Here is a 72089-nt window from a genome sequence, read left to right as displayed (position 1 = left end):
ATTTTGTTGACATGATTATGTACATGAATTGAATGTTAATTGTGTTGTTGTTGTTGAAATTGTATGTCAAAATGGGTAGATATGAACATGATATGTTTTTGTATGAAATTGATGATGAATGAAGTTGTGGTTGTTGAATTGTTGATGAATTCATGTTCAAATGTTGTTGTTGTTGTTGTTTTAACTTGTGTTGTTGATGAATTGATGCATTGGGTATCATGAATTGATGAATTGGTGATGAGAATTGTTGTTGTTGTTGAAAGTTGTGGAAGTTTGGTGATTTGATGAATTTTGTTGTGTTGATGTTTTAATCTCAAAACTTGGGTATGTTTAAGTGTTTTGAATGTTATATGACCTATAAACACCTTTGGAATTAAGTTTTGGGGTTTGGAATGATAAAAATTGGGATTTTTGGGTGAAAATGGGTTGAAACCCGAAAGTTTAATTTTCTGAACCAGTTCATAAGCTGAACCAGTTCAGAAGCGGAACCAGTTCAGAAGCTGAACCAGTTCAGAAGCTGAACCAGTTCAGGAGCTGATCCAGTTCAGGAGCTGCTGTTCAGACAGCACGCCTGTTCTGTGTTCTTGCTTCTGTTTCTCACATTTCTGTTTTGATTTGGCTTCTGACGTAAACACGAAAGTTGTAGATAATTTTGTTAACTTTCCAGAGGCTTTAGTTTGACTTGAAATGATTTTTGGTTTGTGGGTTATGAGGAAAATACTCCAAGGAGGTCCTAGGGAAATTTTACGAAAATCCCGCATAACTATTTCTAAGTCAACCCAAACTTTATGGAATGTTTCTTAACTTCAAACTTGAGTTTTATGAGTTCAATTAAGGTGTTTAATGGTATTTAAACTATGGTGTGAGAGATCTAACTTGTTTTGATTTGAAAATGGAAATTTTGTGAAAAGTGATAAAGGGAGACGAACTTTGTGATTTTTATGAATTCGTCGTATTAGGCCGGTGAAACGCCAAGGTATCCTCTACTGCACTCATATGTGGCCTAGAGGCATGCTTAGTTGAGGCATTGGAACTTGTTTACTTGGTTTTGGTTAGATAACTCAATTATTTTCAATGTTACGATTTTTGGAGACGAACTTGGTAGAAAATGATTTTTGAGAGCCAATTTCTTATGACCCCTTTATGAATAGATTAATATGATTATGAGATGATGTATGAATGGTTGTTGAGTGATGAATATGATGTTGTGATCATAAGTTGTATTTGTTTCTTTATTTGGATTGTAAGGAAATATGTTGAAATGTGGCAACTATATGTTGATTTATGTGGAGATGATTGATGATGTATATATGTGACAGATGTTGTTGGTGATTGTATATATGTCAAGTGGTGGTGAATTGTTGTCGATGCATATATACTAATTGAATGGTGATGAACATGTTTATGTTATGTTGTTTGCTGAACATGTTAAATGTTGATTGTTGGTGGTGAATTCATACATACTAATATTGATGGTGATCTTGTTGGGGAATGCATGTATGCAAAATGATGGTGACGGTGAGGTGATTATTGTTTGCGTGAACATATGCATTGAGTCGAGTCATATGTTCATGCATTCATGACTGATGGTGGTGGATTTTATATCCAATTGAGGTGAATTGTAAGAGGAGGTGTACTCTTACATACGATGTTTTTGTTGCATCGAAGGTGACGACCTTGAGGTGATTTGGTACCACATGCATCTAGAAGAGTCTAGAACATTGCATGCATTTGATTTATTGATGAGTCGTGTCATAATTGAATATGTGACTTGGTGAATTTGTGTAATGGTGAAATTTGGTGAATGTTGTGATTATGTGGATTGGTGTATATGTACATTGGTGGATTTTATTGATGGTTGTGAGTAATTGAATTATGCTCTAACTGCATGTATTACTTGTTTGTGCTTATACACTTGGTGAATCAATTGAAGATAATTATTTTGATAATAATGATGATGTGAGATTTGTATATGTATATACGCATATGATGTGGTGATTTCTTTGATGATGATGATTACTTGCTTATAACTTTGAAATGATGAACTGTACTTGTTGAGTTATGTATGCTAAGTGAAGAATGAGGTGAGTAATCCTTTCATTGATTGTTATTGATAAATGATGAGCTTGTGTCGATGTCTTGATTAGAGATTGAATATGTCTGTTATGCTATGATAGCTTGAGGTGCAAGTAATGGAGGATATTAATCATGTGATGCTAGTATTCTAGGAGGGATGGTTATGTATATGTGATATGTATGAATCCTTGAATGCTATGTTTTTATATGTTGATTATGATTAATGTAATGCTTACCTCCAGTGGTTTTGACCGCCTACCTGTCTGTATGGATGGGTAGACGTTGTGCAGGAGTAGTTCGCTTGCGGTGACTGCTTGGATAGCTGGAGTTAGCCTCCACTATCGTTTGGAGTTATAGTTTAGGGCTCTAATTAGGTCGAGTCGGTGTCCCTTTACTTTTGTTGGATTTAGTTTATGACGAGATGTACTCACTGTTGAGACTTTGGAGGATTTTATGTTGATGTTATTTGACCAAGGCATATGTATTGATTTGGAGATGTATTGAATTATATTCCGCTGTGACTGTTGATATATATATATATATATATATATATATATATATATATATATATATATGAATGTATGTTTGGATTTTGGATTTTGTGTTAGAGTAGCGTCTATTTCTTGAATATTCGTTATATTCGCGTGTTTTATCGCTTTAATAGAAATAGGGCGTTACAAGTGGCATGCCTCAATCATTCTTTCCTCAGCTGATCCCTTTCAGCAGGATCAGTGGGATGAATCGCCTTTCCTTTCTTATCACACTCTCAAATCAGTACCATCTCCTAAACTTATAATCGCACAGACGCGAAGGAAAAAAGGAAAGAGCGAAAATTGAAAAAAGGAAAGGGATTTGATGAATACCTGCAGAATAACTACGCGTACGACCTTCAAATCCACAAACGAAAACGTTGAGTTGAGGAGAAAACCGGAAGGAAGTGAGGACGGGAAGACGAAAAATGACAATGTCAATAAACCAAACGTGTTTTAAAAGAAGCGAAAAAGTCGCCTTGAAAAACGTGCCAAGGACGATTACCGAGGCAACGACGCGTCACCGGATCAAGACACGCGTCAAGTTCAAAAATCTCAAAATATGGTTCGTCCAGCAGAGGACGCCATGAAAAGTCGTAGAGGCCGCCAATAGTTTAAAGATATGTCACTTCGCCCACAGGCGTCTCCAAACTCGTAACATAGAAACATCGCTTCCGCTATATGATTCCGACACTTACGAATAAAGGCACAAAGGCAGGAAGAAACGACTTAAAAACGGGGTGCTAACAGGCAAACCATTTCGTCTCGTCCCAAAACTCGTGCTTGGGAGGCTATAGTACATGGGAGTATGATCTCCCGACGATATACGCACCCCTAGGGACTACTAAAGAACCTTAAAGTCGCCCTAAGGGAACGCTTTACGCATAGATCACATGCATACCCTCGGGGCTCTAACAACGTTCCAGGGGAAATTCTCAAAGCAACAATAAGTATGACCTAAAATTTTCAGCAAGCCAATCACTTCTCCTTGTCCCAAGACTCGTGCTTGGGGGGCTGTGAACCATCACAAAAATCCTAAAGGACTCAGTGACCTCCATAAAGGTCGTTCCCATGTCATCATCACTTCGCCTTGTCTCAAGACTCGTGCTTGGGGGGCTGTGAACCGTCATAATATTCCTAAAGGCTTAGAAGCCCTCCAGAAAGGCTCTAAGACCTCCAGAAGGGCTCAGGCGCCCTCCAGAAGGGCTCCTGAGACCTCGGCGCGCTCGCCTTTGAGGCACTTCCCTCCTAAGCTTCTAAGAAACCTCTAGAAACCGCCTAAAATACACAAATACCCATGTTGCTTGGGAACCAAGCAACGAAACCCAAGCCCACAACAGGCTATAAATACTACTCTTGAGAGCATTCTCAAGGCATCCAATAATCAGTCTAAACCCTAACCTACGGTTCTTAACCCTAGAATCCTTTACCGTACTTTCTGCAAGTACACCTTGTGTCATAGGATCTGAAACCTTTGAGAAAACCATGTGTGATTTGGGAGAGAATGTTTGTTTGATGCCATTGTCCCTTTCTGAAAGATTGGGTATAGGATAGTGAAACCACTTTCTAACCGTCAAGCTAATGACTCTAAACGAGCGCTTCGTGGGAGGCAACCCATGAATTTAATTGCTTTATTTTTTTTTTTTGTTTCTTTTGTGCTATTTTAATTTGTTGTGTAGGTACTTGCCCATGATGATGCGAAGAAAAAAAATTTGAAAAAAATAAAATAAAATAAAATTTGTGCCTAAAGTCAGAGGCTAGGCACGACCCGTGCCTAAGAAAAAAAAATTTCGAAAAAAAAAAATTAGGGAAGAAGATTGCTGGTTCCGATGATGATGCAAGGAGGAAGAAATCAATAGTCATGAACCATGACATCGAATTGAAAGATACCGAATAGGTATAAAACTCTTGTCTCTAAACCTATATCTGCTTGCAGGCACCCTGATAGTAATTCTATGATTACACTAGGTATTAGAGATACTATGGTTAGATTGTTGAACACATTGACTTGCACCATAAGGAGTAGGAAATAGGTAGGGATGATGAGGACTGATGAACTATTTATGTTGTGGGCTATGCTTTATAACCATCCTATTACCATTTGCTATTATTTGCTTGACTATTCCGGAGAATTACCAATATGAATGGAGAATTATTAGAGCTTATTGTTTGATTATTTTATCTAATCCGGACATAACTAATCCGGAGGTGGTGGAAAATTTTCTTTATGTTGGTTCTAACCCACAGGTACATAATGATGGTGATGATGATGGTAATGAAGAGGAGGTAGGTGCAAACTTGCACCATGAACAAGAAGCCGGTGGAAGCTATAATGATGAATATTGGGCATGGATGCAAACCTAAGTTCAAACAATATGCACCGAGCAACAAAAACAAGGTGTTGAGATGGCCGAGCTAAGGAACAATGTTCAAAAGAGCAATCAAATAAATGAAGAAAACAATCAAATGCTCCGGAACATGATGCAACACCTTCACCTCCAAAGTCCACCTTATGGACCTCAATAAAATTGTGAGCTTTCCTCTTCCCTTATCTCTTCTCTTTCTCTTCTTCTTCTTCTTCTTCTTCTTCTTCTTCTTCTTCTTCTTCTTCTTCTTCTTCTTCTTCTTCTTCTTCGTCTTCTTCTTCTTCTGCTTCTCCTCCTTCTCCTGCTTCTCCTCCTTCTCCTCCTTCTCATGCTTCTCCTCCTTCTCCTTCTTCTCCTTCTTCTGCTTCTCCTCCTTCTCCTCCTTCTTCTCTTTCTCCTTCTTCTGCTCCTTCTCCTTCTTCTCCTTCTCCTTCTCCTTCTCCTTCTCCTTCTCCTTCTCCTTCTCCTTCTTCTTCTTCTTCGTCCTCCTCCTCCTCCTCCTCCTCCTCCTCCTCCTCCTCCTCCTCCTCCTCTTCTTCTTCTTCGAATCATTGAGGACAATGCTTCTCCTAAGTGTGGGGGGAGCCTAATAAAGTGTCTAGAGTCATAGTGTTCTAAACTCCCTTGAACTTTATTCTTTTGTTTTGTTTTTATGGCGAAAGGCATGATCAAGTAGCTTGTTTTTAATGGAAATTATGGCATAAAATTTTATGTTGTCTCCTCTTAAAAAGGTTGTTTCTTGTGCATGAAAGTAATTTCTTGTGTTTTTAGTGTTCTTGCTATACCCACATCATGTTTTATTGTGAAAATTCTCCAATGAGAAAAGCACCCGGTTGCAATCTTTGAGCAAATGTATGAGTAGGTATTTTAAGGAGCACGTTCTATCTTTAGTGTTAACTTAGACCCTTAAAAGTCTTTAGAGTAAAAGTAATATAAGTTTGTGTGGGAAATAATTAATGTGCTTTATTGTTTTATTCTTTATAATTGTTAAAGTTAAATGGGGCAGGAGAATGGCACCAACATGTGGGGGAAAGGACAATCCCTAACTTCCTAATTGTGGTGGTGACTCCCTAATTGAACTTAAGTTCCAAATCCCTCAAATGAGGAAATAAATTCATCAATCCTGAGGGAAAGGACACCCCTCCAAAAAGACTTCCTACGCGGAGATGAACAAAAATTTTGCAGCACTACTTAGGGTGATCTTGAATCTAGGGGGAAAGGACACCCCCTCCAAAAAGACTTCCTATGAGGATAGATAGCCCCTAAGCAATCTGCGGCCCCTTATGCTTAATTTGTTAATTTAATTCTAACTAAATTCCCATCTCTCTTATATGAAATGAAGAAAGGACTTTTCTCGGTCACTTTAGTATTAAGGATAGAACCTGTTCCACATAATATTTGTCTTATACAGGAGCAAGAAAAAGGTTGGACTGCACACACACACTCACTTGAGACTTGATGTTGGGTTAAATAGGTTCACAAGGAATACTTGAGATTGTGATTAGTGTACTTTGAAATAAAACCCTGAGAGAGACATTGGTTTTCAATTGTGTTGCCATATGATATATCTTTTTGTTGCTACTATGTCTATTACCTTTTCCTTGAGGACAAGCAAAGATTCAAGTGTGGGGGAGTTTGATGAGTCATTATTAATTCTATTTTTATATATTATTTAGTTTCGTTTTATTTAGATTTAGTTTTATTTTATTTTAATATTGTTTCCTTTTTGAGTTATTTTACTTCAAGTGCATATTTCTATATTTCAGGAATGAATATTGGATGGAAGGTGTCTTGGAGCAAAAGAAAGGAGTTTGGAGTTGATTCGTGCCAAAAATATAAAAGATCTTATACAAAAATATATGGTGCAAGGATTGAGGACAAAAATATGAATATCTCATACAAAAATATCTTGTGCAAAGAATTTGAAGATCTTGTACAAATATATACAAGAGGCGCGCCCCACTTTAGTCCTTTTGCTGCTTTTGCTTAGGGCCCAAGCTACTCTTTTTTAATTTTACCAAATAGCCCTTGTAGTTACTTAGATTTTAAGTCGATTGTAAACTATAAATAGAGTAGCTCTCCATCACAAATATTCATCTTTTGTTCTTGGAATAAAAGTTCATCTTTACTTTATTGTTATTTTATTTTATATTCTTCTTCTTCTTCTTCTCTATGTCTATAATGAACGTTAGTGAGTAGACTCTTCTTGTCTTGGGATTGTTGGATAAGTCTAATGACGTAATCCTAATCAAACCAAACCATAAACCCTAATTTTATATAAATCTACTTTCTAATCTAGATTCACCGTTTTAACATGAATTAACCATTATCAAATTGTAGAAGCGAAAGTGGAGGGTTTGATAATTGTTAATCCATTATTCCAAATATCAATTCATAAAACGAAAGTGGAGTTTTGACATTCGAACAAGTGAATCTAGACAAGGATTGCGAAACATGAAAATAGTCTAGCAAACCTTGAGACACATAAAGTTTCGAGCTTCAAGGATTCCAAAGGCAATCACCCATGAAAATAGGTGTGGTTGTTGGAGGAACACACTCACTGAGACCGAAAGGAGATGTGATAGGCTAAAGAGAAACTTGTCTTTAGAAAGTAGATCAAATATAAAGTTAGAAGTTTAGGGTTTGTTTGTGAAGGATTCGTTGTTATGATGAACCAATAATCCCAAGGCTCTTTTATTTTATTTTTGTTATTTTGTAATTAAAAACCCAAACTTTTTAACCTTTCAAACTTCCATCTAATCATTATTAAAAGTTAATTGAATTCATAACTCCCTAGCGGAACGATACTCTTTTTATTACTACTTCGATAGACCGTGCACTTGCGGTTTGACCTATCAATTATCCGACGAACAATGGAATTCATAAACTCTCAGTGGATGTAGAGTATGTAAGAAGCGAAGGACACAAATGCCCGAAACGAGACGGAATTAATGCCTGAGTTATTAATTAGATTAATTTGAAATTAAGTGGATTATTTTGGAACAGACAAAAATGATCCCTCTACGCAGTCGTTGAATGGATATCGCAAGTCAGATAAATTATGTCAGATTAGTCGCACCTTCTGAAATTTAGATGCTATGCATCCTAAAAGTCAAGAAGGATGAATAAATAATAGTAGAAAGATCTTTATGGATCAAAGTACGTTTCAGATGCATATTTTTTATTGGCAAAGAATTGTGGAGAAGTTGGATTAACGGAAGTTATCCACTAAGGAAAATTGAATTAGACCCCTGCATCTATCTTGAGTTATTAAGTTATTTTTGGAGTAATAAACACCAATTTATAAGTGAATGTAAAAGCGATCTCAACAATTGTCAGATACAAGATGTAATTTTTCGATCGAGACGAAAAAAAAATGAAGATTGAATAATAAGTTGCCAAAGTACACTGAACTAATGGACGAATGATGTTACGCTCTATCAACAGAATGTCGAGGACAAGAATGTATTAACGCATGAATATAGTAGGTTGATGTGTTAAAGATTAATCAGGATTTTTGGTTTGAGAATTATTTTGAAGCCTCGTTATATGGAAAATTTCCGCTAGTGCGAAAGAGTTAAGAATGAAGTAAAGAGTTAAGAATGAAGTAAAGTATTAAGGAGTTAAGTATTTTCAGTCGATGCTTTTCTTACGCAATTGTCCTGAAAACCAAAAAGCATGACTTTGTCGAGAAGAATGGAAATAAGTTTCAACCCGTCAAGTACATATTAGTATGTAAATAATGTGAATGTGGTAGTCATTCACGACACACTTTGCGATAACAAGTATATAGTAGTCCGCTAGTGATATAAGTCAGTGCTCAAAACAACAAGGAGTGTGAAGTTAGCATCTATGTGCATAACATGTAAACTTCGAAGGATGACTTGGAAAAATTGGATAAACATGTAGTAATGAGATTGGGAAATTTTATAGTATGATTGGATCAGTACGCCTAACCGAAGTAAGTTGATAAATCAGAGTGGCGTAGCGGAAAATTAATCAGCAAAGAAGTAACGAAATGTGCAAATGTTTTAGACTCTGAAATGAAATATTCATGGGAAAATCTTAAGAGACGAATTAAGGAATTTTCCAAACCACAAAATTCAGAGATATTAAGAATGTAAGTAGCCGAAGTGGGTGTGGTAAGAGTATGACAGAAGTATTCCTACCTTGTTAAATCTAAGAAAAATTGGAATCACCTCTAGTATGTAAACTTGTTAATCGGCTCGGTGATTTTGAAGAGTGAATTGAAGTATAAGTTCAATTAGAAAAGAGTTGTATATGAAGCAACAAATATGAATACTGTATCTTGAAGACTTTATTTGATTCAAAGTGCCGCCATGGAACATCAAGTATAGTAACAGATATCTGAGTGGGAAGGTACTACTGAGAACATGAATGATGATATCCGAACGCAACTTTAGTTGTGAAGTTCAGAGAGTTTAAACTCCATATTGTGGAGGTAAAGAAAAGAATGATGTCACACCAGTTAGAAAATTCTGTGACCTACGATATGAGACTACACATGTTCAGGTTATAAGTATGGAATTAAGACAGAGATGATAAGATATTCCCTAGAGTAACAGCCATAACAATATGGTTCAAGAATGAAATGTATATTTTGAACATATAAGTTCAAGAGAAAATCTATGATGATAGTTTCTACTCATCCTAATATGATTAAGGTGTATGATCAAGGTGTATCGTGATTGATTTAAAGTCTAGTATAGATGAAGTATAGTTGAATGACTACAACTATATGTCATGTATTAAGCTATCAGTTGTACTACCTCGTGTATTGTGTACTCGTCAGACAGTGCACCATTTCTCATATAAGATTTATATATTTAATGTACTCGCCAGTTAGTACATTATGTATTTAAATCTGACTTATGGATTGTACTCGTCAGTTAGTACTTCCATCAGATGCTTGAGGTAGCACCATATTGAGTTTATTCATATAAAACATAACAGATATCAGAAGTAACATTTCCTATTTATGTGTTGATTAACGGAGAAAGTTGAAACAATTCTTACTTTCGATGAAATAAAATTGACGTTAGATATTGCTCAGAGTAGGGACGATCTTATACAGAGTATGATACGATTATCATTACAAGATCTCATTATGTGGGGTAAGTTCAGAAATAAAATTTTATCGAAACCGGTTGAAGTGTGGTGGATCATTCAAAGGTTGAATTCGTTCAAGAAAAGATAAGGTTGACGAAGTTGACGAAAGTGTTATTTAGATAAATGTATGAGAATTGTCAGAATTCAGTAAAATGTGAACAACTATTAGTAACCTAAGCCAAATTTATAAAGAGTATGGAACAACGAAATTACTCAAAAGATATCAGACGCACCAGTTAGCTTTACAATCCACTATGTTCGGAATGTGTATAATGTATTCCACAAATAACAGTTAAGAAGGTTGTTATCGAATCTTTTCGACATATGAGATTGGAAAACATGTCCTGAAATCAGTTTTAACATATTAATTTAAGTCAGTTGTATCTATGACAAAGCAGTCGGAAAACTTTATGTAACAAGGGAAACCAATATTTGAGTTGGACATAAAGAATCAGTTCGTAACGGTCGTATGTTGGAATCTATAGTTGAAAGTATGGAAAAATTATTTGTGCTTATTAGCAAGTAAATCCCTAAATTTCGAGGACGAAATTTCTTTAGGGGGGTAGATTTTAATATCCCGCTGAATTTGTAATAAACTGTCGAATTAGTTGAGCATGTCAGAACGGAAATAATTTCTAAAGGGTTGATTATTTATTGAGAAAAGCAAAGATATTCGGTAAATATCTCGCATATTATCCCAACGGGCTTGAGGAATTAAAGGGTTACAAATTAACAAAGGATAATTGTGTCTTTTCCCTTGAAGGGCAAAATGGTAAACTTGCTAATCAAGATTTTTTTAAGTGGACCAAGGCTAATTCTTCTCTTACTTTCCATATTCTTCTTCTTCATTCTAGAACATTTTCTTCTCCCTTCTCCCTCTAAGAATTCGGTTCCCTCCCTACACTACCTTAATCACCAAAACTTCATCAAAATACCATGCATTCACTACATGAATGGTACACATAAGTTTCTAGAGGTGGTTTAAGCAAGAAACACACTTCAAAACTTCTCATTCCCTTCTTAATTCCTCAAAACCGCCCACTCCTTCAACTTTCAAATTCTTCATTTCTCTTTCAAATTTCATGAGAAGCCACATATAAGCTTGTTTCTAGGGGACTCAAGAGTGGTATAATTACAAGGTAAGTGACAAAATCCATTCCCTCTCTCTTTCCCTTATGAACCACACCATTCACACACCATGTGTATAATTCCCTTTTCATGGAAATTTATTTAATTCAAACTTTGGTGTATGTTGTATGTGTAATTTGAAGATGATTATGTGTGGTAATGGTATTTAGTAACATGGTACTATGAAGAATGATAGAAAGTTAGATGCTTGTGTGTGTAAAATTGGAGTTTTACAAGGTAAGAAAATTAAGCTGTTTTAAGAAGTTAAGTTATAGCTTAATACAGTTTATGTTGGGGCTGGAATTGTTATGAGGATTAGGTTAATTATGGATGAATTTCATGAAATAGTGGTAAGCTCAAGTTTTGGTTTTTGATTCGTATCTGTTTCTATGTAGCTTGGATTTGAGTGATTGTTGAAGTTTTGGATTCCTCATTTAATTCCCAACAGTTTGGACACAAATTTCGTATGATTCGGGTTGGAAAAAAATTCGGAAAACTCAATTGAAGTTGGTAAATTCTACTGGAATTTGGTTACGGGTTTTGGGACAGGGCTCCACTAAAACAGTAAGAACTTTCTCTCTGTTACTTTGAATCAAGTGATTTTTAATGCTAAGGTTAGCTAACGAAATTACGGACGTTTTGGTACCAGCTTCACGAATTTTGACCCATTATTGAAGTCTAAAGACTACTTTGAAGTATGGGGACTCAGTGGCGTATCCAGGACCCTAGGCCAGGGGGTGCAAAATATAAAACTTTAATAATAATAATTATAATAATGCATATAAAAGTAACATACTCAAAATATATACTACATTGTACTCAATGTATAATATATCAAAAATATTTACATGTAACCTTCAAAAAAAAAAAAGATTTATATATAGGCTCTACAAGTGTCCTTTACGCCTTGCCATATTTTGAAATCTTTGAATAATCAGTTCATCATCAATGTCGTTCATGATATCCCTTTCAATATTAGTCACTAAACAATCATTCATCCCCCATTCGATTACGTAATCTACTTTTCACAATCTTCATAGCCGAAAAGGATCGCTCGACGGTTGCGGTGGCAACAGGCAAAATCATCGCTAACTTCAAAAGCCGATAAACTAGTGGAAAAACAACATGTCTTCCAGTTTCAACAAACTTTTCTGAAAGATCACTAATTCCTTTCAAAGATGCAAATTCAATACTGCTGCGCATATCATTGATATAAGTCTCAAGTTGATTATCAAGCCACGGCAAACTAGTGTGAGAAAATTCTAGTGGATAAAACTTTGCTAATTCAATCAATTTTTCCTTGTCAAAAGTAGAGAACAAGTTTCTTGGACTCAAACAAGCCATACAAATGAGCAACTGAGTATTCGTCACAGTAAAACGGTTGTTTAACTCCTGAAGTTTCATGTCTAAAACAGTATAAAATAATTCAATGCGATAATGGTTCTCTATTGTGAAAGACTCAACACTACATCCACGTTTTGATTTTCCTGGAAATTATATGTCACTCATGTTTGGAATGTGAATGTCATGCATATTGCAAAATAATTTTACCTCATCTAATAAAATTTCCCATCCATCATCTCTAAGAGTTTGTAACCGCTGCTTTGTGATGCTAACAAGTTGCATAGCATTGACAATGTCTTGATCTTTCCTTTGCAATGTTTGCGACAATTCATTTGAAATGCCCAAGACTTTTTTCATTAAATGTATTGTTAGTGCAAAATCAAAAGTATTCATCAAAAGTATAAGACCATTTGCTTCAGCTTTTTGTTCTCTTAGCAATGTCGAATCGACTTTCAAAATTTCAAGAACATCAATTACAGAATTATACATCAATATCAAATTAGACAAAGTGCCAAAGTGAGAGCTCCAACGAGTATCAGCAGCATGTTTGAGATTAGGTTCTAGCAATTTCTCCTGATGCCAAGGCTTCCCTAACATTCTTTATTTGTTGTTCACGAAGCATGTCTCGTCGTTTGCAAGACCCCCCAACAACATTTATTAAAGTAGACACTAAGTTAAAAACGCCGCAAACTTGAAGATTATCTTTGGCAATAGCAACTAATGTAAGTTGCAATTGATGAGCAAAACAATGTACATAAAATGCACATGGATTTTCATTCAAGATCAAACTTTTTAGACCCCCAAATTCTCCTTGCATGTTGCTAGCACCATCATAACCTTGTCCACGGATTCTTCAAATAGTAAGACCATGTTTGCAAAACAATTCTTCAATAGCCTTTTTCAGTGATATTGCTGTTGTAGTTGTAACATGAACAATACCCAAAAAACTCTCGATAATGCTTCCATGTTTGTTAACATAACGCAAAACAACAGCCATTTGCTCCTTATTAGATACATCACGTGATTCGTCAACAAGAATGGCAAAGAATTCATCTCCTAGATCATTCAAGATAGCTTTAGTGGTTTCTAAAGAGGCGGCATTAACAATATCCTTTTGAATTGATGGACAAACCATTTTATGATTATCAGGAGCATTTTCCAAAACAACTTGCCTTACCTTTTTTTTCCTCTTAGCATACCATCTAAGCATCTCTAGGAAGTTACCTTGATTACTAGATTCTTTTTTTTCATCATGACCACGAAAGGCCAATCCTTGCTTTAATAGATAACGAATACAATCAATGGATGCTGTCAAATGCCTTCGATAGATGTCACGAACACTTTCAGATTGCTTGCATATCCCAATTTTGATATGTTGATTTTGATTCATCAAATCTTGACATTTTTTCCAAGCAATGTTATAAGCACTACTTGGTCCTCCAACATGTGATGAGAGTTTATCTTTCTTATTCCAATTTGTGAATCCCTCTGTTACAAATTTATCACCACCGGATTGTTTTCCAAAATCAGGCCTAAAAAGATAACAACATAAACAAAATGCCGCATCCTTTTCTATACTATACTCTAACCAATTTCCAAATTCACTAAACCAAGAACAACAAAATCTTCTCAATGAATTTCCAATTTTCCTTTGGGGAAAATTGTGTTTAGTAGGTTGGTATGGTCCTCTTTGCATATATGTTCTGCGTATTCTTTCTTGATCATTAGGATGATACGTTGAAATTTTAAGCCGCTTTCCAGGATCCGATGGTAACTCTTCCAAATTTAACTGAGCATGTTGTTGAGAACTAAGTTGTGGCTCATTTGATGGTAACTGTTCCAAATTTAATTGAACATGTTGTGAAGAACTAGATTCTTGGTCATCTGTTCGGATTCTTTTAAAAAATCTCTTCATAGAGTCCTACAACAACAAAATCAAAGAATGTGAGTGATAACTTTAATTGATCTAGGTGCCAAGTTATAAACAAATTACGAAAAACAACAATAATCAGAAACCAAAAATCTTCTTCTATGACGAGATACAAGGAGCCAACAATTTATGGCAAAGTGGTCTAAAAGCTTTAACCAAACAATCAATCGTATTACACTTATTGTTATGATCATTTAGTGGTTTGTTACTGCAAGATATTAATACACAATCCAATCTAAGTAATTTTCTATTCAACAGCTAAGATAATTGATATTTGATAGCATATCATCTCACAACATTTAAGAAATTTAAGCCAAACAACTTTGAAGCAAGCAAACTGGACCAAACAGAAACTACACAAAAAAACATTGACGAATCAATTTCATATATCAATTTCAAACACAAAAAAACATTCACAAATTCACAAAGAAGAGAGATACGTCGCGATTTGCAAAGAAGATCCAGTGAGAGAAGAGTTCACGAGTTGCAGTGAGTGTGAGAAAGAGAGAGAGACCGTCGGAGTATGTGTGGTGGTGGCGCATCTCAACCGCCGGTAGAGCGGTGGTGGTGGTGGAGATTTGGCTTGTCTTTGTTAAAGTGAAGAGGAGAGAAATTAAGAGAGTGAGAAGTTAGAGAGAGAAGTGTGAAAATCGATTATGAGAGTAGTTTTCAGACTTGGGGTCTGTTGGGTCTAAGGTGCAAGTAAAATATTTCAGGGTATGCAAAGTTCAAAAATACTAGGGGTACTGGTGCAAATTTTAAAAGTTCAGGGTGTGCAGGTGCACACCCTCAGTATACACTGGATCCACCCCTGTGGGGACTGATGTAGGATTTGGGCTGAACCAAGGATTAAATTGTTGATGTTTAAGCTAGTGCAACTTTGGTTTTCTTTGGAGAATCGAAATAAAGGCAGAAGTGAAGAGAAATGGCTGATGCTTATTTGTTCAAGGATTCAGAATAGGATGAGGTGAGTTCCTTTAGATAGAAAAACTTCCCTTTGGGTAGTTATATTATGCCACTAAAATGATAGTTTATGATATTGTGCATTATTAGAACATAATTAGTGACATTATGACTTAAGTTAAATACCTATGCTAGTGTATTCTAAATAGCTTTTATATTAATAAACATGCTTATGGTAGTGTAGGAATAAGAGGAAAGATTATTAGACAAGTTTTAATGCATTTGTGAATAAATACATGATTTCGGCTAAAATTCCGGAAGCTGAGATTATTGGATTTTTATGACTTTAATTCAATCCTTAGATAATGTAAATGAAACTTTTAAGAAAATGATTGGTTATTGTTCAGCTAAGGATTTAAATTCTCATTTCTCCGGATATGTAGACGAACATGTTTTGGAATTCTCCAATTTATATCCTACCATAATGCCTATGTTTGAGAAAGCAAGAAAATGTTTAGAATAAATTAGCCATGAATATCAGTGATGAGTAGGTCACTAACCCGGGAAAATTTATTATAATAGAGCTATGATAGGTGGAACTCACTGAGACATCCCGTCTCACCCCAATCCCTTTTATTTTATTTCAGATGCTTAGGTGGCGCGCAAGCTGAACAGTTCGTGATGAAGTAGCTGAAGAAGCTAGAAAATTATGTTTACTTTTCATTGCATGTATCTTGTACACGTCATTGGTACTCTCTCAGATGTATAAGACAAGTAATTATATAATTTTTTGGAGAAATATTTGTTATTGTAATTTTAATGTATCCAGTACTAAGTTTAACGCACATGCTAAATATTCTAGATAAATTTAGTATGGGTGTTGCAGTTGGACCCAACAAAAATTTGACCATCATTACGTATAAAACAGGGATGGATCTAGATTCCCCGATGTTATAAAAGCACACAGTTGCACGCTATTTTAAATCTCAGCCATTAATTTTAAATCGGACGGTTGAGATCATACAATACATAGATCAACTATAATCAATTTCGGAAGTCGATTTTAGATCGGACAGTTAGGATGAATATTTGTGTGGACGCATTTACAATGTTAAATCCAAATCCATAAGACAGACTTGTATTTTCTAATTGTAAAAAACCACATGCGGTGCAATTTGACATATAATCTATTCTATAAAGTCAAAATACAAGTCATATAATCTTAATAAGAAATTTCAGATCATTTGATTGCAAGATATTGTCACTATATAGAATTCAAATACATTTTTTCCGCATTTGTAAGAATCGACACATAACCTTATAACTTATATAATGGTGACCCTTATCCTGAAGAACTTTTCTATTTTGTAACAAAAAGGGTATTCACCAAAGAGAAAGTAAAAAACACCATAATTTTTTGGTTTTTGGGTTTGTTCTAAATTTTTTTCCATTAAATTATAATTTTATTCAATCCAATGAGTCGATTCAAATCGACTTGGATCATATAACTATCACACATTTAGTGTTTTGATAGCCGTTGGATCGAGATAGAATGATATATATTTTAAATTTGGTAATTTAGTTTTAAAAAGCAAATTAAAATTATGAATTGAAACATATACCGTCTAAAAACACCCACCTATATGCCACCCGCATAAGGGTGGCAATTATCGACCATAGACCATTTGAATTCAATCCAACATACTGTAGATTGAATTAAAAAAAAAAACTTGGGACCAAAAGTATAATAGAAAAATTAAAGGCCAAATACCTCCCTGGGTCCTTTAAGTTTCACGTTTGTAACAGATAGGTCCTTTAAGTTTTTTAGGTAACAGATAGGTCCTTTAAGTTGTTAAAAGCTGACACCGTTACCCTTTCAGTCATCCTCCGTTACAGCTTTGCTGATCTGTCCGTTATGTTAGTGACGTGGCATAAAACACAGCGTTTTTGGCAATCCAGTGTGTTCCTCATTCTTAAGCATCATACGATAAAAAATTAGGGTTTTTATTGTAAGAGAATTGGGGGAAAATCAAAGATAAAAAATTGGGGGAATGCTCATACCAATCAAACGCGTTTCTCTTCTCCTTCAATTGAGAATCCACCGTTTCTGAATCCAAAGATTTCGTTTCTGAATCAAAGGTTTGTTTCTCTTCTGCTTATCCACAAAACGCGTTTCTCTTATGCTTATCTATAAAATCGCGTTTCTGCTTTTCTGTTCTGCTACTCCATAAAATCGCGTTTCTGTTCTGCTTCTTTTTTGTAAACGCTTTTCTCTTCGTACGTTCTTAGTTTGTTTAGTTTTCTTCATTTCATTTATGTGGTAAATATACCTTATTTGTTATTTCTTTATAGTTGTTTATACCTTTTTTGTGGTCCATACCTTTTCCAAAGTTGATGTATGTAGTTGTTTGTTTTAATCATTTATAGTTGTTTATTGAATGATTGTGGTCCACAACGTTGATGTATGCATGTTTGATATTGTTTTGGTACTATTAGTTCTTTGTTTGTTTAATCATCTATGCTTGTGGTCAATTTCTTTATTGTTAGAATTTCAACTATTTAATCATTGGTGGTCCCATAGACGTTTGTTTTAGCATGCTGTCTCATTTGTTTATTTCACTTTACAGGTAAGAAATGACTCGATTTTTTATTCATTTCCACCATGGTGGGTATTTCGATGAGAACACAAATTACCAAGGAAATGTTTCTGAGTGGGAATGTGACAGTGAATTCTGGGGTTTCTTTGAAGCAAAAAAACTAGCAAAAGAAATGAAATACACTGAAATTGATGAGATGTGGTACAAGGCTGGTGAAGAGTGGAGGCAATTGTCAAATGATGATGGGGCAGCTGAATTGGTAGAATTGTCTACAGCTAATGGAAAGGTACACCTATACTTAATACATGCTATTTCTCAGCCTGATATTGTAACTACACTTGGTTATGGACCTACTGATGAGGTCCAAACTGATGGGGCCCAACTTACTGAGTCAGAACATAATGAGTTCCCAGTTGCTGAGGCCCAAACTGATGAGGCCCAACCTAATGATATATCAACTGAAAATGATATAATAGATGATGAGATACCGGAAGAGTATTGTGAATATGATGAAAACTTAAGTGATTCGTGGTTTGATGATTCAGATGATGATAATTTTCTTGATGAAGATGTATTGATTAATGAAGTAGGTAATAGTGAGTCACAAAAGAAATAGAAAAACAAGGGTGGTAGGCCTAAGAAACAATTAGTTGAAATGGAAACAGGAGAGAGTAGTGCCAACAAGGGTGTAGTTAATGATGAATCTAGTGATGACATGTCACTTACTGTTGGTAAGGAAAAAAAACAGAGAAAGGTAAAAGGATCAGATGATGAGTATAATTCATCAGAGCTAGAGACTGACTGTGATGACTCAGATGATGAGGAGAAAGAGCACTATCCTCCGTTTGTTATGCCTAAGAAAATGGTTGATTTTAAGTGGACACTAGGGTGTAAGTTTTCAACAAAGGATGAGTTTAAAGAGGCTGTCATGAACTACTCAATTTACAATAGGTATGACATAAGGTATATCAAAAATGACAAAACTAGAGTGAGGGTACACTGCAAAGTTGGTTGCCCATGGGTTGCATTGTGTTCAAAATTGAGTGGTGAAGATACTTGGCAGTTGAGGACACTTGTGGATGAACATAATTGTGTTCAAGAACACAGTTTGAGGTTTCTGACTTCAAGATGGTTGGGGAAAAAAATAATGCCAAGTGTTAGAGAGAACCGCAGTATAAGGCTCGCTGATATTTCTACAAGATCTCAAGAAAAGTGGTTTGTTGAAGTTAGCAAGATGAAAGCATATAGGGCCAGAAAGGAAGCTATTGACTTAGTTGATGGATCCTTTAGAGTGCAGTTTAAGAGACTATATGATTATGGTCATGAAATACTAAGATCAAATCCTGACTCTACTTTGAAGATACAAGTTCAACCTACTGAGCCGTCTGGAGAAGAAAATGAGGAAGGCTACATTATGAGACCATTATTGCCTAGTTTTCAAAGACTGTACATGTGTCTTGATGGTTGTAAACAAAGTTTTACCAAATGTAGGAAATTTATTGGACTGGATGGTTGCTTTTTAAAGGGATATTATGGGGGTATGATACTTGCAGTAGTTGGCAGGGATCCAAATGAGCAGATGATGCCAATTGCTATTGCACTTGTTGAAGGTGAAACGAGAGATTCTTGGACATGGTTTCTTGATCTTCTAATCAAAGATTTAGGAGGAAAAGATGTATGCAAAGAAGTAACCTTTATGTCAGATCAGCAGAAGGTACATTTTTATTATATATTTGCATTTCAAACATATTTGCATTTCAAACATTTTTCAAATATTTATACAATCTGAGTCAAATATATCTTATGGTAATTATGTTTATGATTATAGGGATTGTTGCCTGCCATTGAAGACCTACTACCTGATGTTGAGCAAAGATTCTGTGTGAGGCATCTATATAGTAACTTTAGAAAGCAATATCCAGGAAAGCAGCTGAAAGACCTTATGTGGAAAGCTGCCATGTCAAGTTATCCCCAGGCATGGGAGAGGACAATGCAGGAAGTGAGAGCAGTGAGTGAGGGTGCTTTCAAGTGGTTGTGTGATAGAGCCAAACCGCAAGCGCACGGCCTATCGAAGTAATAGTAGTAAGTAGAGTATCGTTCCGCTAGGGAGTTGTGAATTCAACTAACTTTTAGAGAATGATTAGAAGAGAAGAAAGATTATGAAATAGGGGGTTAATTGCTGAAGATAAATAACAATAATAATAAAAGAGCCTTGAGATTATTGGTTTATCATAATAACAAACCCTTCACTAAACAAGACTTAAACATCTAATTTCATGGTTTACACCTTAATTTCTAAAGACCGGTTTCCCTTAGCCCCTCACCTTTCCGATGAAAGTCCGGTGAGAGTTTACTTCTAGTAACCAAGCCTATTTCGCTGACATGATTACTAGAAGATGCATAGAGGATTGAAACTACTCTTTGTCTCAGTAATTGCAAAGACTATTTCACTGTTTTGCAATTATTGTCTAGGTTCACTTGTTCCAACATCAAGACTCCGCTCTCGCTTTATGAATTGATGTTTGGGATGATGGATTAACGATTATCAAACCCTCCGCTTTCGCTTCCACAGTTTGATAATTGTTAATCCACGTTAAGACGGTGAATCTAGATTAGAAATTAGGGTTACATAGAAATTAGGGTTTAAGCTTGGTTTGTTTAGGATTATGTCATTAGACTTACCAACAATCCCAAGACAAAGAAGTGTCTACTCACTAACGTTCATTGTAGACATAGGGGAAGAAGAGAGAAAGCAATAAAGTAAAAGAACAATAATATAAAAGTGAACTTTTATTCCAAGAACAAAAGATGAATGTTCATGATGGAGTGCTACTCTATTTATAGCTTTACAATTGACTTAGAAACTAAGCTACTATAAGGGCAAAACAGTAAAGCTGCAACGGAGTAACTTGGGCTTGAAGAAAAGCAGCAAAAGTGGTCCTGGAGGGTGGCACGGCCGTGCCACATGTTGGCACGGGCCGTGCCAAGCTTCTGACTTGGTAGAGACATATTTTTGTCTCGTATCTTCGTATTCTTGTACTGTATTTGCTCCAGTCCTCTTTCTTTTGCTCCAAGACACCTTCCACCATATATTCGTTCCTAAAATATAATAAAAGATAATTTAAAGTAAAATATTCTAAAAGGAAATAAAATGCAATAAAATCAAATCAAATCTTAAATAAAACTAAACTAAATAAAGCAATAAAATAGACTATCTATGACTCATCAAACTCCCCCACACTTGAATCTTTGCTTGTCCTCAAGCAAAAGGCAACAGACATAGCAGCAACAAAAGATTTGATTATGGCAATATTAAGAACAAATGTCTCAAAAGAAAGGCTTTGCTTCAAGTACACTAATTACAACTTCAAACACTTCTCATGAACCTATTCTACCCAACATCAAGTCTCAAGTGAGTGTGTGTGTGCAGTCCAACCCTTTTCTTGCTCCTGTATAAGACAGATATTATGAGGAATAGGTTCTATCCTTAATGCTAAAGTAACCGAGAAAAGTCCTTTCTTCATTTCATATAAGAGTGATGGGAATTTAAGATTAATTTAACAATTAAGCACAAGGGGCTGCAGATGCTTAGGGGCTATCTATCCTCGTAGGAAGTCTTCTCGGATGTAATTGTCCTTTCCCCCTAGATTCAAAATCACCCTAAGCAGTGCTGCAAAATTATTTATTTGTTTCATCTCCGCGTAGGAAGTCTTTTTGGATGTAATTGTCCTTTCCCCCTAGCATTGATGAATTTGTTTCACTTTAAGTTCAAATTAAGGAATCACCACCACAATTAGGAAGTTAGGATGTAATTGTCCTTTCCCCCATATGTTGGTGCCATTCTCCCGCCCCATTTAGCATTAACAAATTAATAAGAATATAACAATTAAGAACAATTTGATTAATTTTCCCACACAAACTTATACTACTTTTACTCTTAAGACTTTAAAGGGTCTAAGTTAACACTAAAAATAGAACGTGTTCCTTAAAATACCTATTCATACATTTACTCAAGGATTGCAACCGGGTGCTTTTCTCATTGGAGATTTTCACAATAAAAACATGACATGGGTATAGCAAGAACATAAGAAACACAAGAAACTACTTTCATGTACAAGAGGCGACCTAAAGAAGAGACAAAACAAAAATTTTCATGCCATATTTACATTAAAAACAAGCTACTAGTCATGCCTCTTGCTATAAAAACAAAACAAAAGAATAAAGTTCAAGGGAGTTTGGGAACACTACGACTCTAGACACTTTATTAGGCCCCCCCACACTTAGGGGAAGCATTGTCCTCAATGATTCAAAGAAAAAGAAATTAAAAAGAAGAAGAAGGAGATGGATGAGAAGAAGAAGAAGAAGAAGAAGAAGAAGGAGTAGAAGTAGAAGAAGAGAAGGAAGAAGAAAGAGTAAAGGAAGAGGAAAGATCACAATTTTATTGAAGTTCATAAAGTAGACCTTTGGAGGTGAAGGTGTTGTATCATGTTATGGAGCATTTGATTGTTTTCTTCATTTATTCGATTGCTCCTTTGGACATTGTTCCTTTCAACACCTTATCTTTGTTGCTCGGTGCTTATTCTTTGAACTTTGGTTTGCATCCATGCCCGCCGTTCATCATTATAGCTTCCACCTGCTTCTTGTTCATGGTGCAAGTTTGCACCTACCTCCTCTTTATTACCATCATCATCACGATCATTATGTACCTGTGGGTTAGTACCAACATAAAGCAAATTTTCCACCACCTCCGGATTAGTTATGTCCGAATTAGATAGAATAATCAAACAAATTCTCCATTCATATTGGTAATTGTGAGTAGGGTCATGGGTTCTAAGGAAAGACAAAATAGTATATAAGTCTAGATAATAGTTCCCCTCTATCCTCTTGATCCCTTGATTCACACTCACCCCAAACTTCCTAGCAAGAAAAGTGATGATTCCACCTACCATTATATCACCCTTATCATTCGGTTTCTTTTTAACAATTGAAACAAGATAATCAAGCAAATAATAGCAAATGTTAATATGATGGTTATAAAGCATAGTCCACAACATAAACAACTCATTAATCCTCATCATTCCTACCTCTTTTCTACTCTATTATGCATTCATGCCCATCTTTGGTTTTCATTAAACTCACCGGCTTCATGGACATGATATTCTTCCTCTTGGTGCAAGTTAGCACCTTCTCCCACATCATAGTGCAAGTTAGCATCGTCTCCCTCATCATCATCTTGCTCACTAAGAACCTGCACATCATCAACATACAACAAATTTGCTTCCACCTCGGTGGTAGTCCGAGATGGGTTAGGAAGTAAAAACATGATAGACACATTAAACTTGAGTTGGTGATGGAGTGAGGTGTGATGAAATTTATAGCAATAAGGGTGTCCATGTTAAGTCTATTGTTTCCCTCAATTTGTTTGATCCCCTCATCCTCACCAATGCAAAAATGCCTACCTATGTATGTAATGATGCCACCCACCACTATGTCTCCCTTACCGGCTGATCTAGTACCTACAAAGTCTAGGTAATCAATCAAATAGAAACAAGTATTGACGGGGTGGTTTGTAGAGCATTGCCCACAACATGAACAGCTCATCGGCTCTAGTGTTTCCTAGCTCGGTTCTACCCCAAATAGTGCAAGTCATTACCCTTTGAAGGTACCTAAGTACGGGGTTGTGAATTTTGCTAGCTTTATTGGCTCTAGTGACAAAGGAGCTAAGGACGGTGATACATTCCTAAAAGACAACGGGTTGATAGTCAACCGTCTTAAGGCTAGGATCTCAAGAATCATGGATATACCCCTCGTTTGCAAAACCTAAGGCATCACAAAAGTGCTGAAGAGACATATCATAATCAATATTCATTAGCCTAAAAGAAACTCTATGGTTAGGGTTATCATAATTCAACCTATCTTTAGTAAAAACAATGGAACTCAAAAATTCATAGGTGAAATTCTCATAATCCCTCATAGGTTCTAACATATCAGTCCAACCTAGCCTTCCTATCAACCTATAGGCATCATTTCTAAGCTCTAGCATATTCAAAGTATGAGAATCATGATATCGAGAAGGATGCAAGAGTTTAAAGATTAGAATTTTATACCTATCCCTTTGTGAGTTGTCCTTAAACTTGATCCCATGATTCTTGACTTGTGCTTGCTTCTTTGAGGGAGGACCTCCGAAAGAGCTTGCTGGTTTCATACCACTTCTTCTGGAAGCCATATGACCTTTGGTGTGGATTGGTTTTGAAGGTTTAGGGTTTGGGAAGATATTTGGTGGAAAGGATTGGTTTAGGGTTGGAGTTTATGTTTTAGTAAGGTTGATGGGTTTGGTTATGGAAATTAGGTTTAATGGAGAATAAGGTTTTGGTGAATTATAGGTTTGGGTGGATGAAAGTTGTTCTTGATGGGAGGGTTTGGTTTAGGATGAAGTTTTGGTGAAATAATTGAGTGGATTGGTGAAGATTTGATGGAGATATGAAGGTTTGAGGTTTGAAGGTTATGGAGGTTTAGAGAGAGATTGAAGAGATGAAAGAGGTTTGTGTTAGAGGATGAATGGAGAAGAAGAAAAATTGGGTTTATAGAAGGCTAGAGGTCGGGCACGGCCGTGCCACCCTTGGCACGGGCCGTGCCAACTTTCTGTGGGTCTTGGCCAATTTTTCTTCAAAAACACTGGCACGGCCGTGCCAACCTTAGCACGGGCCGTGCCAACCTTCTGGTCAGGGGGCTTCAAAATTTTCAGTTTTTCTTGAATCATACTTGGACAATTACCTACAAAACAACTTAAAACAAAGAAAAAAAAACAAAACAAAAGCAATTAAATGCGTGGGTTGCCTCCCACGAAGCGCTCGTTTAAAGTCATTAGCTTGACGATCAAAAGGTTTCTCTATCCGATACCTAATCTCTCACTAAGGGACAATGGCATCAAACTAATATTCTCCCCCAAATCACATGTTGTTCTTTCTCTAGTCTTGGATCCTATGTCAGATGGTATGGAAAAACTCTCGGGATCCTTAAGTTTAGATGACAATTTGCTTTGAATGATTGCAATAGATTTCCTAAACTGCTCATCTAACTTGGACTCATCAAACCCTTGTGGGAAATGAATTTTTGGCTCATATGGTGGTGATATGTGAGGCTTTCCACTTTCTACTACAACTTTCTCACTTTGTGGCTTTTCACTCTCTACCTCAACCTCAATTTTCCTGGTTTCCACAACGGGGTCTTCTAATTGCTTACCATCCCTAGGTGTAATAGCATTTATTGGGCTTTTGGGGTTGGTTTCAGTTTGACTCGGGAAGACTTCGGAGGGTTGTGGGGAAGAGGTTACTTGTTGGGCTACTTGAGGGATTTGAGCCTCAAGCATTTTGTTGTGAGTAAAAAGAGAATCCACTCTATTGAGAGAGTCATTCAAAATTCCAGCTTTGACTTTAAACTCTTGGTTATGCCTGATGTTATCTAATTCAAAATTTTCTATCAAAAGTTCCAAGTCGGATTTTTGAGAGACTCTTTGGTTGTTTGCAAAACCGGGTGGTGATATTTGTTGTCCAAAAAGATTTTGAGGGGTTTGAGAAAAAATTTGATCATTCCTAAACCCATAGTTTACCTGCTCGGGACTTCTAACAACACTACCTAGTTGACATTCAACACCAGTGTGACCAAAAATTTCATAAGCTTTACAAGGTGGTGAAAGGGGAGAAAAGGTCCATTGATAAAGGTTTTGAGCCATGCCTGAAATTAAAACAGTTAGAGATAAAATAGAAAAAGAGAAAGAGAGAGAGAGAGAGAGAGAGAGAGAGAGAGAGAGAGAGAGATATTTTTATTTTTTATAAATATATATATATATATATATATTTTTGAAATAAATATAAAACAAAAATAAAATAGAATAGAATAAAATAAAGATTTTTTTTTTTTGTCTAATCACTATTAAAAAGTTAATCAAATTACAACAACTCCCCGGCAACGGCGCCAAAAACTTGATAGATTATGAAATAACGGGTTAATTGCTGAAGATAAATAACAATAATAATAAAAGAGCCTTGAGATTATTGGTTTATCATAATAACAAACCCTTCACTAAACAAGACTTAAACATCTAATTTCATGGTTTACACCTTAATTTCTAAAGACCGGTTTCCCTTAGCCCCTCACCTTTCCGATGAAAGTCCGGTGAGAGTTTACTTCTAGTAACCAAGCCTATTTCGCTGACATGATTACTAGAAGATGCATAGAGGATTGAAACTACTCTTTGTCTCAGTAATTGCAAAGACTATTTCACTGTTTTGCAATTATTGTCTAGGTTCACTTGTTCCAACATCAAGACTCCGCTCTCGCTTTATGAATTGATGTTTGGGATGATGGATTAACGATTATCGAACCCTCCGCTTTCGCTTCCACAGTTTGATAATTGTTAATCCACGTTAAGACGGTGAATCTAGATTAGAAATTAGGGTTACATAGAAATTAGGGTTTAAGCTTGGTTTGTTTAGGATTATGTCATTAGACTTACCAACAATCCCAAGACAAAGAAGTGTCTACTCACTAACGTTCATTGTAGACATAGGGGAAGAAGAGAGAAAGCAATAAAGTAAAAGAACAATAATATAAAAGTGAACTTTTATTCCAAGAACAAAAGATGAATGTTCATGATGGAGTGCTACTCTATTTATAGCTTTACAATTGACTTAGAAACTAAGCTACTATAAGGGCAAAACAGTAAAGCTGCAACGGAGTAACTTGGGCTTGAAGAAAAGCAGCAAAAGTGGTCCTGGAGGGTGGCACGGCCGTGCCACATGTTGGCACGGGCCGTGCCAAGCTTCTGACTTGGTAGAGACATATTTTTGTCTCGTATCTTCGTATTCTTGTACTGTATTTGCTCCAGTCCTCTTTCTTTTGCTCCAAGACACCTTCCACCATATATTCGTTCCTAAAATATAATAAAAGATAATTTAAAGTAAAATATTCTAAAAGGAAATAAAATGCAATAAAATCAAATCAAATCTTAAATAAAACTAAACTAAATAAAGCAATAAAATAGACTATCTATGACTCATCATTGTGGAAGATTCCACCAAGATATTGGAGTAAGTCTCAGTTTACTGCCAATTCTAAATGTGATATCTTGGTGAATAATATGTCAGAAACATGAATAAGTATTTTTGGCGAGAGAGAGAAATGTTTTCTAGAGAGAGAAAGTCTGGCGACCACATCTGTTCACCATCTTCCTAACCTCAATCCCTAAACCGACTTTACCTTATATCATTCTGCAGCCATGGCTAAATTCAATATCCCATGGAAATGCTTGGATTTAGATTCTACAACCCCCAATCCTGCTATTAACCAAAACAAACCAAAAAAAACCTTCGCCCAAGCCTTATCTAATATTTGCGATATTCCTGAATCACAACTTCCTCAAGCTGTTCTGAAAGGGGATGAACTTGCTATTCCTATACCAGAGCACGAATATGAAGCAGGGATAGATGATTGCAAGCACAACCTTCATGGTCGAGTAATTTGGCCAAAGGGTTCCACGCCGTTAACAGCGGTTGCCTTGAAAGCCAAATTATCACTGATTTGGAAGGGTTTCTCTCTATGGGGAATCACCTCTATTGGCAAGGGTTATTTTGAATTTTCGTTTTCCTCTGTTGAAGATGTGAGAAGGGTCAGATCCATAGCTTCATGGAGTCTGAACCCAGGTGTGTTGAAGTTGTTTGCCTGGTCTAAGGATTTCAATCCTAGAAACCAACAAAACTCATCTGCTCAGGTATGGGTCAGGATCTACGGATTAGCTCAAGAGTATTGGAGGAAAAATATTTTGTTTTCAATAGTTAGTGGTGTTGGCTCCCCCATATGCACTGACTCTGTTACGGCCAAGCCTATGTATGAACGCACCTTTGGTCTTTATGCTAGGGTTTTGGTGGAAATGGATTTAACACAGGCTCTAAGGTACAAAATCCTTGTGGAGAGAAAAGGCTTCGCATTTTATGTGGATCTTGATTATGAAAATGTTCCAGATTACTGCACTCATTGTAGGGCTGTTGGACATCATGTGGATTTTTGTAAGAGAAGGTATCCTGTGAATGAGGTAAGAGTAGAGAAAGAGCAAAGAAAGAAGCATCAGGAGCCTAGAATGATTTTTGTTCAAAAAAATGATGTTAGAGTGGAAACTTCAAAGGAAGCAGGCAATGTGGAAATAGAAGTTACCAATGTTGAAGGAGTAATTGAGGAAGACAAATCAAATGAAGACATCACAGCTTCAGCCTTGAGAGGAAAGAAAGGAAAGGATCCAGTGGTGTATGAGAATCCTGCTGCAATTTTACAAGATCAAGATAAAGTGTTAGAACAGGAGTTGAACATGGAGTTGCAGAGAATTAATGATCAAGAGATGGAGAATGAATGCAGTAGTTCAGAAGGCTCATTTGTAGAAGCAACACAACATCTAGCCTCACAAGAAAATTCAGAAGCAGAGGAAGACAGTTTTCCTACACCAGAAAGAGGTGATGTGGTGAAAAAAGGGGCGACTTCCCTAATCGTTTATAAACGATTTCCCTAATCATTGGTTTTCTAGATTAAACTTTAAACTGTTTGCAGTCAACAACAGAAACAATTTTCTCCCTAATCTCTGGTGTTTTTGTAATATTAATCTTAACCCTGTAGTATTAGGTGTGGATAATCAACAGGTTTCTTTCTCTTTAGTTGAAAATGGTAAGACTTTTGCTTGTTCAGCTGTATATGCCTCAACTAGTTACATTTCCAGAAGAAATTTGTGGAACTCTTTGTCTATTTTGCAATCTCAATATGCTTTGCCCTGGGCTTTTATTGGTGATTTCAACTGTATTTTTGGAGCTCATGAACATAGAGGAAGAATTAACCCTGCTAGGTTACCTATTCAAGAGTTTCAAGCTTGGACTGATGCGCATAATCTCATTCATTTGCCTACTAGAGGAGCAGAATTTACTTGGTCTAATGGGAGAGGTGGTGGCAGGAATACAGATAGAAGACTGGACAGAGTGATTTGTAACCAAGAGTGGTTGGATATGTGTTGTTCTTTGTCAGTTACTGCTTTAACAAAACATAAATCAGATCATTTCCCCATTCTTATGGATTTTAATCTGTCAGAGGTTTCCTTTGCATCTCAGTTTAAATTCATGAGGATGTGGGCAATGCATCAAGACTGCAAACAACTTATTCAGGACACCTGGAATACTACTGTGATAGGATGCCCCATGTTTGTTCTCAATAGCAAATTAAAAAGTTTGAAGGCTAGATTGAAGGTGTGGAATAAAGAAAGCTTTGGTAATGTTCATGATATGGTTAACAAGACTGAACAAAAGTTGCAGGAAGTTCAAAACAAGATTCAATTGTTGGGAAACACTGACTCTTTGTTATTGGAAGAAAAAGAGGCTCATAGAATATTTGAAGAAGCTCTGAACAGACAAGAATGTTTTTGGCAAGAGAAAGCAAGATTAAACTGGCACTTGGAAGGAGACAGAAACACCAAATTCTTTCATAGGATAGCTAAAATTAAAACAGCCTCTAAATCCATAACCACACTTCAAGATGGTGAACAAGTGATCACTGACCAAGCTCATATATCTAATCATATTGTAGAGTATTATAAAAATTTGTTTAGTACTAATGTTGTTTTGCAGGAACAGTCGCTTGCTGATGAAATCATCCCAAAGCTCATCACAGATGATATCAACACTCTTTTAACCATGTTACCCTCTCATCAAGAGATCAAGTCAGCAGTGTTTTCTCTCAACAAGGACAGTGCTCCTGGTCCAGATGGTTTTGGGGCCTTTTTTTATCAAACTTATTGGGACATCATCAAGGATGATGTAGTGAAAGCTGTCTTGGAATTCTTCACCTCTAGCTGGATCCTCCCAGGTTACAACTCCAATATTATTACTTTAATTCCGAAAACCCCTGATGCAATTTCCATTGATCAATATAGACCAATAGCTATGGCTAACTTCAAGTTTAAGATAATATCTAAAGTCATTGCTGATAGACTAGCACCTATCATGCCTAACATCATCTCTGAAGAACAAATGGGGTTCATTCATCAAAGAAACATCAAAGACTGCCTTTGTATTGCTTCAGAAGCAACCAAACTTTTGCATAACAAAGCCTTTGGTGGTAATCTAGCTTTGAAAATAGATATCACTAAAGCTTTTGATACTCTAGAATGGTCTTTCCTTATGTAATCTCTCAAAGCTTTTGGTTTTAATGACATTTTTTGTAACTCGATTCACATCATTCTTCAATCTGCCTATCTTTTTATATCAGTTAATGGTAAAGCTCAGGGGTACTTTAATTGCTCTAGGGGAGTCAGACAAGGAGATCCTCTATCTCCTCTCCTTTTTTGTTTAGCAGAGGATGTTTTAAGCAGGAGTATTTCCAAATTGGTGGAAGATGGAAAACTGGAACTCATTAAGGGTTCAAGACATTGCTCAGTGCCTTCTCATTCTTTCTATGCAGATGATTTAATGATTTATTGCAAGGGTAAGATGTCTGGCTTAACTGCTCTTTATGATTTATTTCACAGATATGCTTTGAATTCAGGTCAAGTCATTAATTCTTCCAAATCTACAATTTTTTCTACTTCCATTTCACAAGTTAGATTGAATAGAATTGTTGAGCTGTTCAATTTTAATATTGGTACTCTCCCTTTTAATTACTTGGGAGTACCAATATTTAAGGGTAAACCAAAAGCTAGATACCTCCAACCAGTGGCAGATAAAATCAAGATGAAGCTTTCAGCTTGGAAGGCTTCTTTACTCTCCATGGCAGGCAGGGTTCAATTAGCCAGATCAGTAATTCAAAGCATGATGATGTATAGCATTTCCCTTTATTCCTGGCATGTTTCCCTACTTAAAGAAGTGGAAAGAAATGTTAGAAATTTTATTTGGAGTGGAGACAAAGACAACAGAAAACTGGTCACAGTCAGTTGGAAGAAAGTGTGCAGACCCTCAGTTCAGGGAGGTCTAAACCTTAGATCTTTACAAAGTTTGAATACCGCAACAAATCTAAATTTGTGCTGGGAGCTTTTGAAATCACAAAAATCTTGGGCCAAGCTTCTGAAGGATAGAGTTCTTAGAAAGAATAAGACTATTCAGCATCATATTTATTCATCTGTTTGGAGCAGCATCAAAGAGGAGTATAATGTTATCATGGAGAATTCTCATTGGTTAATTGGTAAGGGAGACAACATCAACTTCTGGAATGATAGCTGGGCAGGGCAGCCTCTTGTGCAGCTCTTCAACATTCCAGATCACATCAGCTCTCATCTGACATCTTCTGTCAGTGACTACATTCATGAAGGAAGATGGCATTTACCACCACAAATTCTTCAATCTTTCCCAAACTTATTGCATCTGGTTCAACAAGTAACTATTCCTGTTGAGGAAAAACCTGATTCCTTGCAATGGAAGCATGACCATTCTGGTGAATTATGTCTTAAGGAGGCTTACAGTTTCAAACATCATCAATCTCCAGAGCTTCATTGGGCCAAGGCTATTTGGAATGTTGATGTTCCTCCATCTAAATCCATGTTCATTTGGAGAATGATGCACAATAAGGTGCCAACTGATGAGAATCTGAAGCAAAAAGGGTGCAGTCTTCCTTCCATTTGCAATTTATGCCATAAGCAGGAAGAGTCTTCCTTACATCTATTCTTCAACTGTGAATACACCATCAAAATCTGGTCTTGGTTAGCTTCCTGTCTTAATTTATCTTTTAATTTTTCATGTTTAGAAGATGTCTGGAAAATTTGTGATTCTTCTTGGTCTCCTCAATGTAAAGTGATAGTGTTATCAGCTTTGATTAATCTTTTTAATGTCATTTGGTTTGCTAGAAACCAAGCTAGATTTAACAACAAAGTAATTTTTTGGAAATCTGCTATCTCCATGATCATTTCTAGCACTTCCCTAGCCGGAAATACAACAAAGAAAACATCATCTTCCTCCATTAGAGATTTCACCATAATCAAGCGTTTCAATGTATCTGTTCATCATCCTAGGGATCCCATTATCAAAGAGGTGATGTGGCATCCTCCTTTACAATCCTAGATTAAATGTAACATAGATGGTGCTGCAAAAGGCAATCCTGGATTATCAGCATCTGGTGGTGTTTTTAGAGATTATGAAAGTCAATTTCTGCTTTGCTTCTCTGAACCTCTTGGCATAACTTCTTCTTATATTTCTGAAATGAATGGGGCGCTCAGAGCTATAGAAACAGCTTTCCATAGAGGATGGAGGAACCTTTGGCTCGAGACAGACTCCTCTTTGGTGGTGTTAGCTTTTCAAAAAGATGGTCAAGTTCCTTGGAGACTTAGAAATAGATGGCATAATATGAAACTAATTCTTAGACAAATGAACTGTATAGTAACTCACATATATAGAGAAGGAAATGAGGTGGCTGACTCTTTGGCCAATTATGGGATATCCCTGCAAGCTTTAACCTTTTGGGAAGATATGCCTAGCTTTATTAGGGATGATTTTGTGAAAAACCAGATGGGTATGCCCTCTTTTAGATATATTACTTTTTGACTGGAGTTTGGTTCGGCCCCCTCCTTTTTGTATATTTTCTCTTCTTCTTATCAATATATTTTGGTAGGTCAGCTCTTTGCTGCCTACTCTTTTGCCTTAAAAAAAAAAATGTCAGAAACATTCAATAGTGTGATACTTGGACCAAGGGGGAAACCTGTTGTGACTATGTTCGAGGAGATAAGAGCATATCTAATGGAACGTTGGGTAAAAAATAGAAGTAGGTTTGATAATCTTGAAGCTAATGCAGTGTTACCCAATATTAAGAAAAAACTTATGAAAAGAAATGAACTGTCAAGGTTCTGGATGTGCAGGAAAGAATACATGTTTTTTTCTTCATATGTTCTTCATTTTGATTTATTCATATCCTTATTATCTTTTTGAAATTTGGCAGACCTTCTGGAGTGATGATCTATGAGGTGTATAAAATCACCAATCAGTCATTGGAAAAGTATATTGTTAACTTGCAGACTATGGATTGTCCATGTAGAATTTGGAAGTTAACAGGTAATCTATGGTTGTTTGTCACATGGTCTCTGATTTTGTATATGCAAAATATGTGATTTGTAACAGGGTTAATAAACTTTCACAGTACTACCAGGGTTGTAACTAATATGTGATTTCTGTAACAGGAATACCATGTTGCCATGCCATAACCTGTTATAAATACAGAACTGAGGACCCTGCAAACTGCATACCATCTATTTACAGGAAAGAAGCATATGTGGCTTGCTACCAGCCTATGATATATCCAACTAATGGCGAGAACCTCTGGGAATCTACACCTTACCCAGATATATTACCACCTCTTGTGAGAAAGATGCCAGGGAGGCCAAAGAGATCAAGGAATAAGGCTACTGATGAAAAGAAAAAAGATCCATCACTTGTTAGCAAAAGAAAGGTGCAAAACAAATGTAGCATTTGCAAACAACCTGGGCATAAGAAAGGATCATGCAAAGCTGTTCCTCCAACTCAGCAGCAATCTTCTACTCAGCCACCTGCACCAACTCAGTCACCTGCACCAACTCAGCCACCAACTACTCAGGCACCTACGCTGAATCAGTCACAACCATCTCAAAAACAACCATCTTCTCAACCTGCAAGTAAGAAAAGGAAGAAATCTGAAACCACTAAGAAAAGTAAGACTGCTCATGCTCAGACTACAAAAGTTGCTGCATCTCAACCTATTCCAGATGAAAATGGAAAAAGGCTTAAAAGATTGAGGAAGGTTGGTACTTCAACTCAACCCACTATGTCCACAAGATCAAAGTTGCAGACTAGGAAAGCTACATCTTAGACTAGGAAGTATCTAGACTAGCTTATATTTTTAATGTAATCTGCCATCATTTTGGATGTATGATATGGCAGTCTTTTTGGCCAATATATGTATGAATTGGTGTCATTTTGGATTTGTCGTTTTAGATGTAATTTGATGATGAACAACTGATCATCTTTTTAAATTGCCATGAATTGGTATGATTTGGAAACCACTTTGATGTATCAGATGCTATGAAATGCTCATGCAATTCTATGAATTGATTGCCCATTCTAGTTATTTAATCTCTCTAGTTGCTATGACAGATGTTTAATATCAATTTTACAGCAGGTTGGGTTTCAATACTGGCGCTGTTCTGGTTATGCTTTTATTGTTTTTCGGCTGTTAGGGACTTTTGTTGGGGGTTCGGCCTGTTATTTATAACACAGCTGCTGTTTTTTTTCTTTGCTGGGTCTGCTAGTTTAAACTAGCTACCACTGTTGGTAGGTGTATGTTTGTCCCATAACTAAGATAAATGCTTTATGCATCATAGTAATTTAGTTTAAGAATTTATGCAACAATTAAAAGGGCAACATATATTTTCTTCAAATTCATGTTTCATTAATGTACTTGCTCAGAAATTACAACATGTTCAAACATTACAACACTTCTCACATTACATTACTAGCTCAGAAATTACATTGGCCAAACAATACATTGCACAACACAGTGCATCACCTTAAACTAGCATAATACATCACTTCAAACTAACAATAATCAAACCAAATGTAGTCATGAAACATAACACAGTCAACAACAAACAAGTAACAATAACCATCTTCAACATACATCTTGTTGAATTTTCTTCATCTTTGCTTTTCTTTAGCTCCATGTTCTTCTTGCAACAATCAACACATTGAGGACCAACATTTTTTGCTTGTTCTTCATTTTCTGTTTCTGCCTGAGTTTGGGTTTCTGCTTCTGGTTTTCTTTTTGAAAGCCAATCGAAATAACCACACCCAGCTTCAGCATCATCAGGCTATGAAACAGAAAAAAATAAACAATGAAGAAGAAAAAAATAAGGATCATAAAATGAACATATAATCAATCAATTACCTTCCAATCTCGACATCCCCAAAATTTTCTTCCTCTGTTTGGCCTCAATTTTGATACTGTACGAAGAACACACGGTTCATTACACCAACAATCTGGATCCTCACGCCTACCACTGGAATGAAAAGAACTGTTACGAGAAATCAAAGAATTGGGACGATTTGAAGCCATGATTTTCTTCAAAAAGCTTCAAATTGGTTGTTAATGGAGTTAGGGTTTTCAATTTGGGGAAGAATTGAAGATGAATGATGAGGAATTGATGCTTAAGAATGAGGAACACGCTAGATTGCCAAAAACACTGTGTTTTATGCCACGTCACTAACTTAACGGACAGATCAGCAAAGCTGTAACGGAGGATGACTGAAAGGGTAACGGTGTCAGCTTTTAACAACTTAAAGGACCTATCTGTTACCTAAAAAACTTAAAGGACCTATCTGTTACAAACGTGAAACTTAAAGGACCCAGGGAGGTATTTGGCCAAAATTAAAATAGAGAAAAAGAACCTGCAACTTAAGGTATTCAGCTTCCTTGTGCTCTCCCTTAAAGGCATCAACATGTACCGTTTCAAACTCAATATCCTTTTCAATCAGACACACAATCACCCGTTTTGGGCAAGCATAGTCTGGGCCATATACCTTCACAACCATTGTAATTTGATGAAAGCATTTCAAAGATATGGTTTTAAGACATCTGGTTATTGCTTCTTAAATATTGTTTTCTTGAAAAGAAAAAAACAAGTTTCATAAAAAACGTCACATTTACTAAAAAAGTTGGTCGTAAAGAGTGTCATTTAAAGAATGGTTTTAATATTTTCAACTACACATATGGTGAATACAACGTGCACCATTTTTCAAGTTATCAAGTTATTATTTTCCATGTTCTCTGTTTTCAAATATATGTGGCAGTAAATCACTTTACATATGTCAATACACAATCTTAACCATTAATGTACTTAATTATCTATAGTAAAATATTATAAAAATTTGCTATTTTGAAAATATTCTTTGAGAAAAAACGAACAATATCTTACATGCTAACATTTGTATTTACATATTAGTTAAAAAATTTGGTCAAAATAAATTATGTGAATAATGCATATGATAAAATTGTGACATGTATCTATGAACGAAGGGAGTAATAAAAAAACACATTAATAATTAATAAGGATAATTTTAAAAATTCATTGTTAAGTTTGTTTGATTTATCATATTTTCTTTAGTTGGGTAAAATGATCAAATGTAACAATTATTGTGAGTGAGATGGGTAAAATTTGGATTTAATAAATCCAAATTCAATTAATTGAAAAGATATCTTGAGAATCTAAATTATTTTTTGAAAGAAGGTATTAAATTGCAACAAAATACTCATTTAATTTAGTCAAAAAAACTATATATTTTTTTTGACCAAATAAAAAACTATATATATATATATATATATATATATATATATATATATATATATATATATATATATATATATATATATGGGTTTTGCTAGAAGACACATTTTATGAAGGTGTCTTTTAGCAAGTTATTCTATAAACATTTGTTAAAAGACATCAACTAATTTTTATTAAGGTGTCTTTTAGCAAAGTTATAACTAAAAAGTGAAAATCACACCTTGAGGTGTGGATTGCTAAAAGACACCTTCATGGGTGGATTCTAGCAAAACCCTATATATATATATATATATATATATATATATATATATATATATATATATATATATATATATTGTAATATCCAGTTTGTAATATCCAGTCTGTCAGTATCAGAATATTATCAGTCGATCGTGTCAGAGGATTGAAATTCAAGGAAAGTAAGTATGGAGAATAATTATTACATAATGTCAGTTTATTACGGATTAAGTATCAGTGCCAGATTTAACACGCTTTAGACAAGGGCATTTTGATAATTGCACGATATAAGGATATTTATATGATTTTGGCCAAGATATTTCTACAATTTCTTATCCTTTCTCTCTCTAGATTTGTTGGCAAAGGTTTCCTCCTCCCTCTCTCTAGGAAGCTCACGCCCCATCTCTCTCCTCCTCCACCAATCCTTCTTAAATCTTCATCTTTTCTTTGTAAACTTTTAGACTATGTTTCTTCAAGGTCTCTTAAGCTTAAGGAAGCTTGGATTTTGTTTGATTTCTCAACTTCTCCTCTCCTCCATGAAAACTAGGGTTTGGTTTATGGTAAAAATGGATCCTAAATATGTACTTGGTATGGTCTTCACATGATCAAGGTAACAATATGAAGTTGGAATGGATTGATATCTCTATTCTTCCTCACTAAAAGATTCTCTTGAGATTAGGGTTTTGGTTAAGAAGCTTTGGGTTGGAATAAGGATGATCAAGCAAGGAACATGATGTCTTAGATTGCAAGAAAAACATCAAGATAGAATGGTTTGAGCAAAGGAAGCAAGTGGGACAAAAGCTAGGGTTTTGGTTGCTTGAACTTAGGACTTGGAGCTGCAATGTGAATCTTGTTTGGGTGAGTTCCTTAGTTAGTTCTCCACCCTTGGGATTATGCGTTTTACTTGTGTAAGATAACTATGATTTCTAGGGTTTTTACATAAGAGTTTAGTTACCCCTTTTTATGTCATGCTTGCTATACTTACAAATACTCGCCATACAAATGTTTTAGAGGTTTTCTATGACCACTAGAGTCATAATATGCATAGAGACACTTGGTTTTGAGGCTTTTGGGTCAAAAACATCATTTTTACAAGTGTTGGACTGTCACAACTCGCCACGGCGAGCTGGTAGCTCACGAGGCTAGATGGAAGTCAGAACAGGGGGTACTGCTCGCCCCTAACTCGCCACAGCGAGCAAGTGCTCGCCTCCCCATTAAAGTTGCTCGCCATGGCGAGCAGACTGTGTGGTCACACACGGTTCGCTCGCTTCCGGCAGCTTTGGCATCTTTCCGAACTATTTTCTTTGAGCAATATTTTTATAGAAATAAACCCCTCAAACCAAGTCCTATTTGATAATATTTAGCAAAGTTTTCTTGAGAAAGAAGCAAGTATTTGACAAGTTAATATAGCATGGCAAATGAGAGAATAGTACGACAAGAATCAGGTAGCAAGTTAACCATTAAGTAAGGGAATGAAAGTAGAGCCTTGACATAGTTTGTCAAGAAATAGAATGCTATGCATTAGTGATATGCTTGATGAGACGCGAAGTGATTTAGAATATTTTCTTCGTATAGAAGCTAAGTGCCATACGAGTATGGCAAGATGTGAATTGATTAGATATCTATTCACAAAGTAAGTTAAGCAACCATATAGTTTACCTCTAGTGGGATCGCTTTAGGATCCGAGGTAAAAGAGATAGTATGATTGGGTAAAGCCTTCATACATGCATAAGACCAAGATTTTAATAAGAGTGTCATGTCTCTTGTAATCCTTCCAAGGTTGGATTCAAGGGGTTCCCCAAGGGGAACGGTTAAGCCGCAAGGGCGCCGTATGTCACTAAGTTAAGGTGCCGTGTCTTTTGTATTCCTTCCAAGGTTGGATATAAAAGGTTCTCCAAGGGGAACGGGGTAAGCCGTAAGGGACCCGCACGTCACTAAGGGAGTCCGGTGCGCCCTAGCTAGGCATTTCACCAGTAGTAAGGGATTAACTTCCGGGGTTACTCCACCCGGGACTAATCCGTAAAATGAACTTAGATAATGTTTGTTTGTCACACGCTAACATAATCAATGAATCTGACTATGCATATTGATCATACATTTATATGTTATGTCTTAGAGCCTTGACGTAGATCGTCAAGAACTAGTAAGATAGAAAGAATCACTTTTGTGATAAGATATGATATGTTGTTAGATACAACATATTCAAACAAGTAGAAGCAAGTAAAGAAAGATATACCGATGACGATCTTAGGTTTCCCCTAATCGTTCGGTTTAGAACCGTGTCATGATTAGATTATGATTAGGCCTCGATGCGTTGAGCGTATCCTTGGCACTGCGGTTTTAGTTTCCCCTTAACCGTCATGACACGTATAAGAAGAGAAGCCTTTAACAGTTAAGAAGTACCTATGACGGGTCTAGTATGCACGACCGTCTAGGAAAGCAAGTCCCCACACACGTATAATCAACCGTCAGGTTGTAATGTAGACACGTGGTGATCGTAGGTTTCCCCCAAGGTTACCTATAGCCTAGGGTTAGGTGGAACTCACTGAGACATTATGTCTCATCCCAATCCTTATTTGTTTCAGATATCAGGATGGATTAGCAAGCTAGTTGCCGAATGGATGATTCAGCAAGTGTTCGTTCGTACCCGCTGCAGGAAGATATGGATATTCAAAGACGCGTTTATTATACGTTAGAAAATTTGAGTTATGATTTATTGTACGAACGCATATTGTTGTAAAGATATTCATTCGATGTTTTATTGTTGTAAATTTTTAATGTATCCAGTACTCAACTAACGCATATGCTAGGCTTTCTAGATACGTCTAGTATGGGTGTTACATATATATATATATATATATATATATATATATATATATATATATATATATAGACCAAATAAATAAATTACTATATCACGATATATTTAATATTTTTCTAATATTCATGTTAAATGTTACCTTTTCTCTCCCATAATAATTTTCACGTTTATAAAACAATTGACCCAAAAATGAATGTTCTTTTTATTTGTTTTCCACTGTAGTCACTAATAAATATTATGAGCATTTCTCTCAAGTAATTATTTTTATTTTCTAATGTAATTATATTTAGTTTTTAAAATTTTACCCTGTAACTAATATTATGTATATCACTAACAAACACTAAATTGTCACCGCTTATCATCCTCAAACCAATGGTCAGTAGAGTTATTCAAAAGAGAGATTAAAAGGATTTTGAAAAAGATTGTTAATCCTTCATGGAAGATTTGGTCTCTTATATTGAATGATGTTCTCTGAGCTTATATGACTTCCTAGGAATCACCACTTGGGATGTCTCCATATAGGATGGTTAATGGCAAGACTTGTCACTTGCCAATTAAACTGCAACACAAATCCATGTGGGCTCTTGAGAAACTTAACTTGGACTTGGACAAACCGCGGAGTTATAGAATGCTACAACATCAAGAATTAGAAGAGCTTAGGCTTAATGCTTACGAAAATGCAGAGATTTATAAGTCAAAAGTTAGGAAATAGCATGATGCCAAAATTCAGAAGAGAGAGCTTCTAGTAGGGAAGAATGTTTTACTTTTTAACTCTAGACTAAAACTTTTTCCTTGAAAGCTTAAATCAAAATTGTCTAGACCTTTTGTGATTACACAAGTCTCTTCCATCGGAGCTATAACTTTGAAGGATAACTCTAGAAGAGAATTTAAGGTGTACTCCCAAAGAGTAAAGCACTACTAGGGTGATTCTTCAATGTTTGTTAACTCATCTGCAGTCACCTTAAAATGATTCCTTTGGATTCGTGACAGTCGAGTCAAGGACATTAAACTAATCTCTCTTAAGAGAGGCAACCCTTTGTCAATAAAGGGGAACATGTACATCCATCCCTCTTTTATTTAATGTTTTTATAGTTGTGGTAAAGTTTGTCTGAATCATGGTGAAAGATATATCATTCATTCCGAAGTTGTAGCATGGCAAGTAAAAGTATTATGGGGTATAACTTTGGTATTTGGGGGAGAGTTGGAATTGAAGTAACTAAGGATGAAACTGAGTGGTTGTATCGTGGGAAGAAAGCTATAACTGTAAAGGGACAAGGTATGAGCACGACTGCTAATGGTTATATTTAGGCAAGTGTATCAAATAATTTACCAAGAAATAAAGTGATAAGTAGAGTATCGTATACACATGGATTGTCATTTCAACTAGGCAATTCACGTTACTTATTTGGGAACAATAAACAATAAAATAAAAACAAATAAATAAAACATAAAGGGGTTTTTGTAATTTAGATTGTTTGCACATAGAAAGAGGTTAGGAGTAACCTATTTTGATTGCAAAATGTTAGCGGCGGTTAGGATTCTTTTAATCCCCTCTATTCATTATTTGGAATTAATTAATGGTCAAGCATTATTCAAATATTGATTTTGCATCTTCTATTCATGTGATGAGCTCGTGAGGTTTTATTTCCTACCGACTGTTGAGTTGCACATACTGATCACACGAGTTTGTACGTATGGGGTCTTACTTTATCAGAGGTCTAGGTTTATTCCCCTACAGCTATCGAGTTGCAACCTTACACCGAAGTTTCTACACGAGTTAATGCTTAGGGTCGTCAATCTTGTAGAGAGATGCACCTTTTCACGTAGAGGTACGTGGGTTCTTACTCTCAGTGATATTTGAAACAATGACTTAAATTAGGGTTCATAAATTCCCAATGGGCATAAAGTTTCCCTCGTCTACTAAATCTTAGAAGTTCACCTTACATACTCTTCCTATCAGAAGTTCTACAAACGGGCCTCCATATCTCTTCTACCTTACCAGGGATGAAAGAAGAATAAAGTTACTATGCTGATTTAATTCTGAAGTTACTACTATTTTCCTAATTACAGTGGCCCGTTATCTTAGCTACTTCCTAAATCGGGTAGGTTTTTACTAATATTGGGAACATCACTTCCCTAATTAAGTACCGTTTTCTCAGAGTTAAGTCGCTTCAAAAGAAATAAATAATTCACACAATAAAATTAAATAGGATTCATAAAGTATCTGAATAAAGAGCTTAAATTAAATAATCCAACAAATAAAATAGAGGTTCATCTTAGAACCCTACCCTAATAGGGTTTAGTTACTCATGGTAACTAAAGATAAATTTCAAAAGAAATAAAACATACCCTAAAGAGTTAGAGCAAGGAGAGACTTCTCCCTTGAAGTTCCTAATTATTTCCTTCCTCTTGAACGACTTTGTTATGAATGAAAAATTATAAATGAGAGGAGTTTTATTTATAGGCTTGGTTTACACTTGAGTTTGGGCTTGAAACTGGATCTTTTCCGCTTAAATGTACGAAAAAACAGTTTTGAATGGTTCCCAGTAGGCGCATGGCTAGGAGCATATGCCTATTTTTCCACGCCCTAGGAGCATGGCTCATGTCCTAGGCGCATGTCCTAGGCGCATCACACATGCCCCAGTTGTATGGATCATGACCTATGTGCATGGGTGCTAATTTCCTTCGCGTAAATGCTTGTTTCTTCATCTCATGAGGCCTCTTGAATCTTCATTCATGGTCTTCCCAAGATCTTCACAAGTCTTCAAGATGTTTTGCTTTGTATATTTTCTTGATTTTTTCTTGAATTACATCAAAACACCCTAGAATTGCTATGTTCGAGAAAACTAGAATTACATGACTCAAATAGAAAACATTACAAAATGTCTCATAACCCATAGACAATAGTTCTAATACTCCTCTATTTTGGATTAAAAATAAAAAAAAAAACGAATGAAAAATATGATAGAAACATCATAAGATGACCTGTCATCACAAGTAAAGAAAGAAAATAGATTTTAAACTTTATATATTTTTTAGGAAAAACATACCTTTCTGACGTGGTTGCTCATATAATCATCTCGTCCCATTTACAAACTTGACTAACTTACAACTTCCATACAAGCGGGACAAGCTTAGAGAAGATGGTTCATATTTTCAGCCACACTCTTTTCCATGATACACTGTCGCGTCATTTTCGGAGATCAAGGCTATTTGATTAGCTTTTGACTCACTTGATTATTTCACGACTGAACATTTAATTTTTTTTTAAGAAAAGGGGAAAAAAGTTCAAACTACCCCATATTTGAAAAGATTTAGGGTTCGGGGGTTAGTTACATAAAGGGAAGGTGTTAGCACCCTTTATGTCCGTAGTACTCTACGGGAACCTCTTGGTTTTATTTAAATAATGTGCTATAACTTGCTTATTTTTTGAAGAAAAAAGAATTTGAAATGATTAATAAAGGAGGACCTAATTATCTACATTTTATTGATTTGGAAGGACGAGTGTCCTCTGCCTACGTACCCGTGAGGGATCAAAACCTCGTAGTTCGGGGTAGAAATTGACGTTTGATTGGTTGAGTGTTTTTTATTAGTTTTTGAAAAGGTTTTAAAATGAAAGAAAAGCCAAAGTGGCAAAATAAATTTGTTTGTATTTTTTATATTAAAGAAAAATGACTTGAAGTAGAATTAGAATTGATTTGAAATTTGATTAAGAAATAAAAAGTACGATCACTTGATTTTGGATCAAGGTTTATTATGAAAATATTTTTGTGATTTTTGATATTTGAATGTTTTTGTTGTTTTTGAATGATAATGAAACTAGAATTGAAACTAACGGAGCATGAAAGATAAAAGCGTAAGCACTTTGCGGTGACGTTGGATCACCACGAAGACCATTAACCTAGACTAGAAACATAAGAATAAAGGCATACACGCACGCACGCACCCATGCACCTAAAGCTATTACATAAAACCTATGGTACATTCTAGGGTCTGCAATAAAAAATAAATAAATTACATGAAAGCCTACTATACATTCTAATATCCGCGAAAAAATAAACATGCATGAATTATTTACATTCAAGCCTAATGTACAAAATAATTACTGAAAATAAATAATGATAATTAAAATGAAATGTAACGAATGGATTAAAATGACCTAAAATGCGGTGAAATTAAAATGCGATAAAAGGAAAAAATGCATGAGAAAATTAAGCAAGATAAAAATAAAGATGAATGCATGGGTGTCACCGGTTCTCTTTATGATGGAATCTTTGGTTTGGAGAGCAGCCACGACCTTGCAATTGGAATGATGGAATAATAGAACAGCCACGGCAAACACCTGTTAACATCTGCTACAAAAGAAGTAAACAAACAATAACAGGGAACATATATACAAAGAAAACAGACAGAACAAAATAGTGCTGTTATGTGCCAATAGTGATGAAATAAAGTAGTAATGGCGCAAGGCACATCAGCTACAATGTTATTAATTCATTCACGCATTAATAGTGAAAAGAAAAGTATGGAATAGAAAACGAAGCAGCCGTGAAAGTGAATTCTAACTTCTAAGTGAATATATGTGATATGGAACTAGAATCTAAAAATTGCATGGGAAATAAATCTATTGGAGTAAAGCATATAACAGGGAATACGGCACACAACAAACTAGCTGAATTCGAAATCGACGATAATAATAAAAACAGCAGCCAATGAAACTATGGTACAAGGACTAACTAGCCATGCAGCAATGTAGAAAATAAATGAATGGAAATAACACTGCAATGAAAACTAACAAGAATTGTAAATATAGAACCGTAAAACATAAGTTCTCTAAGTTCTCTAATATCAAATAGTTAGTGTGAATGAAATAAAAAATGTAATTGAAATTAGAAACGTGAATGAGCAACAGCAATGGCAGCGTGAATGCAAAATAAAACAAAGGGACAGTTGATACTTTGAATTAAATTGAAAGTAGTTTGCAAAATCTAAATTAGAAAATACGGCAGACTAAGGTTTTTGAAACTCTAATGTTGTGTGGTGGCTAGGGTTTTTGGTTTGCAGTTTTTTGGAATATTTGTGCGTGAAAGTTGTGTGTTCGGTGAAATTTTTGTGTCCTTTTCTTGGCTGTGAAGACTTGGTTTTATAGTGTGAGGTTATGGGTTTGTTCTAAAAGGAAGGGATCAAGATGAAGCAGACTGTGTGAAAGTTGTTCCTAGCTTGCAGAGAGGGAAAGGTATCCGTTCCTGAAATCGGGATTGAGATAGCGTTCGACATGTTGTGTTTGGATTGGGATGAAAACTGGTCTATGGATTTGGATTGATGAACTTGGACTGTTTTTGACTCAATACTCAAAAATAAAAAATGAAATAAAAACTAAAAAACAAACAAGGGATACACGTACATATATTTTTTTGATTTTTATCTTATAACTAAAAAAAGTAAATGGAAAAAAACAAAATAATAACTAAATTAAAAAAAAAAGTTAAAATTAATTAATTAATAATAAAAACAAAATTTAGAAGATGGAAATAAAGACTAAAAAAATAAAATAGATAAATAATGGAGAGAAGATGGTCCAACTCGAAATCAAATATGAGGTATTTTAAAATACCTCTCTGCCGTAATTTTCACTGAAAATCGGAGACTGATCAGGGTCAGGTGATACGTGTCGGTGTATGAATGTGGGATCCTTAGGTCAAAAATTGGGGTATGACATACACGTATGTATCGCCTAGAGTGAGTAGGGCTGGTATCGACATTTTCCCACTCTAGTCTTCACATGAATGTACCTCGATGTAAATTTGAGACAATTCTAAACAGACACACTATATACACACTTTGAGGTCTTTCAGGGTTATAACGTGGTTTAGGTTAAGGTGAGATATATTTAGAAAAGTAGGCTAATAAAACAACTTGAAGTAAGATTTTCAACCTACAGATTCCTAATAAACATTGAAGTTTTTATCATTCCTTCATTAAACCTAACACAATGGGTACTAAATAGAAATATTTATCATTCCTTTTTCAAGATAGATACATTTTTTTTTCAAGAGACCAATTTTTTTGACGTTTTTGGCTCTTGATTTTTTTTCTGTGTTTTCTATATTTTTTGTGTGGAGCCACACTATTGGATGGTTTTATCAACATTTTTTTTTTCAATTTTTCATTTTTGATAAACAAGTTCTACTGGTACCCTACCCCAAACTTAAAATGTTGGTAATTCCTAAGAGCAACCTCAAACTTAGTTTCAAATCATACCAAATTATTAAAAACAGTCTATCTAACTCCAAGAGAAGTCAAATAGATGTTGTTACGGTTGAAAACTTGCGACACGATTCATCACTTAGTAACAACAAAAGAATTTATTGTTGGAGGCTCAAAGTGGTTTCACAAAGGATAATAATAATATAAAGGGTGTGGCTTGAAAGACTCAAGGTACCCAAAAAAAAATTGTCTCGTGTGTAGTATAACATGACGGATAGCCCATAAAGAACGACCGCAAATTCGAGCAAAAATAACATTCATATGTAACACTCTGATGACAGGTCATTTTATGTTATTCTTAACATGTTTTTCAGTCATTTTCTGTAATTCTATTATTCCTTAAACATATCAATTCTAGGGTGTTTTGATGTAATACACGAAGAAATCATGCAAATCGATAAAGCAAGACCTCTGAAGATTAGTGAAGACTTTGGGAAGATCATAAGACATTACAGAGGGATAAATTTTGTTCCTAGGTCCCAAGACATCTTATATGGAAGCAAACACCCAAAAGGACGAAGAAACAAAGATTTATGCATCGGAACTCACTCACAGACGCCACAAGCATGCCTTTTGCTCCCCGAGCATGCCTTTTTTGCCCCGAGCATGCTTTTTCTACACACTCATGTACCCCTAACATTGTCTGTGCACTCTGGGCATTGTTGTGTGCAGGCCAAAACTGTATTTTTCTACTTATAAGTGGGAAAAGCTATATTTTTTGGCCCAACTTCAAATGAAAACTCTGCCTATAAATACCAAGCCTTTCATTCATAATTTCTCATTCAGAACGAAGAAGTTCAAGAGGAAGACAAGTGCTAGGAACTTTCAGGGAGGAGTTTCTCTCTCCCCACTCCAAGTTTGTTTAGGGTATGTTTTATTTCTTTTGTAATTTGTCTTTAGTTACCATGATTAACTAAATATTTTTAGGCTGAGGTTCTAAGATGAACCTCTTTTTTTTTTGTTGGATAATTATTTAATTTAAAGTCTATTATTCAACTGTTTTTTGTTCGATATTTAATTTTACTGTAGTGTGTAATGTAACAACCCATTTTTAGCTAGAATTATTTTAATTATTTATTGTATGTGTTTATATGTGCTTAATTGTCTTTGGGTGCATTTGATTTGGAATTAGTGGATTTTTAGTCTAGAAGGGTATTTTAGTCATTTTTAGACTAAAGGGTATTTTGGTCATTTAGAGAGTAAGGGTAGATTAGTCGTTTTATTAAGAAGGTTGTTAATTATTCGATGTTTTAGCGGATTAATGAATAGTAACTTTTGAGAATTAGTTAGTAAGAGTTTTAGGCCCTATTGTGAACATTAGAAACCTAACCCAATTAGAGAGTAGTATATATACTTAGCTCATGAAGAGAAATTAGGGTTAGAACACTTTCATCTCATATCAAAGGGAGGCTAGAGAGAGAAGAGTATAAGAGAAGAACTTGGAGAAGAGGAAAGCTAGGGATTTCAAAGTAGAGGGGAGATTGAAGCCATAACTAGTGAGATTCAAGCTTTGAGGTAAGGGGGATGGATAATTGTGTTCATATAATCACATATAGTTAAGTTTTAGCTTACGGGTCATAAGTGCTTTTTGTGTTAATTATGACTTTTATGATTTTTGATGATGAATTTCTTGCTCTTAATTTCTATGTAATTATGGGTATGTTAAATTTCATAGAATTGATGTGTTTATATGCTCAAGTTCATAGTTGATGTTCATGATAAGCTGTTTTGATGATTTTTTTTCTTAATTAAGTGTAAGTCATGAATTGATGAGTGATTATTGTTCAAATTAGTTCCTATTCACTTGATAAATGATTATACATGTTTGTATGTTGATGGGGTTCGAATTGTTGTTGTTTGTGAAGTTTGAATGAAAATGAGAAAATATGAGTTTTTTGGTGAAAAATAGACTTGATGATGATTTTGAAGTGAATTGAAGTTATGATTCCATGTTTGTAAGTGTTTTGATTGCCTTTTTATGTATGTTAACTAATAAACAAGTTGGGGGACAAATTTGGGTCAAAGGGGATCAAAATTGGGGTTTTGGGATGAAAAATGGATGGGTTCCCAAGAGGAAACCTAAAAATTGGGTGCACCTGTCTGGTGCAACTCGCTAGGCAAGCTGGAGCTTGCCATGACGAGTTGCTCAGTGCAGCAGCCCATGTTTTGGATGTTCTGGGTACTTGGGGGTCGATATGGGCTTTCTTAAATGTATCATTTTATAAGGGTAATGGTTTTGAAGAAACATGAAATAAGATTTTAAAACTGATTTAGTCCCAATGTATCATTTTTTTTAGGTGAAAACTGATTTTGGAAGGATATAAGGTGCAGATCTAGATAGTATCATAGGGAGGACAAATAATTTCAATGTTGGGAAACGTGAAATGTGATTGAAAACTATGAAAAGATTTTGGGAAATGCATATGTATCATTTTCTAAGCGTAACTTTTTTTAGGGAACGTGGAAAAAGGATGAGAAATGTTTATACGTAATATAGCCTTTTTTAAAATACAGTTGAGTAATCATAGATAATGCCAAATAGAAGATAAATAAAGTCGGTGCTAGAAAACATGAAAAGGGGTTGTGAAATGAATTACGCCCTCCATTCCTTTTTAAGTGTCTTTTTAGAAAATAATCCTCGTGATCATAACTCAATTGATAGGTACATTGCAGTATGTAGGGGTTTGGGTTTGAATTCGAGATTCACCACTTATTCATTTTGAGGGGTTAAATTTTATCCACTAAGCTAATTGAGAAAAAAAACTAACAATATATATATATATATATATATATATATATATATATTAATGCTTTATTAACGCATATAAATAAATATTATTTTTACTAAATATAAACAAATACTTATAATCATTCAATTGTTTTGAACTAAAAGAGGATGAGAAACGTTTATACGTAATATAACCTTTTTTTAAGGATATAATTGAGTAATGATAGACATTGTCAAGAGGATGAGAAACGTTTATACGTAATATCGCATTTTTTTTTTAAGGATACAATTGAGTAGTGTCATATAGAATGTAGATAAAGTCGGTGCTAGAAAACAAGAAAAGAGGTTGAGAAATGAAAAATTATCATTTTTAATGAAAAAGTATTAGAAGAAACCTAAAAGGGGCTTTAAAAAGAAGGCTTTTGCCTAAGATAACGCTATTCTCGTATAGGTGGAAATTGATTTTGGAAGTATATAAGATGGAGAATTAAGCAGTGTCAAAAGGATGACAAATTTTTTTAGTATTGAGAAACGTGAAAAGGGGTTGGAAAACGTGAAAAGAGGTTGGAAAATGTAAAAGTATCATTTTGTAAGAGTCTAAGGATTATGATACAATTTATTTAAGCAGGACAATTACGTAATTTACACAATATCTTCTTTTCTTACTCATTTATTAAAGTATATATTCTAAAAAAACATTTAATGTTTGGTCAAAAAAAATTTAATGCATTCAATGAGAAAAATAAAAACTATTGGTGATATAAGTTTAAAAATTACATTTGGTATAAATTAAAAGAGCATCCTTTAATATTTGACTACATTACATGTTTATTGTAATATAAAACTCAATAAAACTTTACAAGGATTATCATTTTCTCTTGATTTCAAAAAAACTTTTAAGTTTTAATTGTTTTGCAGTAAGAGATCATTTACATGGCAATGGATCCAAATTTGAAAGCAGCGGTTTGGGAACAAAAAGTAAATAATTGAGTTTACTTACCTTTTCCAAAAAAAAAAAATCTTCTCACAAATGTCTTCAATTTTTTGTTTTATTTTTTCCATTCTACCTCCACCCCTTCAATGAATCGTGTTTTGTATATGTGTTTTGTTTTTTGAAATCCAACCACAATTGTGAATATATTTTTCATTAAATTCATTGTTATAGTTCTATAAAACCTCTTAAATCATTTGTCAACAAGCACTAGATTGGTGTGTTTCAAAATAGACTTTTTTAAATCAACATCAATCAACCCTTTAATGGTGAGATCTGAGAAAAAAATCTTTACACTGAATTTAAACATGGGAGAATCAAAATATTACATTAGGAGGTTCGTTAATTAGGGTTGGCACCTATGGATGGAGAGGCCGATGAGGGTACCGTGTACCCCCAATTCTCATCATCACATGATCATTTTTTACTTGTTGTATTCTTCTTTTCTCTAAAGTTATTATATGAACCCCTTGAGTGAAAAAGAAGAAAGAAAATAGAAATCAAATAATTAATATATATATATATATATATATATATATATATATATATATATATATATATATATATATGAACCCCTTGTTTCTTGAGGATGGTTTTTGAAGGAGTGAATTATACAAATTTTATAATTTAGGTTTAATATTATGTTTAGAGTGCGTGCATAATATTCTCCTCTTTTACAAAGATTATATAAGTAGTATGAATTCTATTAGGTTGTTGATAAAGTAGCAAAGTGGACTTTAGTTATATGTTTTTCAATGAAAAATTGAGGAATAAGAAATTATTATTATTTAATGTGAACTAATGATAATTTTACAATTGTCTCTGAGTGAAGATGAACTTTGTCCTTTGAGGTTACTAGGTCAATATCTTACCAGTGAGTTAACTCATCATAGACCACCGATTACAAAATTGTATATCATAAATAAAACTAGTATTTCCCTCTCATATGAATGTGTTTTTGTATGCTCTTACCTCTAATCTTGCTCTTGTTTAAACTTGTATGATATGTGTACATGAATAACGGGAAATTGTACGCTCAAGGTTTAAGCCATATATCTCGAAATAGATGATGTTAAAAGTGGAATATATATTTAAAATAAAATGCATTCAATTTATTTTCTTCACTACCTTCTTACTAAATTTTCTTGATGTCTTTTGGACTATCCTAACCATCTCTTCAAATGCAGAAAATAGATTTTGTGTATTTTATTCATATTATATAGATATGTATTGAATTTGTGATTAAATGTAGATATTAATTATTTACATGTTTGTATTTATATTTTCCTACAAAACTATTTACATGTTTGTATTATAGATGTCAACTCAAGAAGACGATGTACTTTTTGTGGACCCGATTTCATGGGCATATCCAGTCGGTTATAATGCCAACGTGAATAATGAAGACGGAGACATCAACAATACTCAAACAAAGAAGGTAGGTTGTACTTTAATTTATATATTAAATTTTGGCTTAATTATTTTATATATTATATTTCTTCTTCCATATTTTTCACTGCATTTTTATTTTATTTTATTAATACATTTTTAAATATCATATGAGTTCAGACTGGAAGTTCGCGAGCTAGATCTTCAAGGAAGCCCAGAGGCCCTAAAAGAATTCCAGATAAATGGGTTGGCAACTGGAATATTGAAGAGCGGCCCCGAGCCGACGGTCGACTTGATAAGGTATGTAGTCAAACTTAAAATGAACAATTTTACCCATATTTTCATGAGCCTGTTGACACTTTGGAAATTTACTAATTGATGAAATTAAGCGTGCATTTCAAAAAATATATTCATATCTTGTAGTCTAATAGTTATTATAGTAAAAAAATCTATTTGTATAATATCTTAAAGAACATCCATAAGATAGTTTTACTTATAAAATTAACCTTTTGAGTGATAGGTTGGACAATACTTATAAAATTTATTTATTTTTAAAACCAAACTCAAGTAATAAATAAAATTGAGTATAAGGGATCCCAAGGTCGACTCCTTGTAGGGGAAACTAAAACCATTATCATACTTAGCTGCCAAAACTTGAACTTAAATATCATGGCCACCACACAAACTCTTCCACTTCCATTTCCCCAAATAAACTTTGGTTAAAAAGAAATAAGTTCCTTACCCTTAGGCCTCTAACCCTATCAGAATTACAAATATCTAACCATTTGACCTAGGGAATTTTATCTTGCCATTTCATACAATCTCATAGAAACCTTTTTCTTTTTTTTTGAATATTTGTTATAATCTTCCAACCTTGACATACATTTTAAGGAGTGTCAGATATAAAATATGGTTATCATTAAAGATCAAGGTTATCTAGACAATTCTACCACAAAGAATTACAAGCATATTCCTCCATGACCCAAGTATTTCTTTAATAGACTTTATCATTGGCTCTCAAGTACCAAAAACCATCGATGATTTTCCTATACTAATATCCCCAAGTACATGAAGACAAACAATCGAACTTTACCTCAAGGAAGTTCACTATCGTAGACAAAAATATTGCCTTCACATTTACACCTACTAGAAAGCTTATGTAGAAGTTAACTTTTAAACATGAGGCTAACTTAGAGCAGTTGAAAAAATTCTTAATCTCCCAAAAGTTTTCCACACCATCCTACCCTATCATCAATGTATTATTCACATATTGTATCTGGGTAAGACCCCTTTGGATATTGATTTCCTTCATTGAAATTCTATTAATCAGATCAAATAAACATTTAGGGAAAACACAATTACCAATACAAGTTATCCACCTATAATTTAGGATTAACCACATCATATAATCAAGGAACCCAAACTAAGTAAATCATATTGTTTCTCATCAATTATATGTCTACCTTTAATAAAAACTCATTGATTAAGAGAAATTAGAGACTACATAACAAAAGCCAACCAACTAGCCCACATATTTTAAACCACTTTATATAAACACCCTCATTATAGAAATCACCTTGAAGTCCCTTAACTTGAGAAGTGAGTCCACTTTGAGCAGTCAAAGTAGAAAATTAGGGGCAAAATATTTTAGGAGCCTATAGTTGCATTAGAATTAGTTAATCATGATCCATTCCTCCTCCTTTATCAGACTCCAAAACGACATAAAGATAGAAATGTTAAAAATTGTTTCTCCTTGAAATTTATTCCCATCAAACAAATAGCCATAACACTTTTAGGTTCCTCAACAAATAACATACACGGCAAATAGGCTTTATCAACCCTAGAAAGAACCGATATGTCAAATCCATAAAGATAGGTTTGGTTCATACATTAGGAAAATGACTCAAGAAGTATTAGAAAACCTCAGTCAAGATCTTAGTTACCTCATCCACCCAATAGTCCCAACATGTAGTGTCACTATTTTAATCCTCTACCCTCTCTCTTCCACACAATCATTAAAGTAAGATGTGTTAGTAACACCTTCCTTTAGCCACCTAGAATTTTTTTTGCTGAATCAAGAGCAAAATGACCTCAAAGGAGATGTATAATTCTCGACTTATCAACAAAAATCGGGCAGCCAATATAATTGAAAGGAACTGAACCCTTACTAAAACCAAGAGTCTCCATAATTCAATTTACTTGAGTATTAAACATCATACCTGAATAAAATTTTCTTTTTGAAAAATTAATCATCAAACCCGAAGTTGCACCATATTTCAAAACTACTTGAAAATCAGTAGAACTATGGGGGCAAGTGTCCCCACTAATATTGCAATAATAATATAGTATATTAATAGTATATTGACACTTCCGTGTAATTGTTCTTCTATTATATGTCTTTCTTCAACAACAAAAAGTAAAGTGTTGTACCGTAGAATAAACAAAAAAAAAAGTAAAGTGTTGTACAATTCAAATGTAAATATTTTTTTGAGGCAATACAATTGGAGAAATATTTACTTGGACACACAAAATTAAAAAAAATTAAAGAGAGAATGAATTAATGATATTAAATGATAGGTCAAAATGATTTTCTTTTAACATTTTCGTACATTGGCATGCATTCAAACGTTTTTATTTGTGGTTTTGTCCTGGCAAGGCTTACTCATACAATATTCATGGACTCTTGTTGATGAATGTATAATTAATTTATACATCGATAGTACATATATATAATTTAGTACCATTGGCATAGATTAATTGACAGACATCCATTTGATGGGGCGAGGGTTCAAACTCGTGACACACTAATTTGTCACACTTAAGTGTGGTATCACGTGTTTAGTTGGTTAGGGTGAAAGTTTGTTTTACTTTCGGATTTAGCGAGTCTTCATAGTATTCAGTTAGAATTAGGTGAGGGGAAAAGGGAGAGGTCATGTTTCTTACAAGTATGGCAAACAGTTGCGTAGTCCTTGTTGAGATTTCATGATGCTTACATCTTTTTGGGGCAGAAGTCATTTGTGCTTCAGTTGGTAGATATGGTTCAATTTACCTCTTGGAAATGGTTTTTAGGAAAATAATTATGATCACACATGTTCTGTTTATGAGTTGAATCATGAAGCCATTTTGTGTTTGCACCGATAATGTTATGTGGTGGATTTATCTAGGGGTTGATCGTTTGTGAGATTCTTTTCCTAGTCTTCCTCTTGTTCGGCTGGGGTTGGGTGTTCTTGATAGCAGATTAGTTGGTTGTCTGATGTTTTAGTTTTTTCTCTTGTTTTCTACGGGAGGGATCCTTTTATTTTGGTTATCTCTTCACCAAAGTACTTCTTATACCTTTTCAAAAGATTTCTCCTTTTTATTTATACATATATATTTGTCATTAAAAAAATATTAAAATAGTGTAATATTATAGTAACTAAGTTACTTGACAGGAAAAAATAATATGAAACGTAAATATATATTTAATACACACAAGCACACGCGCGCGTGCACTCACTCACTAAACCTTTATTCTTAATTTCATGGATTCATCCTGGTTTGTGGTCCACCAATTGTAATTTCATATTACTAATGAAAATTACACGTAATAAGTGTCATATTACTAATGAAAATTACACGTAATAAGTGCCATTGTTGTTGTCGGTGTAGTTATATTGGTGTCTGTGTTGGTTGTACTTCATTGCACATTTTTAGTTATACATGCTTTGTTGTTTGGTTGTTTTAGATTGGGTATCATTGTGGAGAAAAAAAAATTGAACGTAAAAATGCATCATCAAGTGTGTGTGTTTGTGTCTGTCTATATCATATTTTTCAATGTTTACAAGAGTTTCTAACTTACAATTATTTAATTTTTAGGAGTGTTTTAGCAAAATGCACCCCAAGGTGTATATTTACCACTTTTTTGTTTTAACTTTCTAAAATACTCTTAAAAAATAAGTGAGTTTACAATATATATATATATATATATATATATATATATATATATATATATATATATGTTATAATGAGGGATGTATTGACTTCATAAATAACTCTTTCGATTTATTCCAAATCAAAATCATTGATTTTCTTGTAATATGATGGTTTAGAATTAAGCATAGTTCTAATCACGCAACAATTGGATCCTCTTTTATGACTCTTTTAAGGTTCACTTCGTCATTGATTCCTATGTAACCCCTTGTTTCATACTCTTGTCGATACTCCCTTTGTCCTTAAATTTAAGTCCTCATTGCAAATTCCACATATATTAAAAAATAATTAGTAGTGTAGTTAATATGATCATTTTGTGTGAGAATATTACTAAAATGTACTTTTTCTAGTGTATTCCATATTGAATTCTCATGTCCTAAGGAAAATAGTAATATAAAAGGAAAAATGGTAAACATAATAAAGTTGAAGAAAAATTACTATGCAAAAATTATATTTCTATTACATATAAGAAAATACTTTGTGTGTGTATAATTATTTTTGTGTGCGTGTTATCTTTTAGTCTTCAAAAAATCCGACAAAAAGTTGTTTTGATTTTTGTCCAATAAAATAGTTTTTATTTAATTTTATTCTTTCATATACTTTATTCTTTTTCTTTTTGTATTGAAGTTCTATTCCAAAGTATTGTCATAGAAACAATTTCTTGTATTTTCTTATTATGATAAACATTTAGTTACAAAATTGTTCTGTTGCAGTTATATCATCATAAGAAGGACAAAGTTACTCCTTCAAAAAGAAAAAAGGACAACAGAGTTACTTGCCGGTCCATTGATGCGGTTCTGAGGTACGAGACTGAAAAGCTTAACGCTACCAACGTAAGTACACTCTTTTCAAATATCTCAAACTTCAACTTTTATATTTGTTTTTTGGAGTTCAATGTTTATATTTGTTACATTTTATTTATAAGCAAAGATTATATTAAAGAGAGAATACGAGGAACTAGAAATCTTTCATAAAGAGTGAATAATTAAATACTATAAAGACAAAAAAATAGTGAATTCAACCACCAATTGGAAAAGATAAATTTTTTGTTACTATCCTCCTTACATATGTACTATGACCAAAAGAGATGTTTGATTCGGTCAACCAACATCTCGGGTTTGTCACTTTACCGTTAAAAAAAACATCATTCAACCCCAATAAATTAAATACACCAATCATTTGTCAACCACACAAGAGAAGACACTTTGTTCCATTTCTTTCCTTTGCAAATATTAAAAATAAGGAAGCAGTTCATATGGTATGTAATAGGATCTAATAGAATCATGACATATGATCTGGATTTTGATTATCTTCATGTTCAATTTCTTTGGCAATGTTATGATTAAAGTCTTTGTTTTATGAAGTGTTTTACTAATCCACTTATGTTTGCATTTCGATCTAATAGACATGTCAATACACATGCATTGAAAACGAATGCATGTATCATACACAAACACATAGTACAACATATTTTGTTATAATTGATGTATACTAGATACTGATTCTCAAATATTTAAAACTAATATTTTGTAATTAACGTATGAACTATGTGTAACTTAAAAGTATCAAGTGAGTTGCATGGGAGTTATTACTAGTATAAAGATAAATGTTAGTAAATAAAAAGTTATTTGATTTATTAATATTGGTGAATATTTGTGCATTGACATATATGAAGTGATTTGTCTAAAACGAAGATCCCAAAAAGAGTCCAAAAATCTCTTTCAAATTTTTAATAAAATATTAAATCTCTTTCAAATTTTTCATTATGAAGTTTAGTTCTTTATTAAAACGATGAGGGTCCATCTTTTATGATCTTTTTTAAAAATAGCTTTTAATACCTTTAAAAACTTTTTGAAATGTTCATATTAGATAAACCCTAATTATATATGTAACTTTAAATTTTGGTAGTAAATTTAAACAAAGTGATGTTATTAGATCTAGCTACTAATGTATTTATGACAAGAGAAATATTTTCATTACTACTATAAACGTTTTTGTACTTTCTAGTATATTGCTACCTTGAAGTTCGACATTTCTACTTTACATTCTTTGGTTGCAATATTATGCAACTAAAGAAATTTTCATAAGTTCACATTCTTATTGTTGTTCAACACAAGATTTCCAAAACAAAAAAAAAATTATTGTTGTTCAACACATTTATTTAGGTTTCATTGTTAGAAATTTACGAAATTCTTACCTTTGAGTAAAGAAGACAATAGATACTAGTTGAAGTGATATATTTGATTGATATATTTGATTTTTAGTTAAGAAGTTGTTGTAATTTTTGTTGTTAAAACTTCACAACTATATATTCTTTTAAATAAGTAACACAATTGGATAAATTATTTACACTTGATCAGAAGCATGAATTTCATAGCAACTCATATTTTTAGGGAAGGTAATGAACGTGTAGATTCTCTGGCTAGCTTAGGCTTTAATGTTGCAAACATTACTGTTTGGATGGATCTCCCTAATTGTATCGAAACTCCTTATGTTAAGAATATATTAGGCTCGCCTAATTTTAGGTTTAAAATATTTAAAGGAGGTTTTGGTTTGGGCCCCCTCCTTTTGCATCCTGTTGTTTTCGTTCTGGCTTATATATATATATATATATATATATATATATATATATATATATATATATATATATATATATATATATATATATATATATATATATATATATATATATATATATATATATATATCGTTGTATTGGAATGAATAAAAATATGTACTTTATTTTCTTGGCAAGCATCTCTTATAACTTATATATATTTGTACTTTGTAAGGTTACAAGATTTGTAAAGTTACAAGAGATGATCGCCAAGAAAATAAATGGAAGAAGCAAAAGTGAAATATGTGTTTAAGAGTTCTTTGTAAAAGTTAAGTACAACTTACTTATGTGGTTTAACCCTTGAGTAATAGGCTCCTTAAAGACAAGTTACTATCATCAATTGATTTAGGATCATTTACATATTACCAAAATTACAACTGACATGAGATTTTTGCAACATATTGTTAGACTTAGATAAATCTCCTTTAGTTATGGTGAATTAGTTTTAAATAAGTAACATATTAATCGGGAGTACAAGAAGTACTAAACCCTGTACACAATGATCACTTTTTACAACATTTTTTAACATTCCAATGGATATCAACACCACTCTAAGAATGTTTGAATGTGAGAAAAACACACAGGGGGGTTGAATTGTGTAAACTTTTTAACAGGTTTATTTTTCTTAGGTTGAATACCTTGATCAGAATCAGATGTGTACAAAATCTGATGCAGAGTCTGAGTGCAGTGGATAAATACAATAATACAAAGATAAAGAGATAGTGATAGAGAAAGTAGACAACACAACAATTTTTATAAAGTGACGATGTTGATGACATGTACTTTAGTGTATGAATATATACATTGTTGAGTCATATGTTCATGCATACATGATCAAGTCCAAATGATGAACTTAACTGACGATGACTGACGAGGGATCAATCAGTACTAGAACTCCGACATCTAGATGGTACCACATACATTTAGAGTCGTGTCTAGAACATTGCATGCACATGAATTGATGTGAGAGTCATGTATTCAATTATGTGATGATGTGGGATGATGTGCACATGTCCATGTGAATATTTGGTGATATGATGGTGTTGAATTGTGAATAATGTGAATTGATTTGGTGATAAGGTGAACATGTGAAGAATTGATATATCTTGAAATTACAATTTGATAATTGATATGTCGAATTGTATGAGAATATCATATGAGATTTTGAATTGTTGATTATATGATAATTGTTGCCTTGAGTATTTCTCACCCTTTTGCGGGTTTCCGCCTATGCCATTCGTTTGGGTGGTGTAGACATGCAGGATTGAGGACGCGTGATCGTCGTGAGTACTCGGGGATAGCTTGACCCTTTCATGCTTTATGCTTGCTTTTGGAGTCTAGTTGTAGGCTTTAATTTAGGACTTTGTTAGGATTTCTGTTTATTTTGAGAAACCATGATGTGTATGGTAATATACCTTGAGATGTTGTTGTTATGTTGTTTTATTTTATAAATCCACTGCAACTGATTATGAATTTTGAAAATGAATTATGCATGTTTTTGGATTATTGAAGGCGTAGCACGTTGAACCTTGTATTATCGGTTGATTTAGTATTAAATATTGCATGTGGGGTTTGAGGGTGTTATTGTAATATTCCGCTTTTTCAAGTTATGAGATAATACATGTTAACGATAATTTGCGCGCGTTTAAGATTAAGGGCAATTTTGGCAATTGAGCATGAGGAGTATTTAAGGGACTTAGGTCCCAAAATATTCATTTGTTTTCCAACTTTCTCTCTCTAGGATTTTGTCTCAAACTTTTGCTCTCTTCCCTCTCTAGAAATCGGTCCTTTCCCCCTCTCCAATCCATCTTCACTTAGTGTTATCTTCATCAAGCAAGCAAGTATGTAAGGATTGAGTAGCTTTGATGGAAACAATTAAGAGAATTTGAAGAAAGCTTCCTCCACTTGATTCTTTATATCTAGGGTTTTGGTGTAGGCTTAGAACACTTGAGTTTCACTTCAGTTTGTGCAAGGTGAGTTCTTAGATAGTTAACCCTCCTTCGGTTTGAGCTATCTTAGTGTGGAAATAAGGAATTTATGCTAAGTTTATAAGTTATGTCTTGAGTACTCCCAAGCCAATTCTTGTTGATTACTTGTTAAAATTGCCATGAAATAAGTTTATTATTGTTTATATATGTTGCTGGATGTTTTGGTGCATTGCAAGAACAATTTGGATGAGTTTTGGGTCAAAAATGCAAAATTTTACACCACAGACCCGAAGAAACTCGCTATTAGCGAAATATTTCGCTACTAGCAAAATTCTTCAGAGCCTTGCCCAGAAAAAGTCGCTATTAGCGCAGCTTTCTGACTTGGCCAACATGCTTTTGGCCTGTTGGCCCATTCTAGGGTCGATGGTGCATTCTGATGCCTTTCTTTTATTGTTTTATAACTTTATAACCCCAAAACAACATCAAAGCAATGCACATAACATCAAATGATATTTGATTTGAAAAATCATGGCAATCTTAGCATGAATGGCAAGTATGACACAAGAGAATTTATGCAAGTTACTCGGGTAGCGATAACTAAGAATGAGGTAAAACCATAGAGCCTCGATATAGATCGTCGAGAACTAGGAAGTTAGCAAGAACTCTAAGTAAATTAAGTTGTGAATTGTTAAGGCATAGTCTTTTCATTGTGACTAAGCAAGTTTAAGTAATCATGTACAAAGACAGGATATCATATATGGTCAAGACCATTAAGCAAGATGTAGGTGTCGTGTCTTTCTGTTATCCACGTCAAGGGGGATACGAGAGGTTCTCCAAGGGGAACGGGATACGCTCTGCAAGGTAGGCCCGCACGTCACTGAGGGAGTCCGATGTACCTTAGCTAGGTTTTCATCGGTCAACTAAGGGATTAACTTTCGGGGTTACTCCACTCGGGATTAATCTGTAATATGAACCAAGATAATGTTGTTTGTTACACACTAACTTCTAACATAAGAATGAACATGAATATGATTATGTATTATACGATATGAATGTTAACTCGATGATGATTTTAGGTTTCCCTAATCGTCCAGTTCATGACCGTGGCATGACTATGATATGTTTAGGCCTCGACACGATTAGCGAATCTTGGCATAGCGGTTTTAGGTTCCCATAAACTGCCATGACACGTATGTGGATAGTAAGACCCATGACAAGTTAAGATTAACCTATGATGGTTCTAGTATGCACTACCGTCTAGGCAAGCATGTCCACACACGTATAATCAACCGTCAGGTTGTATTGTAGTCATGTGGTAACCGTAGGTTTTCCCCGAGGTTACCAATAGCCTAGGGTTAGGTAGAACTCACTGAGACATTATGTCTCATCCCTTTCCTTATTTGTTCAGGTTCACATGTTTCTCGTGGTAAAGGTAAAGAGAAAGCTTTGGATTGATCGTGCGATCAGGATACCGACTTTGTGTCTTCCTACTTGATGCATATGTTATATTATTTGATGTATTGTAAAGAACTTTGTAACCAAGTTTTGTTCGACTATCTTGTGAAAATAATGTAATATAAGACTCAAGTTGGCTTTATATCTAAACTCTCGACTGATGTCATTTCTGTATTGTATAATTAATGTATCCAATATCAGTTTTAATGCACCTATTGAATATTCTAGACACTTTCAATTTGGGCGTTACAATTTGGTATCAGAGCAGGTCGTTTCAGATCGTGCCTTGGGTCATTAAGAATACAATCCAAGTAGTTGTTCTTTTTGAGTTTAGGATGTTTATTCTCATTGTTATATTTGGTTGAAATTGATCACTTTGACTTGAATATGACAGTTAGAGTAAAATGTCTGGAGCACAAAGAGGACGAGGCCGGCCAAGTGGTAATCGGAATGTTGAGGAGAATGTTAACCTTGATGCTGACATGTGGGCATAGATGATGCAGCACAATCAGCAAATGATGCAGTTGATGCAACAACAGATTCAGGAAAATGCTCAGTCTCAACAACAGTGGACTGCAGTTATGCAACAAGGTCTAGGAGTTCATCAACAGCATCCACCACCTCCAATTGTTAGGAATCCATCTTTCCGAGAGTACAATCGGAATCACCCTCCAGAATTCAATGGTCGTGATGAACCATAAGAGGCTAAGAGATGGATTAAACAAATGGAAAAGATTTTTCGTATGGTTGATTGTACTAAGGAAGAAAAAGTAATCTTTGCAACCAATCAATTCCGTGGTGCAGCGGAAGACTGGTGGGAGACTGCTCAACACCGTATGAGAACTAGTGGCATGGAGATGAACTTGGATAATTTCAAACAAGTAATATTAGAGAAGTACCTCTCCGTGACATACAAAGTCAGAAAGGAGCAAGAATTTCTTCAGCTGAAGCAAGGCAATATGTCAGTGACAGAATTCACCAGGAAGTTTGAAGAGTTGTCTCATTACTCTACTCACAATGAGTATGCTGGTAATGAAATGTGGAAAGTTAATCAGTATAAGCACGCTCTTGATGAGTCAATATTTAGTCTATTTTTATGCATTATTTAGTTTAGTTTTATTTAGATTTGATTTGATTTTATTTAAATATTATTTCCTTTTTGAATCTTTTTACTTCAATTGCATATTTTATATTTCAGGACGAATATATGATGGAAGGAGCCTTGGAGCAAAAGAAAGGAGTCTGGAGCAAATTCGGAGCAAAAATACGAAGATACGGAGACAAAAATATGTCTCCCACAAGTCAGAAGCTTGGCACGGCCCGTGCCAACATGTGGCACGGCCGTGCCACCTCGCAGGACTCTTTTTGCTGCTTTTGCTTGAAGGCCAAGTTACTCTGTTTTAGTTTTACCGAAAAGCCCTTGTAATTGCTTAGATTTTAAGTCAATTGTAAGCTATAAATAGAGTAGCATTCTATCACAAATATTCATCTTTATTTCTTGGAATACAATAGTGACAATTGTTTTCTTAATTAAGTTCATCTTTTATTTTCTTTACTTTCTTGTTATTTTATGCTTTCTCTCTTCTTCCCCATGTCTACGATGAACATGAGTGAGTAGACTTCTTTTTCTTGGGATTGTTGGATAAGTGTAATGATGTAATCCAAATCAAACCAAGCCTTAAACCTTAATTATATGTAACCTTAATTTCTAATCTAAATTCACCGTTTTAACATGAATTAACCATTATCAAAATGTGGAAGCGAACGCGAAGGGTTTGATAATTGTTAATTCATCATCTCAAATATCAATTCATAAAGCGAACGCGGAGCTTTGATATTCGAACAAGTGAATTTAGACAAGGATTGCGAAACATGAGAATAGTCTAGCAAACCTTGAGACATATAAAGTTTCGACCTTCAAGGGTTCCAAAGGCAATCACCCATGAGAATAGGTGTGGTTGTTGGAGGAATACACTCACTGACTTCGAGAGAAGCTTTGATACGCTTAAGAGAAACTTGTCTTTAGAAATTAGGACTAACGTAGAATTATAAGTTTAAGGCTTGTTTGTGAAGGATTCGTCATTACGATGAACCAATGATCCCAAGGCTCTATTATTATTATTATTTAAATTCAACCAGCTGAACCTCCTCTTTTTAATCTCTTTTCTTCTCCTCTAATCCTTCTTTTAAAGTTAGTTAAATTGAACAACTCCCTAGCGGAACGATACTCTATTTTACTACTATTACTTCGATAGACCGTGCACTTGCGGTTTGGCCTGTCAGCTCTGAGTGGTGAACTTTATGCGGTGGTTAGTCAGCAGAGGTTGACAAAATTTGATGAAATGGTACACAACAATTTAGAAGCTGAAAGTGGTTTTGACAAAGCAGTTAGAGAGGGTACCACGACTTTTGATAGAAGGAGAGGCAACTTTGTTGATAGGCATCGCGAAAAACTAAAACCAAAGGGTTCTCCTCAGAAAGGGAAGCAGATAGGTTCATCCAAACCATTTCCAACTTGCAATAGATGTGGAAGGCCCCATCCTGGGGAATGTAAGATGGGTACCGACTCATGTTATGCTTGTGGCCAGACCAGACACTTTATAGCGGATTTTCCATATAGAGGGAACAAAGGCAAAGGTGTAAATACTACTATGAGCAAAGGCAGGGTGTATTCACTGGATGGGAAGAAAGCTCAAGCTAATGAGGATTTGATTGGCGGTATGTGTTTTCTCGGTCAAAATCCTATTAGAGTTTTGTTTGATTGTGGTGCAACATGTTCTTTCATTTCTTTCCAATGTGTTGAGACTCTTCAATTAACTGTCTCATTACTAAATCCCCCTATGAAGGTGACTACGACCACCGATGGAGGAATTGTAGCGAACTATGTTTGTGAGAACTGCCCTATCACCGTATCTAGCAAGACATATTATATAGACTTAGTATGTCTACCCATGAAACAACTTGATGTGATATTAGGCATGGATTGGCTTTCAGCAAATCATGTGTATATAGGGTGTGCAGAGAAGAGTATTTACAAGCCTACCAGTAATACGGTTGAAGGAGTGGCCTTGTCAGAATTGCTTAAGCAGGCCTATCAGATGGTTCAATTTATTTGTGCTCAAGATAAGGGTTTTTATGTTATGCTCACTGTGACTCCAGAATCAGATTTATGTCCCAGTGATATTCCAATTGTTAGTGAGTATCTGGATGTTTTTCCAGCCGATATCACAAGTTTACCCCCAGAAAGAGAAATTGAGTTTTCAATTGATTTGATTCCAGAAGCAGAACCAGTGTCAGTAGCACCTTATAGAATGTCACCTTTCGAACTCAAAGAACTCAAATCCCAACTAGAAGAGCTTATTCAGAAACATTTCATTAGGCTTAGTGTGTCTCCTTAGGGTGAACCGGTTTTGTTAGTTAAGAAGAAGGATGGCAGCATGATTGATTATCGCCAGCTGAATAAGGTGACTATCAAGAACAAGTATCCTCTACCAAGAATTGATGACCTACCTGATCAACTTAAGGGAGCGGCGGTGTTCTCGAAAATTGATCTCAGATCGGGTTATCATCAGATTCGTATCAAGTCTTCAGACGTGTCCAAGACGGCTTTTAGAACGCGTTATGGACACTATGAATTTTTAGTTATGCCATTCGGTGTAACTAATGCCCAAGCAGTTTTCATGGACTACATGAACCAGATCTTTCAGCCGTATTTAGATCAATTCGTCATTATTTTCTTTGATGACATTTTGGTGTATTCCAAGAACCGCTAGGAACATGCTCAACATTTGAGGATAGTGTTGGATATACTTCGAGAGAAGCAAATGTATGAAAAATTTAGTAAGTGTGAATTTTGGTTGTCAGAAGTCAAGTTTCTGGGTCATGTTATTTCTCAGGGAGGTGTGGCAGTCGATCAGTCAAAAGTAGAGGCTGTTCAGAATTGGACTAGACCGAAGAATGTTTCAGAGGTTCGAAGCTTTTTGGGATTAGCTGGTTACTACCGACGATTTATTATGAATTTTTCCCATATCGATTTGCCATTAACACGACTTACAAGGAAGGATGTGTCATTTGAATGGGATGAAGAATGTGAGAAAAGTTTCCGGACTCTGAAGAAGAAGTTAACTCAAGCTCCAATTTTAACTATTCCAGACCCTGAGAAAAAATACATTGTGTTTTGTGATGCATCGTGTAAAGGACTCTGTTGTCTACTTATGCAAGATAACAGTGTGATAGCTTATGCATCTAGACAACTCAAGACGCATGAAGAAAATTATCCCACTCATGATTTAGAATTGGCGGCCATAGTTTTTGCTTTGAAAATATGGAGACATCATTTGTATGGAGCACAATTTGAATTATTCAGTGATCATAAGAGTCTGAAATACTTGTTCGATCAGAGGGATCTGAATATGAGGCAAAGACATTGGATGGAGCATATAAAGGATTTTGACTTCGATTTGAAGTATCATCCAGGGAAGGCCAATGTTGTAGCGGATGCTTTGAGTCGTAAAGCCTTAGCTCAGGCTAAAGTTATGATGCATACATACAAGTTGTATGAGAAGGTCCAAGACCTTAACCTCGTAGTCACAAAGGATGACGATGGTATTTGGTTACACAAACTAGAAGTCTCCTGTGATTTGCGGTCAAGAATTGTACAAGCACAGGAAACAGATGATGAATTGCGGAAGAGAATTGGTCATCCAGAATTTTCTATGGCTTCGGATGGAGTGATTTTGTTCGAAGGAAGGATTTGTGTTCCGAATGATTCAGAACTTAAAAGGTTGATTTTAGAATAAGCACACAAGAGTAGTTTCTCAATTCACCCTGGTGCTACCAAGATGTATCAAGACCTAAAGTAAGATTATTGATGGCCTGGTATGAAAACAGATATTGCAGAGTTTGTGGCGAGGTGCATTGTATGTTAACAAATCAAGATTGAACATCAGGACCAGCAGGTTTGCTTTAACCGTTAGAGATTCCATAGTGGAAGTGGAAGCAGATATCTATGGATTTTGTGGGAGGCTTACCCCGTACTCAGAAAGGATTCGATTTAGGTGATCGTGGATAGATTAACCAAGTCAGCTCATTTCTCACCGGTTAAGTCTACCTACCGAACATCACAGTATGCAGAATTGTTCATCTCAGAGATAGTCAAGCTACACGGTGTTCTAGTGAGTATAGTGTCGAATAGAGATCCAATTTTCACTTCACACTTTTGGAAGGCTTTTCAAAAAGCTTTAGGGACCCGATTGAAGTTGAGCACGTCCCATCATCCGCAGACTGACGGTCAGTCAGAGAGAACTATTCAAACCTTAGAAGATATGTAGCGTGCTTGTGTTCTAGAAGATGGTGGAATTGGAATAATCACTTACCTTTGATAGAATTTTCCTACAACAATAGTTATCACTCGAGTATAGGTATGGCGCCTTATGAAGCATTGTATGGTAGGAAGTGTAGAACTCCCTTATGTTGGGCCGAAGTTAGAGATAAGAGCATTATTGGACCGGAAATCATTCAAGAAACAACTCTGAAAATTAAATCAATTCAGGAAAAGATGAAAACAACTCAGAGTCGTCAAAAGAGTTATGCGGACAAGAGGTGGAGACCTTTAGAGTTTAACGTAGGTGATCATGTATTCCTAAAAGTCACGCCTAAATTGGGTTTGAGAGGTGTCTTCAGCACCAAGAAGTTGTGTCCCAGGTATATGGGACCATTTTTAATACTCAAACATATTGGTCCAGTGGCTTATCAGTTAGCTTTGCCTCCAGCTATGTCAGGTTTACATGATGTGTTCCATGTATCTCAATTAAAGAAGTATATTTCGGATCCTTTCTAGCCAGTTGAACTAGACTCTATAGAGTTGAGATCGGATTTGACCTTTCAGCCGGAACCAGAAAGAATAGTAGACCGTGATGTCAAATCCCTCAGAAGTAAAGAGATCCCCATAGTGAAGGTAGTATGGAAAGGTTCCCCGAATGGTGAATCTACATGGGAACTTGAATCGGAGATGAAGAATCAGTACCGCATTTGTTTCCAGGTATATTCTAAATTTCGAGGACAAATTTTTTTTAAGGGGGTAGGATGTAATATCCCGCTTTTTCAAGTTATGAGATAATACCTGTTAACGATAAATTGCGCGCTTTTAAGATTAAGGGCAATTTTCGCAATTGAGCCTGCGGAGTATTTAAGGGACTTAGGTCCCAAAATATTCATTTGTTTTCCAACTTTCTCTCTCTAGGTTTCTGTCTCAAACTTTTTCTCTCTTCCCTCTCTAGAAATCGGTCCTTTTCCCCCTCTCCAATCCATCTTCACTTAGTGTTATCTTCATCAAGCAAGCAAGTATGTAAGGATTGAGTAGCTTTGATGGAAACAATTAAGAGAATTTGAAGCAAGCTTCCTCCACTTGATTCTTTATATCTAGGGTTTTGGTGTAGGCTTAGAACACTTGAGTTTCACTTCAGTTTGTGCAAGGTGAGTTCTTAGATAGTTAACCCTCCTTTGGTTTGAGCTATCTTAGTGTGGAAGTAAGGAATTTATGCTAAGTTTATAAGTTATGTCTTGAGTACTCCCAAGCCAATTCTTGTTGATTACTTGTTAAAATTGCCGTGAAATAAGTTTATTATTGTTTATATATTTTGCTGGATGTTTTGGTGCATTGCAGGAACAATTTTGATGAGTTTTGGGTCAAAAATGCAAAATTTTACACCACAGACCCGAAGAAACTCGCTATTAGCGAAATATTTCGCTAATAGCAAAATTCTTCAGAGCCTTGCCCAGAAAAAGTTGCTATTAGCGCAACTCTCTGACTTGGCCAACATGCTTTTGGCCTGTTGGCCCATTCTAGGGTCGGTGGTGCATTCCGATGCCTTTCTTTAATCATTTTATAACTTTATAACCCCAAAACAACATTAAAGCAATGCACATAACATCAAATGATCTTTGATTTGAAAAATCATGGCAATCTTAGCATGAATGGCAAGTATGACACAAGGGAATTTATGCACGTTACTCGGGTAGCGATAACTAAGAATGGGGTAAAACCATAGAGCCTCGACATAGATCGTCGAGAACTAGGAAGTTAGCAAGAACGCTACGTAAATTAAGTTGTGAATTGTTAAGGCATAGTCTTTTCATTGTGACTAAGAAAGTTTAAGTAATCATGTACAAAGACAAGATATCATATATGGTCAAGACCATTAAGCAAGATGTAGGTGTCGTGTCTTTCCGTTATCCACGTCAAGGGGGATACGAGAGGTTCTCCAATAGGAACGGGATACACTCTGCAAGGTAGGCCCACACGTCACTGAGGGAGTCCGATGTACCTTAGTTAGGTTTTCATCGGTCAAGTAAGGGATTAACTTCCGGGGTTACTCCACTCGAAATTAATCCGTAATATGAACCAAGATAATGTTGTTTTTTACACGCAAACTTCTAACATAAAAATGAATATGAATATGATTATGTATTATACAATATGAATGTTAAATCGATGACAATTTTAGGTTTCCCTAATCGTCTGGTTTAGGACCGTGTCATGACTACGATATGTTTAGGCCTCGACGCGATTAGCGAATCTTTGCATAGCGGTTTTAGGTTCCCATAAACCGCCATGACACGTATGTGGATAGTAAGACCCATGACAAGTTAAGATTAACCTATGACGGTTCTAGTATGCACTACCGTCTAGGCAAGCATGTCCACACATGTATAATCAACCGTCAGGTTGTATTGTAGTCACATGGTGCAACGCCCTATTTCTATTAAAGCGATAAAACACGCGAATAAACAATTATTCAAGAAATAGACGCTACGTCTCAACAAAAATTCCAACTGACAACATTTATATATAAAATATCTCAACAGTCGCAGCGGATACAAATTATATAACTCCAAGATATACATGCCATGGTAAAAAATGCATCATAATATAGAATCCTCCAAGTCCTGACAAGTGGGAAATCTCAACAAGATACAACAGAATCCAACAATAACATAAAGACACTGACAACCTAATCAGAGCCTAAACCTACGACTCCAAATGATAACGGAGAAAGCTCCCGCTATCCAAGCACTCACCAAAAGCGAACTACTCCTGCACAGCGTCTACTCATCCATACAGACAGGTAGGCGGTCAAAACCACTGGAGATTAGCTTTACATCAATCATAAACAATATAAACAACTGACATAATAGATTAATTCCATTCTTCACTAATTAACATGAACATTTAACTTCCATATACATATTCACAAAACAAATACCAATCATCGCAAGTATGTATTCATCAAACACACTTATCATCACATTCATCATTCAGTGCAACAAATCAATACTCATGCCAAAATGATATGCGCCTAAACTCGACACATATATGCATGTGGTACCAAGTCTCCTCAAGGTCGTCACCCATGATGCAACAAAAACATCATAATCACCTCAATTGGATATAAAATCCGTCACCATCAGTCATGAATGCATGAACATATGACTCAACTACAAATGCATATGTTCACACAAACAATTCACCACACCATCACTAAATATTTAGTACATATGTATTCAACAACAATTCACCACCACTTGACATATATACAATCACCAACAACATTCACAATTCAATCAACATATTATTGTCACATATATACATCAATCAACTTCATATAATCATATCAAACTATCCATAAAGGATTCATAAGGCAAACGGCTCTTAAAACCATTTTCAACCAAGTTCGTCTATCATTCCACAATTTCAAAATAATTGAAGTAATTGAACCCAAACCAAGTAAACAAGATCCAATGCCTCAACCAAGTATACCTCTAGGCCACATATAAGTGCAGTAGAGCATACAATTACGTTTCACCGGCTAAATACGACGAAATCATTAAAATCACAAAGTTCGTCTCTCTTTATCATTTTTCAAGAAAATCCCATTTTCAAAGCAAAACAAGTTAAGACTTGATGAAACCAATCACAACCATTTTTTAGAAATCATATAATCAGTATACAACCTTAACCCTACTTCAATTCTTTGAGAAAACGAGTTTCGGAAAAATCGACGTTCTTGGACCACTTTTCAAAAGTTAAGTTCAATTCACAAAACCAAGTCCAATTCGATTCAAATGATGTTCCAGTAGGTTTAAGTGTATAAACAGAGGTTAAAAAAGTCAAAAGAATCATTTTAGAAAACCCGGATTGGTCCCCAAGTGCACGAAACGAAAAATCAAGTTTTGCTGTACAGGAGGGAGCACGCTTAAGCGTGGCCTGCTCGCTTAAGCGTGCAAGTTCCAGAAACTTCTGGGCTTGCTCGCTTGGAGCTCGTTGGCAGCACGCTTGCTGCTCGCTTAAGCCTGGTGAGCACGCTTAAGCATCCTGCTTTAGTCTGTCAAAAATCAGTTACGGGTTCCAACCCTTTTTCACCCAAAATCCCAATTTTGATCATTCCAAACCCCCAAACTCAACCCAAAAGATGTTTACAGGTCATACACATTTCAAGACACTCAAACATACACAAGTTTTGAGATTGCAACTTCAATTCATCAATAATTCACCAATTTACCAAACTCTCACAACTTTCAACAACAACAACAAACTCATCAATAATTCATCATTTCAATGATACCCATTGCATCAATTCAACAACAACATATGTCAAGATAACAACAACAACATTTGAACATGAATTCATCGACAATCCAACAACCGCAACTTCATTCGTCATTATTTTCGCACAAAAACATATCATGTTCATATATACCCATTTTGATATACAAATACAACAACAACAACACAATTATCATTCAATTCATGTATATAATCATATCATCACAATTAAGCACGAATTTCTACAACCAAAATCAAATTATCCACTTAACCACAATAAGCAATTATGCAAAGAATTAGGGTAGAAATTAAACTACAAGATTATGATTAAAGTCTAACCCCCTTACCTTAATTCTTCATAAACTCTATAACACCCCGTTTTCCCAAAAAAAAAATATTCACTTATAAATCAGAGTCATTCAACATAAACCGAATGCTACACTTCTTAAAAATCATAAATGGAAAAAATAACAATTCATCCTTCATAAATTGGTCAACATAAATATTCAAAAACTTCGCAGCGGATTTTAATTCGACAACATAATTAGTCTTGGCACGAAAGCCTCATCAAAACATCTCGTAATAATCCAAAAACTAAATCATAGTCATGTAAAATCATAAGTAGTACGTAAGGAATAGAAAATAGCCACAAAGTTCCCATATTGTTACGTGTAACACCCTACTTCTAATAAGCGGGAAAACGAGCGAATACATCAGACATAATCTAGAAATAGGTGCTACTTCAAAAACAAACTCCAACATATATGTATAATTTATCAAGTTTCATAAGCATAGCAGCGGAACATATATATAAACCATATGAATAACATCTTCAAATCTCATGATAATAAATACATCTCTCGATCTCAGTACAATCAATATCTCAATTCCAAAACTACATAACCAAAACAGAATCCAGCACGCAAGTACTACCCTAGATCAGAGCCCTAATCTAGACACTTGCACATAAAAAGAGGAACTCCGCTCCTCGACAACATCAAGCATACAGTCTAAGCATCCTGCACTTCATCTACCCGTCCATACGGAAAGCTAGGTGGTAAACCACTGAGGGTTAGCATTACATCATCATAATCCATAGTAAAATTAACAAGATCATTGGGAATGAAAGATATATTCAAGAACGATGAATAACAAATCAAACATGTACTCACAAGTATTCACAACATTCATATCATTCAATATCATCATTCCAAATTCACATCAACAAGTGTATCATACACATATCACAAATTCAACCATGTCAATTCTCAATTAAGAAATTCAATCATCATGCACAACTCAAATCCATTTCAATTCACTAACAACGTATGCAATGTCTCTAGACTCATCTAGATGCATGCGGTACCAAGTCTCCTCCAAGGTCGTCACCTCCGATGCAACAAAAACATCGTGATCACCTCAATTGCATATAAAATCGGCCACCATCAGTCATGTATGCATGAACATATGACTCGACTACAATGCATATGTTCACACAAACAATAATCACTTCAACATCACCAACATTTAGTATATATGCAATCAACAACAATTCACAACCACTTGACATATATACAATCATCAACAACATTCACAATTCAATCAACATATAGTTATCATGGATATACATTAACCAACTTCACATAACCACTCACATCTCCTCAATTAAACATATAAAACCATTCATGAACGAGTTACAAGGCAATTGGTACAAAAGCACCATTTTCAATCAAGTTCGTCTATCGATCACAAATTCA

At 34.9% G+C, this 72089-nt stretch overlaps 3 protein-coding genes, 1 long non-coding RNA gene and 1 pseudogene across 4 annotated transcripts; 3 read left to right on the top strand and 2 right to left on the bottom strand.

Annotated features, from left to right (window-relative positions):
* Positions 1-12117: 12117 nt before the first annotated feature.
* On the bottom strand, positions 12118-14491 carry LOC146937702 (uncharacterized; annotated as a pseudogene).
* Positions 14492-18445: 3954 nt separating this feature from the next.
* Positions 18446-33856, top strand: LOC146937701 (uncharacterized). The gene is made up of 7 exons (XM_085749503.1): positions 18446-19718; positions 19833-20040; positions 22385-22389; positions 27075-27154; positions 32682-32867; positions 32954-33066; positions 33192-33856. Exons 1-7 carry the CDS (start codon positions 18660-18662, stop codon positions 33854-33856), a joined length of 2316 nt encoding a protein of 771 aa, XP_085605629.1. The 5' UTR covers positions 18446-18659.
* A 557-nt stretch (positions 33857-34413) lies between these two features.
* Positions 34414-35162, bottom strand: LOC146937700 (uncharacterized). The gene is made up of 2 exons (XR_015033310.1): positions 34931-35162; positions 34414-34853 (listed from the first exon to the last, which is right to left on the bottom strand). It is a non-coding gene; the product is annotated as an uncharacterized LOC146937700 (long non-coding RNA).
* Positions 35163-50667: 15505 nt separating this feature from the next.
* LOC146937699 (uncharacterized) lies at positions 50668-58731 on the top strand. Its single transcript, XM_085757789.1, has 4 exons — positions 50668-50808; positions 50940-51059; positions 55442-55561; positions 58600-58731. Exons 1-4 carry the CDS (start codon positions 50689-50691, stop codon positions 58621-58623), a joined length of 384 nt encoding a protein of 127 aa, XP_085613915.1. The 5' UTR covers positions 50668-50688; the 3' UTR covers positions 58624-58731.
* Positions 58732-61453: 2722 nt separating this feature from the next.
* LOC146937698 (uncharacterized) lies at positions 61454-64126 on the top strand. The gene is made up of 2 exons (XM_085749502.1): positions 61454-61757; positions 63012-64126. Exons 1-2 carry the CDS (start codon positions 61454-61456, stop codon positions 64124-64126), a joined length of 1419 nt encoding a protein of 472 aa, XP_085605628.1.
* The last annotated feature ends 7963 nt before the right edge of the window (positions 64127-72089 follow it).

Source organism: Medicago sativa, chromosome 3, assembly GCF_051527215.1.
Source record: "Medicago sativa cultivar Bolivia chromosome 3, Bolivia_mono, whole genome shotgun sequence".
Taxonomy (NCBI): Eukaryota; Viridiplantae; Streptophyta; class Magnoliopsida; order Fabales; family Fabaceae; genus Medicago; species Medicago sativa.
The sequence above is the reverse complement of the archived record's forward strand: the minus strand, read 5'-3'. Positions and strand labels throughout refer to the sequence as shown.

What these genes read in the sequence shown, in the direction of transcription:
- LOC146937701 (XM_085749503.1), top strand. Translation starts at nt 18,660, where the DNA reads ATGGAAACAGGAGAGAGTAGTGCCAACAAGGGTGTAGTTAATGATGAA. An exon ending in TTATGTCAGATCAGCAGAAG is followed by an intron (nt 19,719 to 19,832) that starts GTACATTTTTAT and finishes TTATGATTATAG; the next exon opens with GGATTGTTGCCTGCCATTGA. An exon ending in GAACTGTCAAGGTTCTGGAT is followed by an intron (nt 32,868 to 32,953) that starts GTGCAGGAAAGA and finishes GAAATTTGGCAG; the next exon opens with ACCTTCTGGAGTGATGATCT.
- LOC146937699 (XM_085757789.1), top strand. Translation starts at nt 50,689, where the DNA reads ATGTCAACTCAAGAAGACGATGTACTTTTTGTGGACCCGATTTCATGG. An exon ending in ACAATACTCAAACAAAGAAG is followed by an intron (nt 50,809 to 50,939) that starts GTAGGTTGTACT and finishes ATATGAGTTCAG; the next exon opens with ACTGGAAGTTCGCGAGCTAG. An exon ending in AAAAGCTTAACGCTACCAAC is followed by an intron (nt 55,562 to 58,599) that starts GTAAGTACACTC and finishes TGGGTGGTGTAG; the next exon opens with ACATGCAGGATTGAGGACGC.
- LOC146937698 (XM_085749502.1), top strand. Translation starts at nt 61,454, where the DNA reads ATGGAAAAGATTTTTCGTATGGTTGATTGTACTAAGGAAGAAAAAGTA. An exon ending in TACTCACAATGAGTATGCTG is followed by an intron (nt 61,758 to 63,011) that starts GTAATGAAATGT and finishes TTGGCCTGTCAG; the next exon opens with CTCTGAGTGGTGAACTTTAT.